The sequence below is a fragment of the Lissotriton helveticus genome, chromosome 8 (assembly GCF_964261635.1).
Source record: "Lissotriton helveticus chromosome 8, aLisHel1.1, whole genome shotgun sequence".
NCBI lineage: Eukaryota > Metazoa > Chordata > Amphibia > Caudata > Salamandridae > Lissotriton > Lissotriton helveticus.
In genome coordinates, this window is record NC_136069.1 from 473196901 (window position 1) to 473268989 (window position 72089).

The window sequence follows — 72089 nt, forward strand, 5'->3', positions numbered from 1 at the left end:
GTATATAATTGCTATATCAGAGTGCTAATAATTGAAATGGTTCTTGTTGAAATTTGTTGGAAAACTGCCAATATTATTACATTTTTAAGAAAGTGTCAGCATGGAAGGGTTTCTAGCAAAGATCACTGACTAGTCACAATAGGATACTATTTACCTCCTCTGAAATAAAAGATATCATAACTGTATTGTAGAAAAATGTCAATTTCTGTGTGGCCACCCCCATATGTTGTGAGATTTGATTGCTGTTCTTTGACTCTCCATACTGGGATACTGCTATCCAGTGCCCAGTGCATGTTCTCTGACCCCTAAATATGATACACTTGGCTGTTCTCCAATTGCCATATTTACCTTAACTTTAAGTCCCTAGTATATGGCACAACTTGCACCCAAGGCCTGTAAGTTAAAGGTTACTAGTGGACTGCAACAGACATTATATCACCACTAGAGTCACAGTGCAAAGCTTGACTGCAGGCCTACTACTATTGCATGTCTGTGCAGTTTTAAAACTAGAAACCCTCCTTTTGAATAGTAATGACTTTAAGTAGATGTTAATTCTCAATAAGGCAGTGTGCATGGTATTTTAAAGTAGGAGATGTAAAATATTAATGTAAAATATCCCTACAGTGACAATTCCCCAATAGCTATTTCACTGTAACAGGGTTAGTTGTTCTGTAGCAGAGCATTGGGATATAATATTAAAATTAAATAATGGTATCTCCGCTTAGGAAATACCTGCACAATTAAATCTTAGACTTTTTAAAATATTTGGTACAATCCCAATTCATTGGTAAAGTCAGATTGTACTAAATATTTTACAAAAGGACATTTTATAAATTCATTCTTTATCTGCCTAAATCCTCTAGAAGCCCATTTGGAAGGTTACCAACTGTCACCAATGAGGTGTGAAGTTGCTCCCAGAGCTGAGACAAAAGCCCTGGGTATTGGCATATGTTCAGTTCCTCTGGTAGGATGACCATCTGGGTACGCCACTTACTCAATCCTACTCCACTCTACACTATTGAACTATATGTAACTCCACTCCACTCTATGTTATTCCAATCTACACCATTCAACTCCACTCTACCCACTCTACTATATGCTATGCTACTCTATTCCACTCCACTCTAAGCCATTTTATTCACACTATTTTACTCTTAGCAACTCCAATCTATGCCACTCCGCTGTACCCCACTCCACTGTATGTTATTCCACTCTACGCCAATACACTCTACGCCACTCCACTCTACACTATTCCACTTTATACCACTACACCCAACCTCACTCCATATACACCGCTCCACTGTATGCCACTCTACTCTATGCTACTCCACTATACGATATTGCACTCTACCACAGTTGCCTCTATGCCATTCCACTCTTCACCACTCCACTGTACACTAATCTATTGTACAAAATTTGTACCACTCAACACTATGCTATTTGACTCTATGTCACTCCACTCTATCCCACTATACCGTACACCACTCCACTGCATGCTATTCCACTATACGCTACTCCACTGTTCCCCACTCCTCTCATGACATTCCACTGGAGGCCATTCCACTGTAAGCCACTTCGCCTTTCGCTACTCCACTGTATGCTATTTCAGTGTATGCTCCTCTACTGTACACTATTTCACTGTATGCCACACCACTCTACGCCACTTCCCTGTACACCACTACAGTGTACGCTATTCCACTGTATGCCACTCCAGTATACCCCACTCCACTCTATGCCACTCCACTGAATGCTACTCCCCTCCACACTACTCTACTGTATGCCATTCTACTCTATGCGACTCCACTGTACATAACTCCACTCTACCCTACTCCACTCTATCCTATTCCACTCTATGCCACTCCACTGTTGCCACTGTATTGTACAGTATTGAACTGTACACCACCACACCATGCACTACTCCACTGTACGCTACTGCACTCTATGCCACTCCACTGTGCCCAACTCCACTCCATGCCGTAATTTACTCAAAAGCAGTATACCCTGCTCAACAACAGTCTATGCCCCTCCACTCACCTACATTTTGCTCCACTCTATGGTACTACACAATGCAACAATTTACTTCTGTCAATGCCATTGTACAGAACTTGACTTTACTCTACAAACCTTTATAGCTCCCTGCTCCACACTACCACAGTCTACACAAATTCCTGTATGCTGCTCCACCCCAGTTTACTATACTTTACAGTATTATACACTAATCAACTGTGCTCTACCCTGCTCTTCTACTGCACTCTATGCCACTCCACTGTACGCTACTCTAGGGCACTCAACTCTAGCACAGCCTATCCCACTCCACTCTTCCATACTGTGCCATACTATGCTCTACTCCACACAACTCCACTATACAACTCTGTAGTCCACTCTATGGCACTCGACTGCACGCCATTTTTCAACACTTTACTCCACTGTATTCTGCTCTACTCCTCTTGACTCCAATCATACCATTCTTTTCCACAACAATCAATTCCACTCTGTGCTCTACCACTCCAATCTTTTCTACTCCTCTGCATGACATCCCCACTCTGTGGCACTGTACACCACTTAACTTTACACCACTCTAATCTACCACACTCTAACACACTCTATGCAACTCTACAAGATTTTATTATACTCTGTGACACTATACAACAATGTACTCCACTCTATGCCCATACACTGCACTCTACAACCTTCTAATCCACTGTATGTCCCCGCACTTCACTGCACCACTCTACTCCACTCTAGAACACTTTCCAATACTCTATGACATACCACTCCACTGTATTGTAGAAAATGCCACTCCAATTATAACACTTTACTCGCCTCAACAGTACACCTATTCACTCTACTGCACTCCACGCCACTGTAAAATACAATATGCCAGTGGACTGTATACCACTTTACTCCACTGTACATTATGTCACTCCACTTTAGTGCACTCCATTCTACTACACTATACAACTTTCAACTCTAATCCACTCCACTCTATACCAGTCCAGTCTACCATACTCTACTGTACCCCACTCTACTTTACAACACTCCACTCTATACAACTCAATTCTACACCTATACACTGGTAGCTTTACCACTGTATGACACTCCACATCATGACACTCCACATTACTCCCCTCTATGAAACTACAATTATACGGCAGTAAGCTATACAACACTCTCTTCCACTCTACTATATGACACTCCACTTAACAACACTGCACTTGACGACATTGGAAGCTACTATTTGAAACACAATTGTATTAAAATAAAAATAAAAATCAATAAAAAAAGTAAAGGTTTTGTTATCGTTAGGGAAACCTTTTTTATTCTTTCCATATAAACCAAACTTAAAATACACAACCATTAGAAATGGTAGTGTTATAGTTATACATTTCATTTGTAATTGCCCCATCACCTTTAAATTACTTTAACTTTATTTATTATTTCTCTAAAAACAGAACTTAAATTGCAGAAAATGGACAAATTCTAAACTTAAACTTATACCTTATATTTATAATGTATACAACAATTGAAATAACTATACGTCACACTCCTCTATACACACTGTTTCCACCTCACTCTTCACACTACTTTAACAGTAACTCGCCACTCTACTATGCACGCAAATAATGTAATTTGTAATGCCATAACTGTTGTGATCAATGCTATATTTTCACATGGTATAAATGATGTAAAATGCAAGGGTATAACTAGTGCATGGAGAATGCGTGATTTAACCTTTGGTTATAATATATATATACATATATATGAACTTGTGTGAATATCTATATATATATATATATATTCTGTTGCGCGCAATGACACATTGCGCAATGAACCGACTGAAGAGAGGTGCTGTGAAGAAAACAACACACGTCTTATTCTCACTTACAACAGAGAATTTAACAACGTACGCAGAATTGTAGCCAAGAATTGGAACATCCTGAAGAGTGATACTACTATTGGCCACCCTATTGCCGAGAGGCCTAGTATCACTTATAGGAAAGGCAGAAACATCAGGGATTTGTGTGTCCACAGTGATATCACATTGTATTCCGACAGTCATGACATTGGCCTCAAGGGATTTTTTCCTTGTGGTCACTGCAAGGCATGTCGTTATAGCACCTCAATCATGAAGGTTACACACAATGGTGTCACCAAAGAAATCAAGCAATTTCTTACTTGTAGTACCATGTTTGTTATCTACGTCATTGTGTGTCCTTGCAGCCTTTGGTATATCGGGAGTACCACCGCCCCTGCCAAAAAACGCATTCTTGAACACTACCGTGCCATCATACACAAGGATATTAAATATCCTGTGGCCAGACATTTCACTGAACATCATTTTTCCAATCCCTCACTGATGAAATTCTTCATATTAGAACAAGTTATCAGGAATCCCAGGGGTGGGAACCGAGTACTTAAATTGAGACAGACCGAGTCAAAATACATCATTTCCTTCTGTACCAAGGCACCGGGGGGACTGAATCATGATGAGGAACTTGCAGTACATCTGAAAGACGATTATCTGTAATTCTGTAGTTTTGCCCGTTGAGTCCTGTACTGTACCTTTCTTACTTGTTGTTGGAACCTGTTTAATAATACGTGTACATGATGTGTCACGTCTGATTTTAATCTTGTTTTCTCTTTTTTTACAGAATACTTTTGGAAATTAGCCCTGCACACAGCACTTTCCCTGGGCACTTCAGTCACTTTTCCTGCCTATACCTTTAAGAGCACGCCCACTTGGGCATAACGGGACACATCACGGACTGCCTTGTGAGCACTGGGCATGATCAATTACCAGATATCCACCACCTTTTCCACCTGGGACTGCTACTATGCCCTGCAAGTATTTTGTTTGCACAGCAGCCAATTTTGCTCGGCCTATATGTGCTTAGGTTCCGAGTCTTATGTTGCACACGGGCACTTGCCCATGATTTGCATGCTTTCACTGTGTCCTTTACAGATGAGGTACACAGTTGCATTTGCATAAATGGTGCTGCCTCTTTAATTGGCAGAGACAGCACAAGTCTAGTTTGCATTCGGACACTCGTCCGTGATTTAGTTTCAAAGGGCTTTTCCGCTTGCTAAAGCGCGTTTATATTTGATATTTCTCTAGTTACATTTTGAGACGTTTGCGCTGTACGTTGCAAGCTTTATTTGAGTTTGACGCCACCTATGATTATTAATGTATTTTCATGCAAATCTTTTTTACTTACATTGTGTTTGTGCCACTGGTGGACTTTGCTTTGTTTGTATTAATTACAGAGTGTTCCCAGGTCTTTAATTTGGATCATTATGGTTTAGCCCTTACAAGATGTCTGCCACCACAATTTTTTTGCAGTCCTATTTCGAGCACTACGTTTGTTTACTTAAACTTCGTGCACCATGTAATGTTTGCGTGATCAAGGCTTGTGAGAAGCCGAAACATGTAGCAGACGATTAAACACCCTTGGACCTTTGCTGTTGGTGTTACTTTGGCTGCCACTGAGAGCGTGTGTTATTTGTCTACGGACCCTTATTCACACTTTCCGGCGTGCTCGACCGGAGTACACGCCACCTCCCGAGGGGCCCCAGGCAATCTACAGAGCAACTCGTGACTTTGAATTATATATATATATATATATATATATTCACAGAAAAAACATAGGTGTTTGGGGTGTTATAGTTAGCTGGATATTTCACTCGTGCAAAGCCATTGAAATTCCTTTGTTATAGTTAGTTGTACTAATTATAACTTGCGTGCCCGCAATCCACTGCTGATGATGTCACATGTTACATCATTCATGACATGGTCAGTGACATCACTGATGACATCACTGATGACATCATCCAGTGAATGTGGTTTGGTTCATTATTTAAATATGTATTATATATATACAATCTGCATTGAAGAATGAGTGCATATATACATATCTGGATGGAGGATTTAGTAGCAGTGTGATTGGCTGTTTACATGGCTAATTTATAGTGTCTCTCTAAATATATTGGATAGTGACTAAACTGTGTGAATATCTGTATCATTTTTTCAGTTGTTGTGTAAACTGCTGCACCAGTTGGTTACTAGCTACATGAAAGTCTGTATTAGTTATTGATTAGTTAACTGATTATTTGTATGGAAGAGTGAATGTGTGTGTGGTTCGGTGGGGGGTGTGTGACTGCCCAAAGATGTGTGAATAGTTGATTCAGTAGGTATATGAGGTTAACACTGCATGTTATAAAAGTTGTTTGGGTGAGTGAATATCTTTATGGGTGTGGTGAGGAGCAAACATATCTCTCAATGGTACATGTGCAACAAACTAGAAAAATGTGTATGTGACCATTGTTGTATGTAAATAAGTGTACATATGACTCAGTGATAGTATGAGTGACTGTATGGATAACTGTATACTTGTAATAGTGAGTTAATAACACACTAACGGGCCCATTAGGATGACGGGCGGACTTTTTCTGCCTGCCATCCCATCGTATATAGGGACCGCCTGCCATAAGGGCGGGGGTCCTGTGCCTGCAATTAGGATGCGCCCACCACAGTGGCGGGCTCACCAGTATTCCTGACATTGTTGCGGGTGGTGCACTCAGCACCGCCCGCCACAATGCCAGGAAGGCATGCTGTGCACCTCCATGCAGAACATGGCAGGCCCGCCCGGTGCCTGTCATGTTGTGCATGGAACTGCTGGGGGGGTACCATAGGTACCCCCCCTGTGCACCCCCCAGCCCCCCGGAGTCCCTACCTTTCCGTGGCAGCAATGCCGCCATGGAAAGGCATGGGAAAATGCCCATTCTAATATGGCTTGTGGTGTCTGATAGACACCGCCACCATATAGAAACCTTTTCCGCCCGGTTGCAAGGCGACCGGGGCGGAAAAGCGGCGGACGGTCTTTCCATCTGCCGCGGACCCCCCAGCCATAATAATATGGTGGGGGCGATCTGCCTGCCATCCTAATGGGGCCCTAAGTATGAGTTATTATCTACATGAATGAATGAAGTGGTGTTTGTATAAGTGTGTAGCTGAGTAAATGTAAGTATGATCAATTGTTTGCATAAGTGAGTAGGATGACAGCATAAGTGAATAGGATGTGTGCTAGTGTGTAAAGTTGATATAGGTGAATAAGTATATTTAATAGTGTTCTATTGATCTTTCTCAGTATGTATGAGTAAATCTATAGGTAAGTCTTCAGATGTGTGTGTAGATCTACAAATCACTGAGTGGTTTTTAGAAACTTGTATTGGTGTGTCAACGGTTTAACATGGTCCTCTATATTTTATAGTGAGTGATGAAAAGTTATACTAGTGTATGATGAGGTGTATAAGATTGTCACGTGGATGATGTCATCAGTGATGTCATCAGTGATGCCATTTGAGGTGTCATCAGTGATGTCATCTGTGATGTCACTGACCATGTCATGAATGATGTATTATGTGACATCATCACCAGTGGATTGCGGGCGCGCAAGTTATAGTTAGTACAACTAACTATAACGGAGAAATTTCAATGGTTTTGTATGAGTGAAATGTCCAGCTAACTATAAAACCCCTAAGGTTTTTTAAATGCTAATTCCTAACTATAACATATATGAAACCATATGTTTTTTTCTGTGAATTTCAAAGGTTTGTTAAATGACAATTTTTAAATGTATTAATTGTTATATTTATTTTTTATACGTATTTACTACATTTTTTATTTTCAGATATTCTAAATTACATTACATATTTTTAATACAAATTAAAAAAAATGTTTTTTAAAATATTGAAATTCTGATATTGTTTATTTTTTTATGTTATATTTTTTTAAATATATTTATATTATTATCTTTATTGTTTTTTTCTTCAGATTTTTCTGGGGAGTCGCGCACCTAAAGAGTACCTTTCTCGATCACTACGCGGAACCTAGCCGCCATTTTAGGATTGTTGTGTAGGATCCACGTAGGGTGTGCGATGGGTACGTATTTTCGTGCACAATCGCTATGTGAACGGTATGCGACCCCAGGCGCATACGCGACATATGCGTATTACTTTACGTAACGCTTGCGCGCTTCGACGTGACGTCATATACGTGTTCGACGCGGTGGGTGCGCGACTCCCGCGAAATGTTTTAATGTCTAAAAATATATATATTTGTATTTAATAGAAATATTAAGACAAGACTAATCATTAAAATAAATTCTTTTACTTTTAAGAAACCTATATTACTTTTAAATGCAATTTCGCGAAGTCGCGTTGGGTGCGTGCTGCCTGTGTGAATGCTGCGTGAACCCCATGTAATCTCAAACAAAGAGATTTGATTGGTTCATAACACTTCCTATTCTAACTATTGAAGGACCCGACCCATTTTAATCATTCTTCTTAGACCTTCTGGGGCGAATATCTCTCTACTGAGAAGAACCTTTTTTTGTAAATTGGACACCTCTTATTACTTGCAATGGCTTCAGAACAGCAGGCAGCATCTGATTCTGACCACTCTTCAGATGTGGAATTTATTCATGAACCTCCACGTCTTGAGAGGTACACCTCAGTGGTGTGGAAGTTTTTTTCAATACCGGAGGGACAGAAGAAAGTGAACGCTGTCAAGGTCATGTGCAAGATCTGCAAAAGGGTCCTGTCAAGAGGTGACCCCATTAAAAAATATTCTTGCTGGACCGCAAGTATGTTGAAACACCTAAAGACACAGCATCCTGTGAACTTGGCAAGGGAGGAATGCAGAAGACTGGCTCAAAATCCTCCAGATGCAGTGCCAAGCAAATCTGCTAGTGGTTCGCCCTCTCGACATCTGGACATACGTCCCCAATTTGGATACCTCAAAATACACAGTATTAAGTGTAACAGATTGCTCTGTTACGGGGAGCAGTCTGTGGACTAAATTTGCAGAGCACAGGAGAACCATCGGTGCTAGAGTTTCTTTTTTTTCCCCTACAGTTCATTGTTTTGTTCCTCCAGTTGTCTTTTTTTTTCTTTAAAAAAAACCAAAAATATCAAAAAATTGTTCAGAAAACCACAAAAAAATATAAAACCAACAAAAACAAACTACTCTGGTTAAAAAAGAGCTATATATGTACGATAGTGTGTGAAACTTTGGACAAATGTATGTGTAAGTGCATAATTGACTGGAAGAATGCATTTGTGGTGTCTGGTGAATGTATAAGTGCAGAACTAGAAGGAAGTGGTGCAACATGACACTGTAAGCTCTTTAGCAGCAGTGTGCTGTGGCACTTCCCAAGCACAGGGATGCAAGGTATGTACATAAATATGTTGCACGTCTATGCTTCCCTCTGCACTGCTGCTTAAACTGCAGCTATGTAGTGACACAGGCACACTTGCACCTTGGTGGAAGGATATCTGTGTCGTCTGGAGTTTGTTTTTGTGCAGAAAGACACACCTTCCTGCACAAAAACAATCAGTGAAGGTATTTTCCTCCTTCAATGTATGCTGTGCATTGTAGCATATATTGAAAGAGAAAAAATGAGGAGAAATAAAAAATAATTCTTATTGTGCCTTGCTACAGCAATTGGAGAAGGGTGCAGCATTTACACACGTCCAGATTTATGATTTCTGATAAATCTGGAGATGTGTCTTGTTCTATGAGTGTTTTGTGCAAACACGCACATCAACACCTATAGAACGCCCTTCCAATGCAAAGTGGTGTGTATGATGAGGTAGTATTTACATGGAGAAGAAAAGGTACACAGACTACCTTTTCCTGTCTTTGTAAATATGAAAGAGTATCTTACGCTATAACTATGTTACAAAAAGTGACATATTGTTGGCACAACATGCTATATGGAGGAGTCACCGGCGCCATCACTATGTTACAAAAAGTGACGTACTGGTGGCGCAGGGGGCTTCTAAATTTGCCCCAAAACCTTTTTTCCCGATTCTCCATAATTTGCTGTTGCAAACTTTCTAGAAAAAAACCAACATTGACCACTACATTAGAATAGCAGTTGATACCTGAACTATTTTCAAACTGATAACCAACAATCTCTTCCACAGTGTCCTTTTTCTTTTTGCTTGCAATCACAACATTATCTTGTTTTTTTTCCTTCTCTATACCTTTACTACAGATATTCTCATACCTTCTTTTTTGACCTACCACACGCTTTTCAAATACAGGATATTGACCTAGTACACTCTTCTAAACCTATTATTCTCTTTTACACAGTTTGCATCTGCAATAACCTTTGTCTCATCAAAATCAATCAAAAACAAACGAGATAAAGTTCTGACTCGTGTTAAAGCAACATATCCTCTTCAAACACAGTACTTCCAATGTTCAGCAAAGCACTGTCTACACTTAAACCTTGAGATTTATGAATAGTCACTGTATATATCAGAGAAATGGAAACTGTTTTCTACGGAAATATAAATCTTTAACAAGCAAAAAATTAACTGAACAACAGCCAATTTGTTTTACTTCTTCAATCTGATCAAATTTAATTTTTTAAAAGCTCCATTCCATCTTTATTCAGATAATTAACAAAATCCACAACTTTGCCCATTGCTCCAGTAACTAAACCTTTTTCTACATCCAAATTACGCCTTAAAATTATCCCACAGTTTATACATGCATATAGGATCTTTTCTAATCCAGCAGTTTTAGATATCGATTTTTCTAAAGAATCCAATTTTGTTTTAAATTTTCTGTCAAAATAATAGTGATTCCTTCAAGCTCTATTTTATCAATAGCTTCCATTTTTATTATTTCTTCATTTTCCAGCTTCAAAAGTTGTTCATTGAATATAGAACACTCGTGCAGTGTTGGCATTAAGCAGATTATAGATTTATTTTCTGCAATTTTTATATAATTTTTCTCAGGGACTATATTTTCCTTTGAAACAAATTGGAAAGTAATCGACACTGTAAAGCTTATTTGCCATGTTCTGTTAGTACTCCAATTCTTATATCTTGAAGAATAGTTCCATAGTCATCATCATTTGCCTGTCGCATATTTGTAATGAGTTCTTTGTGTTCTAAATATGACCAAATATTAACGTTTCCAACGCTACCCAAAGACTTTCTGGTTTCTTCATGCATAAGTTTTTTAAATACTGGTTGTCCTTTTACCAGAGTAAGTTACAGTAGATCTCCAAAAACTATGAAATGTTTTCCTCCAAATAAGACATCGTTCTCTGTTTTAAGAATTTTCTGCATTCTTAAATGCACAAAAACAAGCATTTAGGGGCTCATTAAGATGGCGGACGGAAGAGCGACCGCAGCCCTGGAGTAAGCGGAAAAAGCCTTTTCCGTGTCCGCCAGCCGCGGACACTCCGTCCGCCATATCAGGATAGGAAATAGTGTAAAAATTCCGTCCGCGACGGAAAATCACGCACCGCCGCCCAACTACACCCGACCACGCGGCGGAGGGAACGAATCCTGAGACTCCGCCGTACTTACTGACGTCTAAGACCGTCCCCCAAATCAAGATGGCGGAAAATACACATAAAACCACAGCGAAAAAACAACCTGTCTGAACACGGCGGATTCCCCACAGCGAAGATAAGATACATAGCAGAGATACCCACCACAAGCTGCTCGCCACCATGGACCCAGCGCTACACGCTTTCCCGATGCTCTTCGCGATCCACCACGTCCTAGTCTTGGCCCACCATCGACGACGACGCAGGTAAGGCACAAACCATTGGCTGTCTGGAGGGGAATACCTGCAAGGGTCGTGACGTAGGAAGGGGGAGTGTCATGTTACCGAAACCACTGATCAGAAGCAAATAGAAATACACATTTGTAGTACGCAAGCAGGAATGACAACGACAAATCACGAGACATGATTGACTACCTTTATTACACATAATAGGGGTATAATCACATGAGCATGGGCAAAGTGTGCACCAGAGCATGGACATCAGGGGCAGCACGTGAGAGGGCGGAATGCAGTATCACAGCATCAACAGGGCATTGTGCCCAACAGAGCAGGTACATCAGAGGCAGCACGTGAGAGGGCAGAATGCAGTATCACAGCATCAACAGGGCATTGTGCCCAACAGAGCAGGTACATAAGAGGCAGCACGTGAGAGGGCAAAATGCAGTATCAGAGCATCAACAGGGCAATGTGGACAACAGAGCAGGTACATCAAAGGCAGCACGTGAGAGGGCGGAATGCAGTATCAGAGCATCAACAGGGCATTGTGCCCAACAGAGCATGTACATCAGAGGCAGCACGTGAGAGGGCAGAATGCAGTATCACAGCATCAACAGGGCATTGTGGCCAACAGAGCAGGTACATCAGAGGCAGCACATCAGAGGGCAGAATGCAGTATCACAGCATCAACAGGGCAATGTGGACAACAGAGCAGGTACATCAGAGGCAGCACGTGAGAGGGGCTAAGTGCATCAACAGTCCATAGCACTGAACATGTCCATCAGAGGCAGCACGTGAGAGTGGCTAAGTGCATCAACAGTCCATAGCACTGAACATGTCCATCAGAGGCAGCACGTGAGAGGGGCTAAGTGCATCAACAGTCCATAGCACTGAACATGTCCATCAGAGGCAGCACGTGAGAGGGGCTAAGTGCATCAACAGTCCATAGCACTGAACATGGCCATCAGAGGCAGCACGTGAGAGGGGCTAAGTGCATCAACAGTCCATAGCACTGAACATGTCCATCAGAGGCAGCACGTGAGAGGGCAGAATGCAGTATCACAGCATCAATAGGGCATTGTGCCCAACAGAGCAGGTACATCAGAAGCAGCACGTGAGAGGGCAGAATGCAGCATCACAGCATCAACAGGGCATTGTGCCCAACAGAGCAGGTACATCAGAGGCAGCACAAGTACGTGTTCCAACCAACCCGTCCCAGGGACCACAACAGTGCAAGGCTGTTCTCAATGGACAATGCACACACCATGTGAAATAACATGTGAGTCAAGTGAACACCACCTCACATCACTGAATCAGGTGGACTGCGTGAACTACCTGCCTCGGACACACTGCCAGCACCAGAAACAGGAGTGTGAGACACAGCCACAGCCCGAGTGACACACACATGGGCCACAGACCCAGACACACTGCCAGCACCAGAAACAGGAATGTGAGACACAGCCACAGCCCGAGTGACACACACATGGGCCACAGACCCAGACACACTGCCAGTACCAGAAACAGGAATGTGAGACACAGCCACAGCCCGAGTGACACACACATGGGCCACAGACCCAGACACACTGCCAGCACCAGAAACAGGAGTGTGAGACACAGCCACAGCCCGAGTGACACACACATGGGCCACAGACCCAGACACACTGCCAGCACCAGAAACAGGAGTGTGAGACACAGCCACAGATCTACTCACTGACACATGAGCCATAGACCCAGATACACTGCCAGCACCAGAAACAGGAGTGTGAGACACAGTCACAGATCTACTCACTGACACATGAGCCATAGACCCAGATACACTGCCAGCACCTGAAACAGGAGAGGGCACAACTGAGACTGTGCCACTACATGATGCATGACAGCAAACAACAGACACAGTGCCACTATCTGATACATGAGAGTCAACTGCACCTGCGCCACTGGGACCACTTAAATGATGAGCCACAGGGCTGTATGGGCCAGGAGGCAGGGTGGCACTGGGAGCTGGGGATAGCTGTACTTGAGCGACATCAGGGTGGGCAGGTGTCAATGGTGTGTGTCTGTGTTTCTTAGGGATATGTGAGTGCACCCTGGACAGGACAGGACTGGCAAGTGGTGGTGACTCAAAACAAATATCACCCACCATAGGTGGAGCATCTGCTGCCGGGGATCGGCTTTCTGGGGACGTGCTGGAGCCTGCTTGTCGTTTGCTGTGTGCCTGCCGCCTGGACTCAGAATCATGTGTAATGGGGGATGCAACAACAGGGGACTCCCTCCTGTGCCTCTGACAGGCCTGGATGGGAGTGAAGGTATGGGGGGACTCCGCCGCGGAGACATCTGTTTGCCGTTCATTCGAAAACATCAGCCGCAGTGCAGCCAGTGGTGACGTATGCCTGTCCTTGACTGCGCCATTGTCCATGGGAGAATCATTGTCCCTAGGATGTGCCTTATCCGTAGGTGGAGTGTTGTCTCTGGACTTTGCCTGTGTCCTGGACGGTGCCCTGTTCCTGCCAGCAGACTTGTCGTCTGTGGTGTACCTGTCTCCAGAAGACACCTGTTCACTGTGTGTGTCCCTGCCCTTGGGAGATGGCCCTTGCTCTGTTGTGTGCCTGCCCTTGGGACACTTCCTGCTCTTAGGAGGTGCCTTTGTCTTATGACTGTCCTTGTCCTTGGGAGTGGCCCTTTCCTCTGTTGTGGGCCTGCCCTTGGGACTCTCACTGCTCTTAGGAGCTGCCTTTGTCTTTTGACTGTCCATGTCCTTGGGAGTGGCCCTTTCCTCTGTTGTGGGCCTGCCCTTGGGACTCTCCCTGCTCTTTTGAGGTGCCTTTGTCTTTTGACTGTCCCTGTCCCTGTCCTTGGGAGTGGCCCCTTCCTCTGTTGTGGGCCTGCCCTTGGGACTCTCCCTGCTCTTAGGAGCTGCCTTTGTCTTTTGACTGTCCATGTCCTTGGGAGTGGCCCTTTCCTCTGTTGTGGGCCTGCCCTTGGGACTCTCCCTGCTCTTTTGAGGTGCCTTTGTCTTTTGACTGTCCCTGTCCCTGTCCTTGGGAGTGGCCCCTTCCTCTGTTGTGGGCCTGCCCTTGGGACTCTCCCTGCTCTTAGGAGCTGCCTTTGTCTTTTGACTGTCCATGTCCTTGGGAGTGGCCCTTTCCTCTGTTGTGGGCCTGCCCTTGGGACTCTCCCTGCTCTTAGGAGGTGCCTTTGTCTTTTGACTGTCCCTGTCCCTGTCCTTGGGAGTGGCCCTTTCCTCTGTTGTGGGCCTGCCCTTGGGACTCTCCCTGCTCTTAGGAGGTGCCTTTGTCTTTTGACTGTCCCTGTCCCTGTCCTTGGGAGTGGGCCCTTCCTCTGTTGTGGGCCTGCCCTTGGGACTCTCCCTGCTCTTTTGAGGTGCCTTTGTCTTTTGACTGTCCTTGTCCAAGGGACTGTCCATGGACTTGGGAGTATCCCTTGCCTTGGGAGTACCTTTTCTGTTGAATGCCTGTGTAGCATGTGAAGGCATGTCCCCCAACACCACTTGTGGATCCTGTGTGTGTACTCCAGTGTATCTGACGTTGTCTTTGTGAACAGATTTTGATGACCTAGGGGATGGTGTCTGTACCCTCCGTGCCCTGACGTGCTGTCTGACGCTGCTTCTAGTGCAATAACCTGTATTAGAGTCCTGGTCAGAATATTCACTACCCCCTGAGACATCCAGTGGTGTAGATGGGGAAACAGAAGTAGCACCCTGTCCATGCGACTGTACTATGGCAGACGACACACTGCTTGCCAATGACTGAACTGTCCTGTGTAGACCAGCAAGATCGCCATGCATCCCTTCCATGAATGCCACCACCTGCCCCAACTTCCTATCATGGTCTTGGAAAGCATTTGTCATATTGGTCTGCCCCACACACAGCTGTCGCAGAAGATCAACAGCCTCAGCACACAGTGCATTTTGGCTCACCGTGGCAGGGGCAGCGGTGCCTGCACCGAACGCCACTCTGCTCCCCCTACTCCTGCGTGCACGAACAGTACATGGTGCAGTTGGCGGAAGTGTGGGCCCTGTGGGCTGTGTCCCGACAGAAGGTGTTGATTGCCCACTCCCAATCTGTGACAACAGTGCTGGCTCACCAAGATTTTCAGAAGATGAGGACGATGGTGTCTCCACAACGAGTCCTCAGGGACGGTCCTGTCCCCCTCTCCGGCGCTGCCCTCCTCTGTGTCAGTCTGCGTGTGCGCAAAGTCTGATCCGGATGCATTGCCTCCACTCATCTCCGCCGTCTGTGGCTGAGTGCCCTCTGTCAAAGCTGAAATGCACAGAAAAGAGGTGTAAGTCATGGGCACACTCACGTACAGAAGGCCAAGGAATCCCTAATTCCATAGCTGACAAAGTTCTTCTAGCCCCCATCCTGCACACGGCCCACCTCTAACAGTCATCCTCACATTACATAAGCGTTGGTGGCCGTGACATATGTACAGCATGCGGACAGGGCAGGAGCACGTACATCTGCACACATGTGTTGCCATGGGTCCACGGACCACTACGGCATGTGCTTAAACACTCAACTACTAAGCAAGTGGCGTGTCAACAAGCCGGACCTGGATGTCAAATTACACACACACAATGGCACCAACATGGCATCGCAGAGATACATACGCACCACGGAACTCAATACTGTGTCTGGGCACCAATACATGCATTGCACTTCCAAGTATCCTACACAGACAGTATGCTCACCGCTAGTTTGCTGTTGATCCACACTCAGCCGTTCGGACAGGTCAGGATGCGTCACAGCAATAATACGGTGCATGAGAGGGGTCATGGAGCGTCGGGCCAGACGTGGCGTCCTTGGAATCATCCCCAGTGTCACTTCCGCTACATTCTTGCTCAGCCTGGAAATGTCGTCCCAGCGTTTGTGGCAGTGTGTATGTCGTCTGTTGCACACCCCCAATGCCCGTACATCACGTGCAATGCTCCTCCACACGTCCTTGCGAAGGTGCAGCTTGACCTACCATGAAGGGAGACAAAAGGGTGCAAGTCAGTGGACAGTTGGCCTGTCACACAGATAGGGGCAACACGTATGTGTCATCCGCCATGCACAATCCGAAAAATATGTCGAGGCCACAGCACACAGCTAAGATTGCAGAAGCCAGGAGTCATTGGCTACCTCATGCACACCAACATGTCCCACACTGCACTTACCACCTGTCTGGGTGCGCCGTAGAGCCGTCCAAAGTTGCGGAGCACACCGTCCACGAGGACATCAAGTTCCGCGGCGGTGAAGGGACGAGACCGGATCTCTTTTTCTCTCGACATGGCAAAATCACGGAGTATGGCACTGGAGCAGCAGTCGGTGGTCAGCTCAGCAGCAGCAGGTCGAGGTGATGGTCACAGGCAGCAGTCGGTGGTCAGCTCAGCAGCAGCAGGTCGAGGTGATGGTCACAGGCAGCAGTCGGTGGTCAGCTCAGCAGCAGCAGGTCGAGGTGATGGTCACAGGCAGCAGTCGGTGGTCAGCTCAGCAGCAGCAGGTCGAGGTGATGGTCACAGGCAGCAGTCGGTGGTCAGCTCAGCAGCAGCAGGTCGAAGTGACGGTCATAGGCAGCAGTCGGTGGTCAGCTCAGCAGCAGCAGGTCGAGGTGATGGTCACAGGCAGCAGTCGGTGGTCAGCTCAGCAGCAGCAGCTCGAGGTGAACAGGCAGCACTGGTTCCCATGGTAGGATGTGTGCTTTTGGACATCACACATATATAGGGCCCTCAGCACGTGTCAGTGGCATACGTCGCCAGCAATTGGTCAGCCCTGGAAGCGTGTTCGTAAAAGGGCCAATGACTGGCCCTGGTGTTGCGGTGCACTGCTTCCGCTACTTTCGATTGGCCATACGCGGCCAGCATTCCCTCTTCCCATTGGCTGCATGTGCACGGACCGTCACGGTCACACATCGGCAACCGCACGTGCAAGCTTCTGGCACGGATGCTTCAGTTGCAACAATGTTCTATCACTGGCGCCACCATGGCGGTGCACGTACTCTGCGGGGGAGGTGCAGGCCTACACACCCTTTAGATGTAGTCAATGGACATGGCAGTTCATGTCCCCTCTTACAGTCACATTGCATCATCCACCGTCCACCGGCCGGACCAGCCCGGCCTAGGACCGGCGTGCCGGCCATGTCCACAACCGGCGTGCCGGCCATGTCAGCCACCGCCGTGCCAGGCCTGGCCTAGGACCGGCGTGCCGGCCATGTCCACAACCGGCGCGCCGGCCATGTCAGCCACCGCCGTGCCAGGCCTGGCCTAGGACCGTCGTGCCGGCCATGTCCACAACCGGCGTGCCGGCCATGTCAGCCACCGCCGTGCCAGGCCTGGCCTAGGACAGGCGTGCCGGCCATGTCCACAACCGGCGTGCCGGCCATGTCAGCCACCGCCGTGCCAGGCTGGCACGCCGGTCCTAGGCCGGGTGTATTGTCAGACGCTGCACCGTGATGTGTTGTCTGTAGTTGCGTCATGAGGGTTGTGAGCGTGATAGGGAAACTTCATATGTCATGCACTATTCCATGTGTGTCCATACTATGCCCATCAGTGGGCACACAATGTGCAACAGATGTGCATGTCGACGTGTTGACGTCGGGTGTGACCCTACAGACGTTATTACATCTTCACATCTACACATGACATCACGGCTGTATGGCCACATTCTGAATGTAGGCAATGGACATGGCAGTTCATGTCCCCTCTTACAGTCACATTGCATCATCCACCGTCCACCCGCCGGACCGACCCGGCCTAGGACCGGCGTGCCGGCCATGTCCACAACTGGCGTGGCGGCCATGTCAGCCACCGCCGTGCCAGCCTGGCACGGCGGTGGCTGACATGGCCGGCACGCCGGTTGTGGACATGGCCGGCACGCCTGTCCTAGGCCAGGCCTGGCACGGCGGTGGCTGACATGGCCGGCACGCCGGTTGTGGACATGGCCGGCACGACGGTCCTAGGCCAGGCCTGGCACGGCGGTGGCTGACATGGCCGGCACGCCGGTTGTGGACATGGCCGGCACGCCGTTCCTAGGCCAGGCCTGGCACGGCGGTGGCTGACATGGCCGGCACGCCGGTTGTGGACATGGCCGGCACGCCGGTCCTAGGCCGGGCTGGTCCGGCCGGTGGACGGTGGATGATGCAATGTGACTGTAAGAGGGGATATGAACTGCCATGTCCATTGACTACATCTAAAGGGTGTGTAGGCCTGCACCTCCCCCGCAGAGTACGTGCACCGCCATGGTGGCGCCAGTGATAGAACATTGTTGCAACTGAAGCATCCGTGCCGGAAGCTTGCATGTGCGGTTGCCGATGTGTGACCGTGACGGTCCGTGCACATGCAGCCAATGGGAAGAGGGAACGCTGGCCGCGTATGGCCATTGGAGGATAGCGGAAGCAGTGCACCGCCATGGCGGCGCCAAGGATTTTATATTGTCAGACGCTGCACCGTGATGTGTTGTCTGTAGTTGCGTCATGAGGGTTGTGAGCGTGATAGGGAAACTTCATATGTCATGCACTATTCCATGTGTGTCCATACTATGCCCATCGGTGGGCACACAATGTGCAACAGATGTGCATGTCGACGTGTTGACGTCGGGTGTGACCCTACAGACGTTATTACATCTTCACATCTACACATGACATCACGGCTGTATGGCCACATTCTGAATCTGTTGTCAGTGTGTGGTTCAGGCGAGGTGACTACAATGGTGGGGGTACACATGCATTCAGTGTATGTGTGTTGGCTGTTGTGTCACCATGCATGTAATGACTGTATGCTCACCATTGTTGGTGTTGGCATTGGTGCATGATGACATGGTATGTGTGTATCATTATCGTTTGTGTGCATGCACTTGCATGTGTGTCTGTGATGTGGCTTCTACACATTAGGGCCATGACACACGTATTGTCAGTAATGTTGACATGTGACTAAGTAGCGTTGTACGTGTTGACACACTTCCAGTTGCAAGTGGCTGCACATTGTTAAGGGCCACTCCGTATTGTAGTAACTATCAGAGATGTCACACATATGACCATTCTCCGAAACATTTTTCTTCTTGCTAATGTTGGCTTACATGTGATGTAGTTGCACACTTATGCGTCGTTTGCAAGTTGACTCAAGTTACATCTCTCTCCCACACAGGAGGGCTCCAAATGTGCATCGGCCATACACTGTGCTAGAGGATATGGTTGACGAGGAGGTGATTAGGAAATTCCGGCTTGATTTACGTCGGTTGATGGAGCTTGTTGCCCAATTGTCTCCTCAGCTGCAGCCACAAAGGACTTATCCTGGTTCCATTACACCCACAGCAAAGGTGATGGCGGCCCTACACTTTTTTGCTACTGGAACCTTTCAGTACACAGTTGGACATGCCGGGGGGATGTCACAGTCCATGTTCAGCATGGTACTTCGGGATGTTTTAAGAGCTATGATGCTGTACAAGGATGACTATATCCATTTCCCACGGCCGGAAGAGTTGCCAGCAGTCAAAGCAGACTTCTATGCACTGGGCCAGATACCACACGTAGTGGGTTCCATTGATGGCACACATATCGCTATCATTCCACCACGGGCACGTGAGCAGGTTTTTAGGAATCGGAAGCACTTCCATTCGCTGAACGTGCAGGTGGTGTGCCTGGCCAACAACATCATCTCCCATGTGTGCGCAAGATTTCCAGGCTCCGCACATGACGCCCACATCATGCGGAGCAGCATTGTCCCCCAACTGATGGCAAATCTGCGTCCCGGTCAAGCGTGGCTTGTTGGTGAGTCTGGCGTGGGGACTTTTGTGATCTCTGTGTGGCATGGGGTACCCAGCAAATCTGGTTGTGATATTTGTGTCTGTCATCCCCCTACATAGGCGACTCGGTGTACCCAAACCGGTCCTGGCTCTTGAGTCCCATACGTAATCCTACAACTGCGGGTGAAATGCGCTACAATGATGCACATGGAAGGACACGTAGAGTGGTTGAACGTACCTTTGGACTGCTAAAGTCTAGGTTTTGGTGCCTGGATAAGACCGGAGGGGCCCTGCCTTACTCACCAGGCAAAGTATGCAGGATCGTGATTGCCTGCTGCATGCTCCACAACCTGGCCGTGCGCAATGACATTGAACTGCTCTTGGACCCTGAAGACGAAGAAGTTCCTCGGCCTCCCATCCCACCCATGTCGACTGATGAGGATAGTGGTGAGGAGGAAGGTGTGGACCAGAGGCGCCAGCTCATTGATCGCTACTTCCCTTTAATGCGAGTAACTACCTCTTGTGCCGGTTGACAATGCCTTATGTATGTTTGCTGGTGTTGTGTGGATGTGGGGTGCATCAGCTGTGTGTTCTGGTATGTGATGGTTGCATATGTGTGTGTTCATTTATTTGGACAGGCAAGTCTCCATGATGTGTGTCCTCTCATCCAATGCTTTTGTGATGAGTGTAGTTTGTGTAATGTTGCTGTGCAGTGTGTTGTGATGTGTGTGAATCTGTTTCCTGACGTGTGTTTTCTGTCTCTGAATTTCCCTAGGTCACTCCCGCAGCGGCATGATTATGTACGACTTGGATCCCTGCACCTGGTTACGTCTGTTTCTGAGGCAATCATGTGATTAAACATGGAGGCAACACAAAATTGAGTGTGTAAGTGGCATTTATTTACAGGTTGTGCATTTGTGCAGGTGAATATTTACAAATAAGTGTGGGGTGGGGGAGTGGGAGTTGAAGGTAATGGCCGATGAAATGTCCGTGCTGACACCACATTGGGTGGTGTCAGGCTAGTCCAGCAGACCTGTGACAATGATTGGCTATGTGGGACAGGATACTTGGCAGGATGAATGGCTGGCTCAGGCAGTGTCAAAGTCATTGGCGGCCCCTCTTGGACCGTGTGGATGGAACACCCACACTGCTCTCACCCACTTCCAGCCTCGGACAGCCCCTCCGTCTTTGAGGTGGAACAGAGTCAGCTGGGGGGGCAGGTTGTTAAGGGGCCACATCCGTCGCCAGGGGCACAGGTGGTGGTGGTGGTGGCAGTGGCGGTGGTGTTGCTGGCCGTGGCGCAAGGACAATTGGTTGAGGGGGGTGGGGTTGTTCCGGCCTATCCATTCCCTCCACATTGTTGTCTGCTGGCCCATGATGTCCACTATCTGGCCAAGGTAGCCCGAAATTTCACGCAACATGTTCGTGTTGTCCACCGAGTCCTGGTGGGCACGATCTGCCTGTTCCTGGCCACGGTCGTATGAAGCCTGGCACCTGGCTAGGGCTTCAAGGGACTCTGCCACAGGATGGGGTGGGTGTCCTTCCTCTGTGTGGTGGAGTGTGGGTCTCCTGATTGCCTCCTGTGGCCTCACCTCTCTCCTTTGTGGCCCACTCACCCTGCTTGGGTGGGAGGCCGATGGACCTGCGTCGTGCGGTGGGTTAGGCAGGGTGGCACAGGCAGGAGTGGTGGTACTGGTGGTGGTGGTGGTGACTCTGCAGATCACTGAGGTCGGTGTCGCTGGAGTTACACTTGCGACGGTTGTCGGGGCCGGGATTCCCTATGAACCAGATGGCCCTGGCTGTCTGCTTGGGCCCGCACCATCCTCCGCACCGGAGCTGCCTGTGTCATCGTCCCCAGAGAGTCCGGTATGGATGTGAGGCGAGTCTGGCGGCCGGGTGCTGGTTTCCCCAGTCAGATTACGATCACCTGAGGGACAAGATTGTGCAGGTCAGTAATGTGGACATTACATGTTCATATCAATTTGTATACATTTCAGTGTCCTGTCGCAAACACCCCACCCACCCCACCCTCCACCACCCTCCACCACCCTCCACCACCCTCCCTGTGGACATGGGGGCCTGTTGGGAGTTGTAGTTGTGACCTCTCACACACCCCACCCACCACCACCGCCCTCCCTGTGGACATGGGGGCCTGTTGGGAGTTGTAGTTGTGTCCTCTCACACACCCCACACACCCTACCCTCCACCACCCTCCACCACCCTCCATCACCCTCCCTGTGGACATGGGGGCCTGTTGGGAGTTGGAGTTGTGACCTCTCACACACCCCACCCACCACCACCGCCCTCCCTGTGGACATGGGGTCCTGTTGGGAGTTGTACTTGTGACCTCTCACACACCCCACACACCCTACCCTCCACCACCCTCCCTGTGGACATGGGGGCCTGTTGGGAGTTGTAGTTGTGACCTCTCACACACCCCACCCACCACCACCGCCCTCCCTGTGGACATGGGGGCCTGTTGGGAGCTGTAGTTGTGACCTCTCACACACCCCACCCACCACCACCACCCTCCCTGTGGACATGGGGGCATGTTGGTAGCCATTTACATTTTGGTGAGTATGTGTCCGACGTGAATGGGTTGGGGCCTGGGAGATGTGTCTTCTCAGTTGTGAGAGGCTGACCATGTCGTACTGATCGTGGTGCTTGGTTTGTACTTACCAGCCTCTTCTCCTTCCTCAAGTCCGTCTAGGCTCTCTGGTTGAAGTATAACCAGCACCTTCTCCTCCCAATCGGTGTAGGGTATGGGCTCCGGGGGTGTTCCGCCGCCAGTGTGATTGGCTCTCGCATGGTTTTTGGCGCGGATGCCTTTCACCCTGGTTTTCAGGTCATGCCAACGCCTCTGTATTTCGTGCTTTGTCCTTGGCACGGTCCCTGACGCATTCACCCGACTGACGATTCTGTCCCACATGTGATTCTTTTGCGCCACGGTGGTCTGCTGGACTTGTGCCCCGAATATGTGGGGCTCAATACGGAGAATTTCATCGACCATCACCTTCAACTCGGTCTCCGTGAATTTAGGGCTTGTTTTGGGTGCCATGGTGTGTGGTGCTCAGTGTGTGGGTTGAGTGAGTTGGGGGTGCAGGGGTGTAGTGTGTGGTGTGTAAGAATGGTGTGGTGGGTGTTTGTGTGGTGGGTGTGGTAGGGTGGTGGTTGTGTGCCTTAAATTTGAGTATGCTGTAGATGCTGTAGATCGTATAGGGCCTCTTGCTAGCAGCAATGCTGTGATGCAAAGGATTGTGGTAGTGGGTGGGTGTCATTTTATAGTCGTGTCTCAATGGTTGTTGGCTGTCAGGTGGTAGGTGGGTGTGTTGACTAGTGTGCATTATTGGGTACTTGGGGGGGTGTCATAGTGGCTTGTGATTGGTGTTGGTGTTTCAGGTGGGGGGGTTGTCCTTTTTCGTGTGTTTGCTATTTACTGGCGGCACACTTTTAGACATTGGTTTGACGATAGGGATGTTGTTCGTGTTGGCCTTCCGCAGTGATGCACTGTTTCTCGTTGCATTCTATCCGCCGCGGACGTGGATGGCTGTGCGTACCGTGGTACAGGCGGCGTTATCCTAATTGTGGACACGGAGTTTTCACAGGTATGGCGGTAAATGTGGCTGTGTCCGCGGTCATGTCCGTCCGCGGCGGTGGGTGTTCATTTGGGTCTGTCCACCGCGTACGGTGTTAGATGTGTTCCTTCCACCGCGGATGGGGTTTGATGTGATCCGTCTGCAGCAGTCGGAGTTTCTTGACATGAATATCCTAATCGCAACCGTGGATTCTCCGCGGCGCTGCCGGGAGTAGAAATTCCCCGAACATGGCGGACAGTACCCGTTTCCGTCCGCCATCCTAATCGACCCCTAAGTTTGAGACCATGCTTACCTCATCAATAATCAGAAGTTTAATTTTCTTTAGCACTCTTGAAACTTCACAACAAGCTTCTCCAGATATCTTGTGATAGTCCTATTTGTTTTCATGCTCCACAGGTAGCATAAGTAAACAATGTAATGTAATTCCTTTAATGTTGTGTGCTGCCGACCCAGTTAGAGCAGTTACAAGACAAGACAAATGTGACTCAGTTGTTTTCTGTAGATAACTGGTGATTACTTTAATTAGGAAACTTTTTCCTGTTCCAGCTTGTCCACCCACATACATTCGGATAGGTTAAAATGATGTGCATGTGCATTCTTTCTTTTCATGAAGTAATCCATGGTCTATCTGTTGTCTCCCTTGCTGATATATTTCTTTCTGTTCAACATTTATATGTTCTTCCAAGTTTGCTAAGTCCATTATATCTTCTTGAGCTTGATGCATTGCTGTTTCCACCTTCATGGCGATTGCTGCTTCATTTTCAACAATTGGTTGTCCTAGTGGATCTTGACTTAGTGGAGCGGAACTTTGACTGTCTTGAGAACTGTCTCTAGCAATCTCAGCTGCAATAGTAGCTTCTTGATCAATTTTATCGTTCAACATTTTCACATAATTTGCAAAAACAGTACATTCCATGGTATATTTACAAGCATTTAAGGAATCTTCATAGCTCTGAAAATCTCCAAGGAATTCCAATTCTGAACGCCACGGTTTGAACAGTTGAAAAGGGGCTTAATAGTAAAATTCCCTTTCATCAGGAGTGTCGCAACTCAGTTTCCTGTGATTCATCAAATTTCCTTTAGTTTGTTTCACCAAACATCCTTCAGAACCATCACTGCATATTTTCCATCATTGATGTTTTCAGTAGTATTCCGTTTAAAAGTGTAGTTTTGCAGCACTTCATAGAGACATATGTTCTCAAGATGAAGACTTCTATTTGGATAATATGTGTCCAACATATTTGTTTTCACAATATCTGTACTTTACGGATCTTTTTCTGCTAAATATTTGATTTCTTGTACAGATTTAAGTACTCGATTTCGTGTTGCAGCAGGACCTACACTCAACCAAATGATTCTTCTAGATTTGAAGTATAGACTTGCAGATGATAACCGATCTGAGCATTCATACGCTCCGATTTATCGATGGGATAACATCTTCAAACTGAAACTGTGTAATTTCTTACTTAGACTCTTCTCGTGAGAAATCTCTTCCCACATTTCTTTCAATTCCGTCTTTTCTTATTTTGTAATGTAGGATGTTACATATCGAGCAACAGCAATGGAATTGTCTGCAACATACTGAATATCCATGTTAGCATTCCACATTGACAGTAATCATTTATGTATTTTGATTCTTCGCTTCTTCTCAAATTGTAGGTATTTTTTGGAGACTTTCTTGTAATGGTATGTCGCATAGCTGACATAAAACTGTTCACTCTTCCTTTACATATTACAGGACGTGGAAATGCAAAAACTACATTTGGTATAGAACTTATCCTTAGACTTGTAATTTCGTCGACAGTACTTTCCACATCGATGGCTTTGGAATTGTAAGACTTGTTGTCTTAAGTTGTTTTCTTCTGTGCTTTCGGGTATAGCACATGTGGCATATTCTTCAATAAAGACAAAACAGTATCATCCGAATCTGTTCCGAATTTAGGGGCATCCTTGATCCATTACAGCATAAGTATATGAGGAGCACCTCTTGGTTGATACTCCTTTCTCAAAAAGAAATCCACAACTTCTCCAAAAGGAGGATTTATTATTGCAGATAAAAGACATCATAGCTTCAAATCTATGATTGAAATACCTTCATACATTAACAGGATCCAAAGAGCACAATTCTCCAGGTGTCTTGTATTCAATATTTTTTATATTCGAATTTGCCTCTTGAGGAAATTCAAGTAAATCATCCCAAGAGTATCCAGCACAGCTTTGGGTAAGGAACCATGCAGGAGTTCCTAAGTTCCTTAGCATACATTTAAGTTCTCCATGACGACGTTACCAATATTCATTAGTGCCACGCTGACATGCCATCAGATTAATCAGCTGAGATTCTAAATGATCATCTCTCTGGTGCACTTTATCCATAAATTGCTTTGCATAAACATTTTGCAGATGTACTCCTGTTTTCAATATGTGATTGACAGCATATGAAAGTCCAGACAAGTCACTCTCAAATAAAATATGAAATATATATAGGATACATTGTTGTGGATCTTCTGCATACAATCTTGTTGTCCAATATTCAGATGCAGAAATCTGCACAGGTCGTTCATCATATTGTCCTCCTTTTCCTGTTGGGAACAACTGCAGAAAACAACGAGCTTCCAAGCTTTCTTCCCATACACTCATGGGACTTCCCTTCGCTTTTTTCATTTGGAATAACTCAATAGTATTCCCCATCAGTTCTTTTGAATAAAGTTGATGTACACTGTAATGTTCATTGATTTCTTCACTTCTGGACATGTCCACTTTTTCAATTTGTCCACTTGACATTTTAGTATCTTCTGTTAAAAGTATTTCTTCTTCTCCCATATACAAATTTTTATAGTACTCATTGTTTTTATCAGATACAAAGTTGCCTTTTGCACTTTCCTAACATCTACTAATTCCTGCCAGATTTTCTTACTCTTAGTAGGCACGCCATTAACTGGAATACCTAGTGGTTCATTTTCTACACACTCTACACCAATAGTTTCAACATTTTTCTTTAAATCTAGAGGTAAATATACAACTCTTCTAATACTCTCTGTAAATCTGAAGGAGGCAATTTACCTGTTTTAGGCTCTATATGAACAATAGCCTGAAATGGGTGCACACATTGAATGAGAATAGACTCGTAGGTATTTAAATCTATCAGTCTCGGAGGAATAGTTACCAACTCTAGATTATTATGGACAGCTCTAGCGGGCATTTTATTCTCATCTAATTTATTATAACAATATTTACAAATATGCTGATCAGAACCCAAATCAAAACAATTCTCTACCAACAAATAAGTTGCAAATTCCTTCCACTTATTATTATTTTCTCTTTCATTTTTTAAATACAAATCAACAGTCCTGGCCTGATTTTTATAGTGAGTTCGCCGACAACAAATACAAGAATAATTTGGCCTTTCACCTGAAATCACCTTAAACTTTGTAATTTGTTCCTCAAAATTTTTTGTAGTAGTATGTTGCACATTCTATTCAACATTTTCTTCTATTAATGTCTCAGTATCTGCACTCTCTTGACCAGGACCAAAGTAACAAAACTCAATTTCATCACAAACCTTCTTCACATCAGATACTCACATTCGCAAAAGAGCACTGTGTAACTCATTTAATTTTAATGCTGGACTTTTTGCATAATACAATCTCCTGATTAACTTCCGCATTTGAGAATGAATCACTGTTAACATCCTGAAATTATGAAAAACAATTTGACATACTTTTCTAGAAAGACATGCCAGAGAATGACCTTGCAAACCAGTATTTTCTCACATTCTGCAAGGGTCTAGTCCTTGTTTCATCTTAATCTTTTGTTTAACACTTTTTTTTACTGTATTGTCGTAAGAAATTGTGTAAAATATCAATAGATTCTTGTTGTACACTACAAATTCTACTGCAATCCCAAGTGTACACTGGGGCTTTAGGACGTCTGCCTAGAACTTCATCAGCTAACACTTCTTCTGCATTTCTGGGAACCATTTTCTCTTTCTCAATTTCTAACCTTGACCACTGGTATCAACTGCATGCAATAAATCATTGGTCTGAAAATAACTCTCTTCATTAAAGAAAGGCTCTGAACATGAACTGTGTTTCCACTCACCCCAAAAAAATCACAAAAATTTGTTCTGTTAATTACTCTTTTCCTCTTACTTTTAGCCTTCATTAAATGGATTGGTTTATCTAGTGATCAAATTCTGTTTAAAACTAAAATGAATAGTTTCCTTTTTACTTCAAAATGCCTTTTGAACAATGGATTCAATGTGCTTCTTCTTTTTATAAAGTAGTGCTCTTTGTCTATATTTTTTCACATCTTTCACCAAGTTAACAACCACTCTATTATAATTTTTTTTTTTTTACGGATTTCTTTATACTGATTTTGCCTTCTTTTACCATACATCGTCTCTTTTGACTGCAAATGTACTTTTTTTCCTTTCCTGTTATTCATATTCTTTTTTCTGTGCGAACCATTCTCAGTAGTTGGCACATTCGGAACACTATTTCTAGGCTCTGAAAGTTTTTTAATGAATTCCTTTGTTTTTCTTACCGGAAGATTTTTTTCATTTTACCCAAATGATGTTGGTCATCCAATACTTGTTGTTGCGTTTCCTTCAAATAATTGTCCTTTAGCTGCTTTTTTCTCTTTCTTGATTTATCAGGCATGATAACTTTATTTTAATGATGATGAACAATATCTGTAAAAAAGAAACATAAATAAATGTATTTAATATATAAATAAATTATACTTTTCTATTACTATACAAACACATTCTTTATAAAAAAACATTTAACCACTTTCTTTAGTCATCACTGATTGAAATTGTAATTCAAGGTGTATTCATAACTCTATAGGAATGCAAGGGGAGTAACAGGGTGTTTGCAGCAGTGTATGGATAATGACTTGGGAATTGTAGGCCTGAAACACAAGTGTGAAGGTGGTTAGAGCACTACATGCATAGTGCATAGAAGTTTGAATCAGTCCATATCCTAAAGCCTGACTCGCTGCAAGAGTACATGGATACTGACTGAATAATTAGAGTAGTATACTGAGAGACACTGGGTGAATTTATAATTGGTTGAGTTTTACTTCAGTGAATGGATTAGTACATGATGCTGAAAGGGTCACTATAGGATTGCAAGAACAGTGACAGGGTGTTTGCTGGAGTGAATGGATGCTGATTGGGGAATTGTAGGCCTGAAACACAAGAGTAAAGTTGGTTAGAGCACTACATGCATAGTGCATAGGAGTTTGAAGCAGTCCATGTCCTAAAGCCTGACTCGCTGCATGAGTACATGGACACTGACTGAATTATTACAGTAGTATAAGGAGAGACACTGGGTGAATTTATAATTGGTTGAGTTTTACTTCAGTGAATGGATTAGTACATGATGCTGAAAGGGTTACTATAGGATTGCAAGAGCAGTGACAGTGTGTTTGCTGGAGTGTATGGATCCTGACTGGGGAATTGTGGACCTGAAACACAGGTAGGTGTGAGGGTGGTTAGAGCACTACATGCATAGTGCATAGGAGTTTGAAGAAGTCCATGTCCTAAAGCCTGACTCACTGCAGGAGTACGTGGATACTGAATGAATGTTTAGAGTAGTATAAGGAGACACATTGGGTGAATTTATAATTGGTTGAGTTTTACTTGAGTGAATGGATTACTGCATGATGCTGAAAGGGTCACTATAGGATTGCACGAGCAGTGACAGGGTGTTTGCTGGATTGTATGGATACTAACTGGGGAATTGTAGGCCTGAAACACAAGTGTGAAGGTGGTTAGAGCACTATATGCATAGTGCATAGGAGTTTGAAGCAGTCCATGTCCTACAGTCTGGCTCGCTGCATGAGTACATGGATACTGACTGAATGATTAGAGTAGTATAAGGAGAGACACTGTGAATTTATAATTGGTTGAGTTTTACTTCAGTGAATGGATTAGTACATGATACGGAAATGGTCACTATAGGATTGCAAGAGCAGTGACAGGGTGTTTACTGGAGTGTATGGATACTGACTGGGGAATTGTAGGCCTGAAACACAAGTGTGAAGGTAGTTAGAGCACTACATGCATAGTGCATAGGAGTTTGAAGCAGTCCATGTCCTAAAGCCTGACTCGCTGCATGAGTACATGGATACTGACTGAATGATCAGAGTAGTATAAGGAGAGACACTGGGTGAATGTATAATTGGTTGAGTTTTACTTTAGTGAATGGATTAGTACATGATGCTGAAAGGGTCTTTATAGGATTGCAAGAGCAGTGACAGGGTGTTTGCTGGATTGTATGGATACTGACTGGGGAATTGTAGACCTGAAACACAAGTGTGCAGGTGGTTAGAGCACTACATGCATAGTGAATAGGAGTTTGAAGCAGTCCATGTTTTAAAGCCTGACTCACTGCATGAGTACATGGATACTGACTGAATGATTAGAGTAGTATACTGAGAGACACTGGGTGAATTTATAATTGGTTGAGTTTTACTTTAGTGAATGGATTAGTACATGATGCTGAAAGGGTCTTTATAGGATTGCAAGAGCAGTGACAGGGTGTTTACTGGAGTGTATGGATACTGACTGGGGAATTGTAGGCCTGAAACACAAGTGTAAAGTTGGATAGAGTACTACATGCATAGCGCATAGGAGTTTCAAGCAGTCCATGTCCTAAAGCGTAGCTCTCTGCATGAGTACTTGGATACTGACAGAATAATTAAAGGGGTATAAGGAGAGACACTGGGTGAAGTTTTTATTGGTTGAGTTTTACTTCAGTGAATGGATTAGTACATGGTGCTGAAAGGGGCACTATAGGATTGCAACAGCAGTGACAGGATTTCTCTCACAATGGTTACCAAATGCACAGAGATGCACAGTGTGATTCTAGACAAGCAACACTATTCACTAGTCTAAAAGAGGTAAGTTGACTGTGCACTTTCCACATATTTTGGTACTGCACTTTACTATGGAAGCCTCACTCATTATGCAAATATATAAGTAATGAGTGGTTTCTAATTCTACCAAAACTTGATAACAGGATAGGTTTTTAAGCAGTTATGTGTCTGCAAACACATGAAGTACCCAAATGCTTCTCTCACAATGGTTTCCAAATGCACACAGACTCACAGTGTGATTCTAGACAAGCAAAACTATTGCCCTGCCATAGCAAACAGCAGTGTCCCGGGGGTGGGCACCCCGAGACACTGCAGGAGCTGGCGCTGGGGGGTGGCGGTCCCCAGGGCCCTCGACAGCTCTAGGAGGGGGGCCACGTGGCCCCCCTCCACAACATACAAAGCCCCAGGGGGTGGTGCTCCCCAGGGCTTGGGGGAGCCTTTGAGCCCCCCAACCATTTTTTAGAAAGCCCCAGGGGGTAGAGGTCCCCGGGGCTGGGGGTGGCCTTGATTCCCACCACCCATTTATTTTGTAGCCCCGGGGTGTGGCGGTCCCCGGGGCTCGGGGGCCCCTCGTTCAGGAGCTCCACCAATGCCAACAACTTTGTTGGTTTTGGGTGCATGAACTGCACAACGTGGTGCCCCCCCCCGGCCTGGACTGTTGGTATAGGCACCGGGGAGAGGGAGCAGATAGTCTGCTGAGACGGTTGCCCGGCAATGCTGAAATCCGCCATGGTGACACGCGAATGTATGGGAGCGGCAGATCGGAGAGCATTATTATATGCCAATGTGAGTCCCTGTACCTTGTTTTGAACTCTGAACCGGCGTCCTCCATAGAGCGGGATCTAGGAACAGCACCCAAGGATCTCAAAGGAGGAAAGCAGCGAACCACTTGCTGGATGAAACTGCCCCTGTCCGCTTTCTATGGCTATAACATCCAACCAATGGGATTCCTTAGTAGGACTCTATAAGAAATGCCCCGCGGAAAACTGTGAACTTTGAACACACAGCAGATACCCAGCATTGAGGAAGGCAATCGCCAAAACGCGTCTGCCAGGGGCTGTGAATGTGTGGACTTCGCGTTAATGTTTTGCTGTATCCTGGTGGCATTAAACTGGCGTTGGGCTTATCCAGTATTGGGGTATCTTTCATAGATTCACATGCCTGAATCATTCCCCGTCGCCGAGGCGGGAGTCCCACGGTAAATAAAAAAGCAGTACCAAAGGTAAATAACAGTAGTAGGCCGAAAAGAAAAGCCCTGAGGCCTAGATCTTAGTAGCCTATCTACATCATTATGCTAAAAGAACCAAGAATTTGGTCACAACCAATCAGCTATCAGCACCCTCTAGAACCCTCTCTGCAGAGCCAGTTCTCCTCAGATTTTCACCGCACGTCGTGTGGGAAGGGAGTCTCCCTGAGCTCTGCTCAGTTTTCTTCAGCTTTTGCTTCTTTTTGGACATCCAAGATCATACTTCATTTCTCTGACCCTATTAAGGCAGTAATATGGCAGATTGGCACAAAACAAGGTAATAGACTACGAAATATGTCTAACCTTTTCCTCAATAACTCTCACGTTCTGAGAGATGAGGCTATTATTGGGACTACAGACACTTTAATCTGCCATTTCTGATGAGGACAGCGAGGATTCCTTCACCTCATAGGAGAGGTCAAAGGGAGAAGTCGCACCAGGAGCCTCCAGAGGGCGCGCATAAAAGCCATAAAGACTCACCTTCAGTCTTTATAAGGCACTTCTCACTGAGAGACAATTGGGAAAAACTTCCTCAGAGGCTGATCCTTCAACTCCCTTTTCATCCCTGACACTACTTCAGGGAAATCCTCTTAACCTGACATTAGGAGTCTATAACAAATCTCCATATCTACTATTAATGCCTCATCAATATGGACCTCATCTACGATGGTCTCCTCTACGACGGCCTCGTCTACGACGGCCTCGTCTACGACGGTCGTCGACGACGGCCTCGTCTACGACGGTCGTCGACGACGGCCTCATCTACGACGGTCGTCGGCGACGGCCTCATCTACGACGGTCGTCGGCGATGGCCTCATCTACGACGGTCGTCGACGAAGGCCTCATCTACAACGGTCGTCGACAACGGCCACATCTACGACGGTCGTCGACTGCCTCATCTACGATGGTCGTCGACGACGGGCTCATCTACAACAGTCGTCGACGACGGTCTCATCTAGGACTGTTGTCGACGGCGGCCTCATCTACGACGGTCATCTCCGACGATCATCGACGACTGCCTCATCTATGACGGTCATCGACGACGGCCTCATCTACGACGGTCGTCGACGACGGCCTCATCTACGACGGTCGTCGACGACGGCCTCATCTACGACGGTCGTCGACAACGGCTCATATACGATGGTCGTCGACGACGGCCTCATCTACGACGGTCGTCGACGACGGCCTCATCTACAACGGTCGTCGACGACGGCCTCATCTACGACGGTCGTCGACGACGGCCTCATCTACGACGGTCGTCGATGACGGTCGTCGACGACGGCCTCATCTACGACGGTCGCCGACGACGGGCTCATCTACGACGGTCGTCGACGACGGTCTCATCTACGATTGTTGTCGACGGCGGCCTCATCTACGACGGTCATCTACGACGATCATCGACGACTGCCTCATCTATGACGGTCGTCGACGACGGCCTCATCTACGACGGTCATCGACGACGGCCTCATCTACGACGGTCGTCGACGACGGTCGTCGACGACGGCCTCATCTACGACGGTCGTCGACGACGGCCTCATCTACGCCGGTCGTCGACGACGGCCTCATCTACGACTGTTGTCGGCGGCGGCCTCATCTACGACGGTCATCTATGACGATCGTCAACGACTGCCTCATCTATGACGGTCGTCGACGACGGCCTCATCTATGACGATTGTCTATGACAGCCTTGTCTGTGATGGTCTCATCTACAATGGCATTGCCTAGGACAGCCTCCGCTCAAAGACAACCTCATCTACGAAGGTAGTCTATGACAGCCTTATCAATGAAGCCTCATCTATGTATGGCCTCATCAATGAATGGCCTCATGCACGGATGGCCATCATACGATTGCCTCATCTATGATTGCCTCATCTATGGATTACATCACCTATTTTAACCTCATCTAAGATGGTATTGTCTATGACTGTCGTCTATGACAGAATCATCCTCTATGTATGGCCTCATCTATCAATGGCTTCCTCTATCAATGGCTTCATCTATCAATGACTTCATCTATCAATGGCCTCATCTACCAATAGCCTCATCTACCAATGGCCTCATCCACCAATGGCCCCATCTACGAATGGCCCCATCTACCAATGGCCTCATCTACGAATGCCCTCACCTATGATTGCCTCATCTAAGAAGGCATTGTCTATGACTGTCATCTATGATAGCCTCATCTATGATGGTTGGTCATGACGGTTATCTATGAAGACGTTCTCGTCTGCAATACCCTCGCCTATATAACCATGTCTACGTCAGTAAAGTCTATGATGAAATTGGCTACGATGACCTCACATATGACAGCATCCTGTACATTTTAATGCAGTGGGCAGCAGCTAGATTTCAACTGCCAGTTACAGTCAAACAGACAGAATATTTCCTTCATGATTTCAAGGAAGAATCCAGGAAGATCACGAGAGTGGTACCTATAATAGACTAAGTCTATTCCACCAGTGCTTCCGCGCATAGAAAAGAAATAATGTGCACCTGCTAACAGCCCATCCTGTCTGATAGGCCACCGTTCGGCCAGATTCAGTAATTTCACAGGCCGCCAAACAACAATCAAAAATCCCGCAACGCCTATCACCAAACCGCCTGACAAGGAAGGACGTCGTCTGGACCTTATAGGCAAAAAATTCTCTACTTTGGCAGCGGCCTCTATTAGAGCTAGCAATCCTCTAGCCATAATCGGCTGTTATGACCGTCAAATGTGGTCAGACATGGCGAGTCTCATTGATCTCATTCCTGAGGACCGAAGGCAGGAAGCAAGAAAGATTCTGTTGGAAGGAAAACTTGCCGCATCAGAAACTTTAGATTGCGCCTTGGAGTGAACACCAACCTCCGTCAGCTAGCGGGGGATGCAGTGCTTAGACGCCAGGAATGGCTTAAAGCCACTACTTTCAGACCTGAGGGGCAAAAAAAGATTCTAGGCATGGCCTATGATGGAGAGTTTTTTGGGTTTGGTGAACATTTTGATGAAGCCCTCTTAGCTATAAAAACTGACACGGATACTGCACGATCATTAAGCACCCTTCAATACGGGCGTGGATCTTTCAGAGGAGCGAGATGACGTGGTTTTTCATCAAGTGGAGAATACCAAAACCAGCCGAATAAGCAGTATCAATCCCAGTACAGCCTTACAGCCAGACATCATACCGTCGATAGGCTACGACTAATTTCTCCCATCAGGGTGTTCGAAAGAGATCACAGTATCAAGGCCGAGACACTAACAGGGTGCCAACCATTTTACCCTCCTTACCCGTGGGCCCGAAGATTTCAACTTTTGTTCACAAGTGACAGGGAATTACGTCAGACCAATGGGTTCTAGACCTGGTAACCGGTGGCCACTCCCTGGAATTCATCAAACAGCCACCTACTACTCCGCCCAGGGTTCCCCTCCCCCTCGTCTTCACAAGATTTGAGTTGTTTAAACAAAGGATATTTTATGGCTTCTCTGGATAGAGAAGATGCGTATTTCCACATACCTATCCAACCCAAACAGCACAAATATCTTCGCTTTCAAGTGGCTGGCGCCCATTATAAGTTCAAAGTGCTCCCGTTTGGGCTGAAATCGGCACCAAGAACCTTCATGAAGCACTTGGTACCAGTGGCAGCAGCATTGAGATCTTGAGGAATACAAGTATTCCCTTGTCTAGACGATTGGCTGCTCAAAGGTCCTTCAGAGCACGAAACCAAGATTGCCACAGTAGAATGTACCCATCTCTTCTCTTATCTGGGGCTGATTCTCAACGACAGCAAATCACAGTTACGTCCTCTACAAGTAATGTCTTTTCTCTGAGCAAGGTTAGACATGGTCCGGAGCAACGCATGCTTGTCACACGACCGCGAGCTGCATCTTCAAAAATTGGCAAGGCTAATTTCTAAAAGGTCAGTTTCAGTTCGAATGTTTGCTCCGCTCCGGAGGATGTGCTCTTCAGCGATACAGCTCATACCCTTGGTATGGCTCAAAATGACACCTCTTCAGGAGGAACTGCAACTTCAATGGCAACAAACAATGGGTTCGTACGACGATACCATCAAGGTTACGCCGTGCATGATAAATTCTATACATTGGTGGTCGCAGACAGAGAATCTAACCCAGGGTCTCACGTTCCTACAGACTATTCCAGATTTAGTTTTAAAGACCGATGTCTCCATGGAAGGATGGGGAGGTCATCTGCAGGAATTGCACAATTCAAGGAAGATGGTCTCAAAGACAACAGCAAATCAACAGGCTTGAGCTCCACAACGCTTTTCTGTCTCTCCAAGCATTCCTCCCGAGGATTGCGGGTTCCTCTGTGCAAGTCCAGATCGACAATACCATCAGCATGTATTATATCAATATACAAGGAGGAACTAAATCAGCTACACTCTCTCAAGAGGCTCAGGAATTGTGGGAAAGCGTCACATTCCACTAGATGCCCTGAGAGCCGAACACGTGAGGGCTCTCCACAATACCCTGAGCACGTCTCAGTTGGACTGTCTCGAGTGTAAGCTGGAAAAGGATCAGGTGAGCCCAGTGTTCCAAGTTTGGGTCAAACTGGCACTGGATCTATTTGCAATGAGAGAGAACAAGGAATGCCAATATTATGCCCTGTCCATGCAATGGTCGGGGATTTGTGCGTACGCTTTTTCCCCAATACCATTGGTTCCGAAGGTTCTCTGCAGGATGAAGCTGGTAGGTTGCCATCTAATTCTGATTGCACCCCGTTGGCCAAGACAATATTGGTTCCCGGAACTTCTACTATTGTCTCCAGACAAGCCCATTCGCCTACTGCCGACGCATACGATGTTGTCAAGGGACGGAGGCCAAGTAGTTCGTCCTGACCCACAGTCACTGCACTTGCACGCACAGCTTCTCATTTCTTGGAGTTCAAGGACCTCAACATTTCAAAGTACTGTTGTGAAATATTGGCCAAATCTCGTGCCCAAAGCACAGTCAAGAATTGTCGCCTCAAATGGAAGCGATTTTGCTATTGGTGTGAGGTGAATAATATTCACTCAATTACAGCTCCTGCAGAACAAGTGCTCCATTATATGCTTTCTGTAGGAAGGTAGATCCCTGACTATGGTTGCCCCCAACTTTTTGCCTGGTGTTTTGCTGGTTTTCTGACTTAGTTGACCTGGGGCCCTGCTATTCAGGACCCCAGGCCTACTGCTCTCTCTGTAAAATGGATTCCATGTACCTTAGGTACATATCTAAATTGGATACTGAGTCACCTTATCAGTCCCTGTACAGTGTACCTTAGGTACCCAGGGCATAGGTGTACCCAGGGCCTACCAGGGGCTGCAGCATGTATTATGCCACCCCTGGATGGCCATCCAAATCTGACACAACTGGCTGCTTGACAGCTGGGGCAAGGTGGTGTAATCACCCTTTGCTTTAGATATAGTATACCTATATCTAACCCTAAAAATGGACACACAGATCTCCTATCAGTCACTCCTATGGCAGGCCTTAACAATCCTGAAGGCAGAGTGCTTGGAATCGTGTGAGATGGTGCTCTGGCATGAGCTGAGCCTGTCTGCGGCTTTCGGGATCCATCCCTTAGCCGTTTCCATGATATCGCATACCATATACTCTTAAGTGCATTATAATCCTCGCGGTTATATGCCAACTCTGGTATCGCTTTATCAAAACATGTCGAGTAAGGTGTCATACGAATTGGAATACTAACCCCTCGCCAATTCTGGCGACGGGGTTAGCATTCCACCCTTCTAGAGGGACACGACATGTATGTAACCTATAACCCGGTTAAAAGTCAGACAGAGCCTTAGCATCCACAAAATGGATGCTGCCACCGAGACACAAGTCTGCCCTCCTGCTGCTGGGAGTCCTCCCAGAGCAGGAGATAAGGACAAAGGGTTTCCTGCCAGGGGCGGTGCCAGCACCGTCCCAGACAGGGTGTTGTGTATTGTAGGTAGGCAGGGCTTTAGAGGAAGGTGACTGCACGTGGCACCCCGGTGCTCACTGTGCATAGGCTGGCTGGAACCAGTTCCAGGGTCACTCCAGACCCTGTGCTGGGGAAAAGCCCGCCAAGGAAGTGGGTGTAACCACCCCCCTCCTAGTCCCACCCATAGGGCAGGACTTAGTCGCGTGCCAGCCCCTTTTTACAGGATAAAGGTAGGAACTGGCCCCCTTCCAGATCAGATCATCTTTGAATCCTGAAACTACTTTCCACGAAAGGAACTCAAGACTTCTTCCTAAGATTTCTCCCTTGTGACTAAGGAGTAGTCACCCTGCATCCGCAGGCACCATCTAAAGAACACTGCGGTCTGCTGCAAGTCCTTCCTCCGGAATCCGACTGCCCAGCTCGACGAGAACCGGCTTCCCTGGCACCTCTGACCTCTACCTACATCATCAGTCACGCTGAGATTCGTGGGTGTGACGAGACCTCGAGGGACCGGCCATCTTCAAGACTGCACGACTTCTTTCCAGCAAGCCCGCCGAGTGAATTCCTGGTGAGTGCTTTGGGGTCCGAGAAGCCCCCACCCTGAGCAGCTCCAGCACCGAAGTGCAGCCCCCCAGCATCTCCACGATCTGCGTGGGGCCCTTCTGCTTTTTGCTGCTCACCGCGTTGTTTGGCTACTAGCCCGCTGGCTTGTGGCCTTCCTGACGACGCCCGACGACATTTCTGCTGCTGGTCTGGTTGCTCCAGACTGGCCCTTGCTTCCCTCCATCGGAGAAGTACCCTGGACCCTCCTGGTCCGCCCAAGACGCCATTTTAGGTCCACCGCGTGGGCCTTGCATTTGCCAAGACTTGTTGCCCAATCCTGGGTCCAGCGACGTCGACAGCAAGAACCTTCGTGGGACAGCTCGCACCTCCATCCTGGTCGCCGACAACGCCTCCTGGTCCGAGAGACTGCAGAGCCCAGCAGCGCCCACTCACCTGACTGCGGTGACTTCGCCCGGTGCCATCCTGGTGCCCACTTAATCACTGGCTAGTGATTCAAGAACTTGGTCCCCTCTGCTTTCAGGTTTCCTTCTTCCTTGATCCAGGCTTGGATCCATCGAACTTTTCTTCACTGGTCGCCTGCCAGCAACTTCTTCCTTCCAGGCTCCTGGTCCGGCTACGAGATCCCCGACGTCTTTTCAGACCTATGCAGCTGCAGCCCCTGGGCTAGGTAACTTCGGCACTTCGGTGTCCCAGCATAGCCTCACTATCCTAGGGTCAGGATCCACTGTCGTTTTCTTCCTACCAGGTCGGGTTCGCCCGTGAACACTAACTTTGCCTTTACTAGCCTCCATAGACTTTGTCCCGCATCCCGCGTGAGAGTGCACACTCTGCACCCGAGTCCCCTAGGTCTCCTAGAAGTAATCTAACGGTTCCCTAGTTAAGTCCTAGCGATTCCAAAGCCTATTAGTACTGTACTTACCTGCTAGTAATTTCGCATTCCACTTTTTAAGTATATGGTTTTTCGTGCCCCTCGGGCATTTGTGTATAACGTGCTAACTTAAGTATTTTCGTAAGAGTTTTGTTGTGTGCTTAGCTCCCTGTCTCATAAAGAGCCAGGGTAGTCTTGTTATAAATAAATACACTGTTTATTTTCATAACAACTTGTGTGGTGTCCTTTCACTGGGTGTTCAAGGGGTAATGTGATGGTAAAACAGCTGGCTTAACACGCCCTCTAGAGTCTTAGCCTTAGACTGCTCGTATCCATGCTACTAGGATAGCTGGTCTATAAGGTTGACTTACAACCAATCATCAATAAGGGTTGTTTGGACTGATATATAGTGATCACTAGAATAGTGAACACTGCACATCAGGCCAACTTCTCACATTGGTGAGCAGCGGTTGGGATTTGAGCTTGCTGTTGTTTTACCACACATGCCCTAAGAATATCTTGTGAAAGATCACATAAGTACTAAAGGTACATATAACTTAGCTTAGAATACTCTGAGTTCTACTGAACCAGCTGTTGTAGCTCCTAGGGCCTAGCACACCCTAAACTACAACTCTAGCAAGGGATCAGTAGGCAAACATATAGTGTAGGTAAGTGCACCACTTACACCTCACTAGAAAAGCATGTCTACCCAGGGAGAATCTACTGAGACTCCCCTGGTCAGTGTTGACCCTCCACAGGTCACTTCAAGATATGCAGCTCTCAGTTTCCAGGAGATGAGACAAATCTGTGTCTCCAGAAAACTGAAGCAGGGGTCTAACCCCACCATTCCCTTTCTGATAGGTCTCTTAGAGACATATGATGCCAGAAAGCTTTCTCAGTTACATGAGAACATGCCAGCCTTAGAGGGAACCTCTGGGGATCCAGATCTCCCCAACATTGCTACTGCAGTTGAGGAGGAGGATCAAGAGGAACTCTCTGGGGATGAGGTAGACAAAGGTCTTGAGGTAGTCAGAAGGCTAACCAGGGCCAACTTAGACTTACTTGGGCTAGGATCTGGGGGACCCCCAGTACTAACCCGAAGTGGGCCTAACCTTGGAGTTAGGAGAGATAGATCTCTTTCTAGGGACTCCAATAGATCTCTGCACTCTAATTCCTCTTCTCAGGGGAGAAGGAATCCTCCACAGAGGAGATTTACTTCCCCTCAGAGAAGAGAGCATGAAGCTAGGATGAGACAAGCTGAACTGAGGATTGAAAGGGAAGAAATTGCCCTGGCCAAAGAGAAGCTTGCCCTGGCAAGAGAGCAGCAGATGAGTGGGTTAGCTCCCACTGGTGGCAGCAATCTCCCAAGAGATAGAGAGAAGGGTTTAGATACTAAACACCTGACTAAGATAGTGCCCCCCTTTAAACAAGGGGATGACATCCAGAAATGGATGGCTGCTTTGGAGAGGGCCTGCACTGTACAGTGCATTCCCCAGAGTCAGTGGGCAGCTATACTGTGGCTCTCCTTTGATGGCAAAGGTAGAGATAAGCTCCTCACTACTAGAGTTGAGGATGCTAACAATTACCAGGTTCTGAAAAATGCACTGGTTGATGGGTTTGGCTTAACCACTGAGCAGTACAGGTTGCTGTTCAGAGACACCCAGAAAACTCAGTCTCAGGACTGGTCTGACTTTGTTGATTGTGCCACTAAGGCTTTGGAAGGCTGGCTACTGGGTAGCAAGGTTACTGACTTCAAAGGATTATATAATCTTATTATGAGAGAGCAAGTCTTAAATAATTGTCAGAACCAGTTATTACACCAGCACCTGGTAGACTCTGATCTGACCTCTCCACAAGAATTGGGTAAGAGGGCAGACAAATGGGTCAGAACCAGGATTAGGCCCAAGAACCAAGGTGGTGACCAGAAAAAGGAATCAACCAAGCCTCAAGAGAAGGGTGGGAATAAATCTCCAGATCAAACCACATCAGGGCCCCAAAAATCCTCTGAGGGGGGTGGGTCCCAGAATCCTTCCAACAACCAGAAGAAACCTTATTGTTATCCCTGTAAACAGGTGGGTCATTTAAAAACTGACAGCAGTTGCCCAAAGAATAACAATAAGGAAAACATACCCCCAAGTAACATTCCCAAACCTCCTGTTACTACTAGTAGTAATCCCCCAGGTGGTGGGAGTGCCCCCAAGAATTTGGGTGCATTTACTTTGGGAGTTCCTGGGGACTCTGGCCTAACCAGGTCCCCAAACTTAGATACTCTTGTCTGTGAGACTGGCATGGGGTTTGCCAACTTCACAACTTGTCCCAACACTTTGGGCAAGTACAGACAGGAGCCCCTCATCAATGGTATAAAAGTTGAGGCCTATAGAGATACAGGGGCTAGCATCACTATGGTGACTGAGAGTCTAGTCCCCTCAAGGCAACTTTTACCTGGTGCCACATACCAGGTGACCAATATTGATGGAGTACAGAGAGATCATCCCATGGCAGTGGTCAATCTCAGCTGGGGAGGTGTCACTGGCCACAAGAGAGTGGCAGTGTCACCAAACTTGCCTGTAGATTGCCTACTGGGGAATGATTTAGAGCTCTCAGCCTGGGCTGAAGTAGAGCAAGAAACCCATTCTAAAATGGTAAATACCCATGGTAAGGTTAGTGGGGCAGTGTTAGTCACAGCCCCAGTCCAAGATGTCCTCCCTGAACAGGTCAGGAGGGTTGTGCCAGTCACAACCCAATCTCAGACAACTCCCTTCCCAGAACAGGTTGTCAAGGCTGTCATGGTAACAGCCCACACCCAAACTGAGCCCCCTCCTGAAAAGGTTGGGAGAGTTGTGATGGCCACAGCTCAAACTCAGACAGATGATAGTGTTGTGAAGCCTGAAACTATGGATCACTCCACTCAGACAGAGAGCATTGAGGAGGAAGAGAAATCTCCCTCCCACCAGACTTTAGGAAAAGATCAGCCTCCTCAGGGAACTGATCTGACCCCTTGTGAAGAAACTGCCACAGAGGTAGTCAGGCCTAGCCTGGCAGAACCCCTGATGTCAGTGGACCCTTCCAAGGTGGGACCCAGTCTGGAGCAGGTAACCTGCCCCTCTCTACCCTGCCTCAGTCAGCCCCGGGCTGTAGAGGTCAGGGAGGCCAGTGGTGGACCCCAAGGGGCCCCCTGTCCAAAAGAATTTCCCAATCAGCAGATTAAGGGCACTGAAGCTAGTAGTCCTAGCCCAGTGAAAATAAAACATACTCCTGAGGGATCCCCCTTAAAATTAGTTAGGGACCTCCCACAGATGGACACTGTTGGGCACAGCCAAACTTGGGACCTGAGGGCCCCAGACCTGACCTGTCCCTCCAGTAAGCCAAACAGAGGGACCCAACCTCCAGCTGTAGGTAGCCAGAGGTTGACCCTGAGAGCCCAAAACAACTCAGTCTTGGAAAGAAAGGCCTCTATGGTGGAAAATGATTGGAGGAAGCTGAGCCCAAAATTAGTGGAGCCTCACTTCAGTACTCCATTTCAGCACCAGCCTTTTCCTTTGCCAAAACACACCACAGGTAGAGATTCCCTATGGTGGAGACCCTCAGATACCCTTAGGGTGAGGGATTGCTTAGTGGACCATGAGATAGGGGGTAACCATGCCAGTGCTGTTACTTCCTTATATGGCCACTCAGGCAATATAGGCTTACCTGGCAAGGCTAGCCTTATCTCCTTTCGTTTGGGGGGGGGTTATGTAGGAAGGTAGATCCCTGACTATGGTTGCCCCCAACTTTTTGCCTGGTGTTTTGCTGGTTTTCTGACTTAGTTGACCTGGGGCCCTGCTATTCAGGACCCCAGGCCTACTGCTCTCTCTGTAAAATGGATTCCATGTACCTTAGGTACATATCTAAATTGGATACTGAGTCACCTTATCAGTCCCTGTACAGTGTACCTTAGGTACCCAGGGCATAGGTGTACCCAGGGCCTACCAGGGGCTGCAGCATGTATTATGCCACCCCTGGATGGCCATCCAAATCTGACACAACTGGCTGCTTGACAGCTGGGGCAAGGTGGTGTAATCACCCTTTGCTTTAGATATAGTATACCTATATCTAACCCTAAAAATGGACACACAGATCTCCTATCAGTCACTCCTATGGCAGGCCTTAACAATCCTGAAGGCAGAGTGCTTGGAATCGTGTGAGATGGTGCTCTGGCATGAGCTGAGCCTGTCTGCGGCTTTCGGGATCCATCCCTTAGCCGTTTCCATGATATCGCATACCATATACTCTTAAGTGCATTATAATCCTCGCGGTTATATGCCAACTCTGGTATCGCTTTATCAAAACATGTCGAGTAAGGTGTCATACGAATTGGAATACTAACCCCTCGCCAATTCTGGCGACGGGGTTAGCATTCCACCCTTCTAGAGGGACACGACATGTATGTAACCTATAACCCGGTTAAAAGTCAGACAGAGCCTTAGCATCCACAAAATGGATGCTGCCACCGAGACACAAGTCTGCCCTCCTGCTGCTGGGAGTCCTCCCAGAGCAGGAGATAAGGACAAAGGGTTTCCTGCCAGGGGCGGTGCCAGCACCGTCCCAGACAGGGTGTTGTGTATTGTAGGTAGGCAGGGCTTTAGAGGAAGGTGACTGCACGTGGCACCCCGGTGCTCACTGTGCATAGGCTGGCTGGAACCAGTTCCAGGGTCACTCCAGACCCTGTGCTGGGGAAAAGCCCGCCAAGGAAGTGGGTGTAACCACCCCCCTCCTAGTCCCACCCATAGGGCAGGACTTAGTCGCGTGCCAGCCCCTTTTTACAGGATAAAGGTAGGAACTGGCCCCCTTCCAGATCAGATCATCTTTGAATCCTGAAACTACTTTCCACGAAAGGAACTCAAGACTTCTTCCTAAGATTTCTCCCTTGTGACTAAGGAGTAGTCACCCTGCATCCGCAGGCACCATCTAAAGAACACTGCGGTCTGCTGCAAGTCCTTCCTCCGGAATCCGACTGCCCAGCTCGACGAGAACCGGCTTCCCTGGCACCTCTGACCTCTACCTACATCATCAGTCACGCTGAGATTCGTGGGTGTGACGAGACCTCGAGGGACCGGCCATCTTCAAGACTGCATGACTTCTTTCCAGCAAGCCCGCCGAGTCAATTCCTGGTGAGTGCTTTGGGGTCCGAGAAGCCCCCACCCTGAGCAGCTCCAGCACCGAAGTGCAGCCCCCCAGCATCTCCACGATCTGCGTGGGGCCCTTCTGCTTTTTGCTGCTCACCGCGTTGTTTGGCTACTAGCCCGCTGGCTTGTGGCCTTCCTGACGACGCCCGACGACATTTCTGCTGCTGGTCTGGTTGCTCCAGACTGGCCCTTGCTTCCCTCCATCGGAGAAGTACCCTGGACCCTCCTGGTCCGCCCAAGATGCCATTTTAGGTCCACCGCGTGGGCCTTGCATTTGCCAAGACTTGTTGCCCAATCCTGGGTCCAGCGACGTCGACAGCAAGAACCTTCGTGGGACAGCTCGCACCTCCATCCTGGTCGCCGACAACGCCTCCTGGTCCGAGAGACTGCAGAGCCCAGCAGCGCCCACTCACCTGACTGCGGTGACTTCGCCCGGTGCCATCCTGGTGCCCACTTAATCACTGGCTAGTGATTCAAGAACTTGGTCCCCTCTGCTTTCAGGTTTCCTTCTTCCTTGATCCAGGCTTGGATCCATCGAACTTTTCTTCACTGGTCGCCTGCCAGCAACTTCTTCCTTCCAGGCTCCTGATCCGGCAACGAGATCCCCGACGTCTTTTCAGACCTATGCAGCTGCAGCCCCTGGGCTAGGTAACTTCGGCACTTCGGTGTCCCAGCATAGCCTCACTATCCTAGGGTCAGGATCCACTGTCGTTTTCTTCCTACCAGGTCGGGTTCGCCCGTGAACACTAACTTTGCCTTTACTAGCCTCCATAGACTTTGTCCCGCATCCCGCGTGAGAGTGCACACTCTGCACCCGAGTCCCCTAGGTCTCCTAGAAGTAATCTAACGGTTCCCTAGTTAAGTCCTAGCGATTCCAAAGCCTATTAGTACTGTACTTACCTGCTAGTAATTTCGCATTCCACTTTTTAAGTATATGGTTTTTCGTGCCCCTCGGGCATTTGTGTATAACGTGCTAACTTAAGTATTTTCGTAAGAGTTTTGTTGTGTGCTTAGCTCCCTGTCTCATAAAGAGCCAGGGTAGTCTTGTTATAAATAAATACACTGTTTATTTTCATAACAACTTGTGTGGTGTCCTTTCACTGGGTGTTCAAGGGGTAATGTGATGGTAAAACAGCTGGCTTAACACGCCCTCTAGAGTCTTAGCCTTAGACTGCTCGTATCCATGCTACTAGGATAGCTGGTCTATAAGGTTGACTTACAACCAATCATCAATAAGGGTTGTTTGGACTGATATATAGTGATCACTAGAATAGTGAACACTGCACATCAGGCCAACTTCTCACATTGGTGAGCAGCGGTTGGGATTTGAGCTTGCTGTTGTTTTACCACACATGCCCTAAGAATATCTTGTGAAAGATCACATAAGTACTAAAGGTACATATAACTTAGCTTAGAATACTCTGAGTTCTACTGAACCAGCTGTTGTAGCTCCTAGGGCCTAGCACACCCTAAACTACAACTCTAGCAAGGGATCAGTAGGCAAACATATAGTGTAGGTAAGTGCACCACTTACACCTCACTAGAAAAGCATGTCTACCCAGGGAGAATCTACTGAGACTCCCCTGGTCAGTGTTGACCCTCCACAGGTCACTTCAAGATATGCAGCTCTCAGTTTCCAGGAGATGAGACAAATCTGTGTCTCCAGAAAACTGAAGCAGGGGTCTAACCCCACCATTCCCTTTCTGATAGGTCTCTTAGAGACATATGATGCCAGAAAGCTTTCTCAGTTACATGAGAACATGCCAGCCTTAGAGGGAACCTCTGGGGATCCAGATCTCCCCAACATTGCTACTGCAGTTGAGGAGGAGGATCAAGAGGAACTCTCTGGGGATGAGGTAGACAAAGGTCTTGAGGTAGTCAGAAGGCTAACCAGGGCCAACTTAGACTTACTTGGGCTAGGATCTGGGGGACCCCCAGTACTAACCCGAAGTGGGCCTAACCTTGGAGTTAGGAGAGATAGATCTCTTTCTAGGGACTCCAATAGATCTCTGCACTCTAATGCCTCTTCTCAGGGGAGAAGGAATCCTCCACAGAGGAGATTTACTTCCCCTCAGAGAAGAGAGCATGAAGCTAGGATGAGACAAGCTGAACTGAGGATTGAAAGGGAAGAAATTGCCCTGGCCAAAGAGAAGCTTGCCCTGGCAAGAGAGCAGCAGATGAGTGGGTTAGCTCCCACTGGTGGCAGCAATCTCCCAAGAGATAGAGAGAAGGGTTTAGATACTAAACACCTGACTAAGATAGTGCCCCCCTTTAAACAAGGGGATGACATCCAGAAATGGATGGCTGCTTTGGAGAGGGCCTGCACTGTGCAGTGCATTCCCCAGAGTCAGTGGGCAGCTATACTGTGGCTCTCCTTTGATGGCAAAGGTAGAGATAAGCTCCTCACTACTAGAGTTGAGGATGCTAACAATTACCAGGTCCTGAAAAATGCACTGGTTGATGGGTTTGGCTTAACCACTGAGCAGTACAGGTTGCTGTTCAGAGACACCCAGAAAACTCAGTCTCAGGACTGGTCTGACTTTGTTGATTGTGCCACTAAGGCTTTGGAAGGCTGGCTACTGGGTAGCAAGGTTACTGACTTCAAAGGATTATATAATCTTATTATGAGAGAGCAAGTCTTAAATAATTGTCAGAACCAGTTATTACACCAGCACCTGGTAGACTCTGATCTGACCTCTCCACAAGAATTGGGTAAGAGGGCAGACAAATGGGTCAGAACCAGGATTAGGCCCAAGAACCAAGGTGGTGACCAGAAAAAGGAATCAACCAAGCCTCAAGAGAAGGGTGGGAATAAATCTCCAGATCAAACCACATCAGGGCCCCAAAAATCCTCTTAGGGGGGTGGGTCCCAGAATCCTTCCAACAACCAGAAGAAACCTTATTGTTATCCCTCTAAACAGGTGGGTCATTTAAAAACTGACAGCAGTTGCCCAAAGAATAACAATAAGGAAAACATACCCCCAAGTAACATTCCCAAACCTCCTGTTACTACTAGTAGTAATCCCCCAGGTGGTGGGAGTGCCCCCAAGAATTTGGGTGCATTTACTTTGGGAGTTCCTGGGGACTCTGGCCTAACCAGGTCCCCAAACTTAGATACTCTTGTCTGTGAGACTGGCATGGGGTTTGCCAACTTCACAACGTGTCCCAACACTTTGGGCAAGTACAGACAGGAGCCCCTCATCAATGGTATAAAAGTTGAGGCCTATAGAGATACAGGGGCTAGCATCACTATGGTGACTGAGAGTCTAGTCCCCTCAAGGCAACTTTTACCTGGTGCCACATACCAGGTGACCAATATTGATGGAGTACAGAGAGATCATCCCATGGCAGTGGTCAATCTCAGCTGGGGAGGTGTCACTGGCCACAAGAGAGTGGCAGTGTCACCAAACTTGCCTGTAGATTGCCTACTGGGGAATGATTTAGAGCTCTCAGCCTGGGCTGAAGTAGAGCAAGAAACCCATTCTAAAATGGTAAATACCCATGGTAAGGTTAGTGGGGCAGTGTTAGTCACAGCCCCAGTCCAAGATGTCCTCCCTGAACAGGTCAGGAGGGTTGTGCCAGTCACAACCCAATCTCAGACAACTCCCTTCCCAGAACAGGTTGTCAAGGCTGTCATGGTAACAGCCCACACCCAAACTGAGCCCCCTCCTGAAAAGGTTGGGAGAGTTGTGATGGCCACAGCTCAAACTCAGACAGATGATAGTGTTGTGAAGCCTGAAACTATGGATCACTCCACTCAGACAGAGAGCATTGAGGAGGAAGAGAAATCTCCCTCCCACCAGACTTTAGGAAAAGATCAGCCTCCTCAGGGAACTGATCTGACCCCTTGTGAAGAAACTGCCACAGAGGTAGTCAGGCCTAGCCTGGCAGAACCCCTGATGTCAGTGGACCCTTCCAAGGTGGGACCCAGTCTGGAGCAGGTAACCTGCCCCTCTCTACCCTGCCTCAGTCAGCCCCGGGCTGTAGAGGTCAGGGAGGCCAGTGGTGGACCCCAAGGGGCCCCCTGTCCAAAAGAATTTCCCAATCAGCAGATTAAGGGCACTGAAGCTAGTAGTCCTAGCCCAGTGAAAATAAAACATACTCCTGAGGGATCCCCCTTAAAATTAGTTAGGGACCTCCCACAGATGGACACTGTTGGGCACAGCCAAACTTGGGACCTGAGGGCCCCAGACCTGACCTGTCCCTCCAGTAAGCCAAACAGAGGGACCCAACCTCCAGCTGTAGGTAGCCAGAGGTTGACCCTGAGAGCCCAAAACAACTCAGTCTTGGAAAGAAAGGCCTCTATGGTGGAAAATGATTGGAGGAAGCTGAGCCCAAAATTAGTGGAGCCTCACTTCAGTACTCCATTTCAGCACCAGCCTTTTCCTTTGCCAAAACACACCACAGGTAGAGATTCCCTATGGTGGAGACCCTCAGATACCCTTAGGGTGAGGGATTGCTTAGTGGACCATGAGATAGGGGGTAACCATGCCAGTGCTGTTACTTCCTTATATGGCCACTCAGGCAATATAGGCTTACCTGGCAAGGCTAGCCTTATCTCCTTTCGTTTGGGGGGGGGGTTATGTAGGAAGGTAGATCCCTGACTATGGTTGCCCCCAACTTTTTGCCTGGTGTTTTGCTGGTTTTCTGACTTAGTTGACCTGGGGCCCTGCTATTCAGGACCCCAGGCCTACTGCTCTCTCTGTAAAATGGATTCCATGTACCTTAGGTACATATCTAAATTGGATACTGAGTCACCTTATCAGTCCCTGTACAGTGTACCTTAGGTACCCAGGGCATAGGTGTACCCAGGGCCTACCAGGGGCTGCAGCATGTATTATGCCACCCCTGGATGGCCATCCAAATCTGACACAACCGGCTGCTTGACAGCTGGGGCAAGGTGGTGTAATCACCCTTTGCTTTAGATATAGTATACCTATATCTAACCCTAAAAATGGACACACAGATCTCCTATCAGTCACTCCTATGGCAGGCCTTAACAATCCTGAAGGCAGAGTGCTTGGAATCGTGTGAGATGGTGCTCTGGCATGAGCTGAGCCTGTCTGCGGCTTTCGGGATCCATCCCTTAGCCGTTTCCATGATATCGCATACCATATACTCTTAAGTGCATTATAATCCTCGCGGTTATATGCCAACTCTGGTATCGCTTTATCAAAACATGTCGAGTAAGGTGTCATACGAATTGGAATACTAACCCCTCGCCAATTCTGGCGACGGGGTTAGCATTCCACCCTTCTAGAGGGACACGACATGTATGTAACCTATAACCCGGTTAAAAGTCAGACAGAGCCTTAGCATCCACAAAATGGATGCTGCCACCGAGACACAAGTCTGCCCTCCTGCTGCTGGGAGTCCTCCCAGAGCAGGAGATAAGGACAAAAGGTTTCCTGCCAGGGGCGGTGCCAGCACCGTCCCAGACAGGGTGTTGTGTATTGTAGGTAGGCAGGGCTTTAGAGGAAGGTGACTGCACGTGGCACCCCGGTGCTCACTGTGCATAGGCTGGCTGGAACCAGTTCCAGGGTCACTCCAGACCCTGTGCTGGGGAAAAGCCCGCCAAGGAAGTGGGTGTAACCACCCCCCTCCTAGTCCCACCCATAGGGCAGGACTTAGTTGCGTGCCAGCCCCTTTTTACAGGATAAAGGTAGGAACTGGCCCCCTTCCAGATCAGATCATCTTTGAATCCTGAAACTACTTTCCACGAAAGGAACTCAAGACTTCTTCCTAAGATTTCTCCCTTGTGACTAAGGAGTAGTCACCCTGCATCCGCAGGCACCATCTAAAGAACACTGCGGTCTGCTGCAAGTCCTTCCTCCGGAATCCGACTGCCCAGCTCGACGAGAACCGGCTTCCCTGGCACCTCTGACCTCTACCTACATCATCAGTCACGCTGAGATTCGTGGGTGTGACGAGACCTCGAGGGACCGGCCATCTTCAAGACTGCACGACTTCTTTCCAGCAAGCCCGCCGAGTGAATTCCTGGTGAGTGCTTTGGGGTCCGAGAAGCCCCCACCCTGAGCAGCTCCAGCACCGAAGTGCAGCCCCCCAGCATCTCCACGATCTGCGTGGGGCCCTTCTGCTTTTTGCTGCTCACCGCGTTGTTTGGCTACTAGCCCGCTGGCTTGTGGCCTTCCTGACGACGCCCGACGACATTTCTGCTGCTGGTCTGGTTGCTCCAGACTGGCCCTTGCTTCCCTCCATCGGAGAAGTACCCTGGACCCTCCTGGTCCGCCCAAGACGCCATTTTAGGTCCACCGCGTGGGCCTTGCATTTGCCAAGACTTGTTGCCCAATCCTGGGTCCAGCGACATCGACAGCAAGAACCTTCGTGGGACAGCTCGCACCTCCATCCTGGTCGCCGACAACGCCTCCTGGTCCGAGAGACTGCAGAGCCCAGCAGCGCCCACTCACCTGACTGCGGTGACTTCGCCCGGTGCCATCCTGGTGCCCACTTAATCACTGGCTAGTGATTCAAGAACTTGGTCCCCTCTGCTTTCAGGTTTCCTTCTTCCTTGATCCAGGCTTGGATCCATCGAACTTTTCTTCACTGGTCGCCTGCCAGCAACTTCTTCCTTCCAGGCTCCTGGTCCGGCAACGAGATCCCCGACGTCTTTTCAGACCTATGCAGCTGCAGCCCCTGGGCTAGGTAACTTCGGCACTTCGGTGTCCCAGCATAGGCTCACTATCCTAGGGTCAGGATCCACTGTCGTTTTCTTCCTACCAGGTCGGGTTCGCCCGTGAACACTAACTTTGCCTTTACTAGCCTCCATAGACTTTGTCCCGCATCCCGCGTGAGAGTGCACACTCTGCACCCGAGTCCCCTAGGTCTCCTAGAAGTAATCTAACGGTTCCCTAGTTAAGTCCTAGCGATTCCAAAGCCTATTAGTACTGTACTTACCTGCTAGTAATTTCGCATTCCACTTTTTAAGTATATGGTTTTTCGTGCCCCTCGGGCATTTGTGTATAACGTGCTAACTTAAGTATTTTCGTAAGAGTTTTGTTGTGTGCTTAGCTCCCTGTCTCATAAAGAGCCAGGGTAGTCTTGTTATAAATAAATACACTGTTTATTTTCATAACAACTTGTGTGGTGTCCTTTCACTGGGTGTTCAAGGGGTAATGTGATGGTAAAACAGCTGGCTTAACACGCCCTCTAGAGTCTTAGCCTTAGACTGCTCGTATCCATGCTACTAGGATAGCTGGTCTATAAGGTTGACTTACAACCAATCATCAATAAGGGTTGTTTGGACTGATATATAGTGATCACTAGAATAGTGAACACTGCACATCAGGCCAACTTCTCACACTTTCTCCAGCCAAGTCTGGGCTTACTTTTTCATTGGTCAAAGTACATCTTGCTGCTCTTTCCAGATTCAGGAAATGTTCAAAATTTCCTTTTTTCTGCTCTTCTTCACTTGCCAAACAATTTATGAAAGGACTTTTCCGAGCCTTCCCTCCAGTGCGAGCACCCCTCCAGAGTGGGAACTCAACACGGCTAGTGCAGTTAATGAAGCGTCCATTTGAGCCGATCCATAAACCTGATCTCAAATTCCTCACTTGGAAGGTTGCCCATTTACTGGCTTACCTCTGCAAAAAAGGGTTCGTGAAATCCAAGCTTTCACTATAAAGGAACCCCTTTTTACATTTTTCTCGGGACTATGTAACCCTTTGAACAAATCCCAGGTTAATTCCTAGGGTACCAACACAATTTCACTTGAACGAACCGGTAAGATTAAAAACATTCTTTCCGGATCCATCCACTCCAGCTGAAAGAGCAATGCACTCGCTGGATGTTGAACGGTGTTTAAAATTCTACCTACAGAAAACTAAGGATATCAGACGATCCAACCAGCTGTTCGTGGCTTATGGTCAAGCAACTCTTGGAAATGCTGTAACAAAGACAAGAATAGCCAGATGACTGGCATCTGCTATTCATTTCTGCCATGACAAGGCTAACAAACCTTTGCAGAGGAAAGTCAAAGCTCATTCGACAAGAACAGTATCAACGTCGACAGCTTTGTTTGCTGGAGTAACTCCGGAAAATATGTTGTGCTGCGACATGGAAACATGTCCACACTTTCACCAGATATTACTGTGTTCAGTCTACATGTCAAGAGGATTCGGCAGTTGGACAGGCTGTCCTACGCCACCTTTTTCTTTGACACCAGTTTCAGGTACCCTTTGGCTTTTTAAATATTATCTGATTGTCATTATTCATGATATACATAAGGTTATGCGATTATAACACGTTCTTTATATTTATATGTACTTTTGTATATATACTGTGTCTATAAGGCTTACATATCCATGTATGGACATTACTATGCATGCCTCTTTAGTTCTTATAACTCATGTTTTAACTTTGAAGGTTTGCATTTTCAAGCCTCTGTTAACAAATAATGGATGCAATTGGGAGTTTATTAGCACAAGTCTCCCACCATCCGCAACCGACTGTATACTTGGTATACTGCTTGCTACTCTGATTCAGGCATGTGAATCTATGAAAGATACCCCAATACTGGATAAGAAAACAAGTTACTTACCTGTAACTACGGTTATCCAGTATTGGTATCTTTCATAGATTCACATGCACCCACCCTCCTCCCCGGAGAGTCAGTTCTCGGTTTTGGAAAACTTATTTCCCACTTGTGCTAACGAAAATCTGAGGAGAACTGGCTCTGCAGAGAGGGTTCTAGAGGGTGCTGATAGCTGATTGGTTGTGACCAAATTCTTGGTTCTTTTAGCATAATGATGTAGATAGGCTACTAAGATCTAGGCCTCAGGCCTTTTCTTTTGGGCCTACTACTGTTATTTACCTTTGGTACTGCTTTTTGTTTTACCATGGGACTCCCGCCTCGGCGACGGGGAATGATTCAGGCATGTGAATCTATGAAAGATACCAATACTGGATAACCGTAGTTACAGGTAACCCTAGCATGTGTCGGACCTGTTCTTAATTGGGCGGGATTGGAGGAGTATTGTTTGCGGAGGTCGGCTCTGCTTTCCGGCACGCCCCTCTTTCAGGAGCTCCTCGTATGCCGGCAACTTTGTTGGTTTTGGGTGCATGAACTGCACGACGTGGAGCCCCCCGGCCTGAACTGTTGGTATAGGCATCGGGGAGAGGGAGCAGGTAGACTGCTGAGAGGGTTGCCCGGCAATGCTGAAATTCGCCATGGTGACCCGCAAATGTATGGGAGCGGCAGATCGGAGAGCATTATTATATGCCAATGCGGGTCACTGTACCTTGTTTTGAACTCTGAACTGGCGTACTCCATAGAGCAGCGAAGCACTTGCTGGAGGAAACCACCCCTGTCCGCTTTCTATGGCTATAACATCCAACCAATGGGATTCCTTGGTAGGACTCTATAAGAAAAGCCCCGCGAAAAACTGCGAACACACAGCAGATACCCAGCATTGAGGAAGGCAATCGCCGAAACACATCTGCCAGGGGCTGTGAATGCGTTAATGTTTTGCTGTATCCTGGTGGCATTAACTGGCGTTGGGCAACCCTAGCATGTGTCGGACCCGTTCTTAATTGTGCAGGATTGGAGGAATATATATATATATATATATATATATATATAGTTATATATATATATATATATATATATTCACTGAAAAAACCATCGGTTATAGACCATATATAGTTAGGAATTAGCATTTAGAAAACCTTATTTTACTCACACAAAACCATTGAAATTCCATATATAGTTAGTTGCACTAACTATATATCGCGCACCCGCAATCCACTGCTGATGATGTCACATATTACATCATTCATGACATGGTCAGTGACATCACTGATGACATCACTGATGACATCTCAAATGACATCACTGATGACAACATCCAGTGATTATGTGTTTCTGTAAAGTTTAAATATGTTTTACATATTGAAGAATGAGTGGATGTATAAGTGTCTGAATGAAGGTTTTAGTAGGTGCGTGATTGACTGTATGAGTGAGTGATTAAATGCGTCTTACTAAATGCACGGGTTAGTGACTAAACTGTCTGAAAGTGTGCATCAGTATGTCTGTTGTTGTGCAAGCTGCTGCATGTGTTGATCAGTAGCTATATAAGTAGCTATATGGGTTATTGATTGGTTGCACAAGTATTTGTATGGGAGACTGAGTGTGTGTATGGCTGGCTGGGAGGTGTGTGACTCTGTGCAGATCAATGTGTACTTGTATCAGTGATTCTATAAGAGAGTAAGTATGTGTTAGTATATGTTTGAAAATGTAAGGTACTCTATGTTTAACTGTGTAGATTAGAAAATGGAAGTGTGATTGATTCTTTACAGGACTGACTAGGTGTGTGAGTAACTCCATGGATGAGTGGCAGAGTGTGAGTGTCTGTATAGGTGTATGAGTGCATATGATAGTGTTGTAAAGATGAGTGATTGTATGTATGAATGATTGTATGGGTGAATGAGTGAATGTGTGTGTAGACGTAGGAATCAGTGAGTGCGTATGTAGTAACTAGTATTGGTGTGTCAATGGTTTCAAAAATTATACTCTGTATTTAACACTGGGTGTAACAGAGGTTATATTAAAGTGTGAGGAGATGCATTGTATTGTCACATTAATGATATCATCATTGATGTGACCATTGATGTCAAATGAGATATCATCAGTGATGTCATTTGAGATGTCATCAGTGATGTCATCAGTGATGTCACTGACCATGTCATGAATGATGTAATATGTGACATCATCAGCAGTGGATTGCGGGTGCGCGATATATAGTTAGTGCAACTAACTATATATGGAATTTCAATGGTTTTGTGTGAGTAAAATAAGGTTTTCTAAATGCTAATTCCTAACTATATATGGTCTATAACCTATGGTTTTTTCAGTGAATTTCATTGGTTTTTTAACAGCTAATATCTGTAGCTGTAAAATGTATTCTTCTTTAAATCCAAAAATATATTTTATATGTTTAATAATAATTTTTTTTTTTAATATTTTTTTTCTTCGTTCCCACTTCGCGAATCGGGAAACTTCCCGTTAGCTGACCTTGATGCCGCGAAATAGACCGCGAGCCGGTAAATGTTTCTTTACCGCAACTGCCGCGTTAGAAAACAACATCGTGACGCCTCCCGTCCACATGACGTTTCGCGTTGTCGCGTGATACGTCATATGACGTGCTACGTTAGCGAACTGGTACGCGAAGCGAGGCGCAAAGCGCAGGTTTCTGGAAGCAAACCGGGAGGCCCTGCAAAGCGCGTAACGTAAACACAGCAGGTCATGTGACTTGGTAATAACACTTTTCATTGGTTCATTTCACTTTTGGTTTCCTAATGATGTAAGACTAGGTCATATAATCTAAAATGAACACTTTTCATTGGTTGAGAACTATTGTTTTTCCCAAATGATGAAAATCCCTCCTTCTTTCCTCACTCTGACTTTCATCATTGTGAGAGAAAGACCCTTTGTTACCAGTGAGCAATGGCTTCTTTAGTAGCTTCAGCTGGTGCTTCCCCACCACCTCCACCACATCCAAGGAAGAGTGGACCACCTGCTGAAGTTATAATTCAGCAAGAAGAGGAAGAAGAGGAACAGGACGAAGAGCACGAAGAGAGGCACTTTTTGCCTGAGGAGCCCAGGACGTCTCACCGGAAAGAAAACTTCATTTGGCAATTTTTTAAAATTCCCAAAGGTCAGAAAAAAGTAAATGCAAGATACGTAACTTGCCTTATATGTCAAGATAGACTGTCCAGAGGGACCGACAAAAAATACAGTTTCGGAAACTACACAATGCATCGCCATATGACTAGGTGGCATCCTAACAACTACAGTGCTGCACAGTTTCGTAACGACCCAGATAATCTCCCTATTATGGCCAGAAGATCTGTTGTACCGGAAGTAACGGGACCAGAGGGCAGGGAGATGGTGCCAAATATACAAACGAGATTTCGTGAAGTAAAACAAGTCCGCGTACATTGCAGTGGATTCATTTGCTACGGAGAAAGTAGCATCACTCTGATCAACAGAGCTATTGACAATCATGCTCATGTTTGTCCGAAACGCCCCAAACAATAAATTCTTTTTTTTTTTTTGTTGCTCCTGTTCAGCCCTTTACAATGAATCGTTTTCGTTGCCCCCTCCAAAAAAAAAACAAAAAAAATATAAAACTGTTCAGAAAAATTCAAAAAAAGTAAAAAAATGTTCAGAAAAATAATAAAAAAAATATAAAACAACAAAAACAATAAAAAAAAAGTTCTTTTCAGAACTACCTCCCCGGTATTAAAAAATTGGGACAATATTTGGAACTGTGCCAACCTCTATTTCTCTTAGTTCGCTTCCCAGTTCGCTCGCCGGTACGCGAACCGGAAGCGAACCAAAAAAACAGTAAGTATAAGGGAAGGAAACAGACAGTTATGTTAAAAGAAAGACAGCTATAGGGGAGTAAACTAGAGATACTATTACCCGTAATCCACTGCTGATGATGTCACATATTACATCATTCATGACATGCTCAGTATGTATGGAAAGGGGCAGATTTATATTAACTAGCACTTCCCCAGAGATGCACCAGTTAACGTGCACCGCTGCTCTACCACCCACAGTCTGCCGCATTTACAATCAGATAGGACAAAGCTGCATCAAAACCCTGCGCCTGCTTGAAGCAGGCATAGATCTTGACGCAGGTAGGCTGAAAGCTAAAGCAACAACTAAGTGTCGTGTGCAGAAGTTGCAAAAAAGGAAAAATGGCGTTTAAACCAATAATGAGCCCATACTAACTTAACACAGTGTAAAGATATCCAGGATCTACATCAGTTTGGGGTTCACGAACCTGGCAGGTAAAAGGCACTGAGGCTTTGCACCGTGCATATCTCATCCCAAATCATATGTTGTTTGTGAATGAAACAATTTCCCAGACCAAATGCTTTGGATTGGCTACTTCTAAAAAATTAAACACCCCTACTATCCCGGAGTTAGAGGAATATGATGGTTGGAGTAATTTTACTCGGTTGTCCATTAAAGATTTACAGGCCCTACTCCATAATTCTTCCTTTAACATTTCCAGTATAAATCCAAAAGGTTGGCTGCTTTGGCAACGTGCCTTATCCACGGTTTAATAACGCTGCCTTTTGCTTTATATAAGTTTTCAAATTGTATGAAATATATACCAATAGGTCGTTATGCACCTTTAGGTAGTGGTTTTCTTCATGAGGTCTGGTCGCTTCCATACACATACAGATGTTTCAAAGATGATCAAGAAGTTTATCTGAATGGAGAGGAATGCACTGAGACGCCAGATCATTCACTAATGTGTAGGCACATACAGTTACACGGTTCATGCAACAAACACCGACCAAATATGGCTTGCGTGTTGCAAGGCACGCCAGTTCCTGCTATCATCCCCACGTTCAAGTTGTTGGAAAATGGTAGTTATTTGATGCTCAATAATGAAGATTGTTCTGGGTTAATTAAAAGTATTCCTTTTATCGTAACAGTAAGTGAACGGGTTATTTGCTGCAGAAATGTTCTATTTCCTCCCACACATGAACATAGGGAGTTTTCAATCTGGCCACAAATACCAACCTTGGGAACAGATTTCAACGGCATGGCAAGAATAAGAGCTCTTTTGTCTCAGAGAGAGGTGGCCTTGAGTTCGGCCCGTGAAACTTTCGTGCTTCACATAGCGAACACCCGTACAGAGGTGCAGACCCTTTTAAATACAGATTTGCCTTTCCATTTCAGCAAGATGGTTCGGACTATCTTTAACGCGTCCTCCACAAAGGGCCTGGCGCACTTTTTTAAAGTTGTTACCAGTGGTCTTGTGACTTCATTTGAGAAAATCTTTGGAGTCATCCCTGCTTTCTTTCATTCTATTTTTTCCACTGTGCTTGGTGGATTCCCATTTTTACTTGCATTACCAGCGGACGCTCTTGTGCTTTTTTACATTTTTAAATATGGATGTCCCTCCTGTGCAAGCTCCCGCCCTGCAGCTGCTGACGCTGTTCCGCAATCGCATGCTTGAATATTATGGCACAATGCCGTTGGCGATATTAAGCACGGCATATGGATTATCTTTTCGATTCTCCTACTTCACCTGTGTCCAGCCTGTATTTCACTGCCTGACCTGTGATTTCGATTGGGCCATTGATTTGTGTCTCTGCGGACCGGTTTCTCCTGACGTCGACTTTAATCAGCTGATGACTCCTATCATTACTCACGAGTTGGTTTGTCCTGGCGAAAGGATTATGGCTGTGGCATTGATGCATGGACTAATTGGTCCCTGGAATTTACTGGCGGCAACACAGTCTTTCTTGGAACAGAGCTTTCTTGAAAACCCACCGAGCTGTCCTCTGATGGTGATAGAGGATCCGGTGCTGGGAGAGCACGTATGTTCTTTTCCGCTTTTAAATTGGATGGCTGAACTCTTTTCGGATGAAGACGGTGACTTCCTATTGGATGCTGTTGCAGCTTATTTTGCATACACAGTTATGTCATAGACCTTTTTCATGTTTGATATGCTGAGTACTAGCATTTCATTGACAATTCATTGACTTATTTGTCAAGTTTTTATTATTTAGCTTGCCTATTGGCTTAAGCCTCGATAAAGTAGTTGGCTGTTTTATTTTTCTTTAGCATTAAATTTTCCTAGTTTTTAATGTTTTACCTTGCGGACCGTCCACATATAAAGTTGCAATCTGCTCTCATGAGATGCCACTTCTATTATCTTATTCAGTTCGTTTCCGGATCATGGGGAGGTGTCATCTAGATCCTGGATATCTTTACACCGTGTTAAGTTAGCATGGGCTCATTACCGGTTTAAATGCCATTTTTCCTTTTTTGCAACTTCTGCACACGACACTTAGTTGTTGATTTAGCTTTCAACCTAGTAGTTCATCGTGGTTTACATGAGAATAATATGTTATTGCTCTACTATCTGCTTTGCTTGTTAAACTATATCTGTACAGCGACTGCTGAAGTTTCAAGAACAACACGATACAGAATTGTTATGAGGTCTGATCTCCACGACTTCATACTCATAACATAAGTGCAGCTTCTGCCAATTCTGGGCATGAGGCGGGTTTTATATTGCTTTGCCGAACACACATACACAACACTTGATGCGGTTCACATGAAGAGAGAGCTGGTGTATGCTGATGTGATTCCTTCAAATCTAAGACACTAAAGTATGGGCACGCCCTAAACCAACACAAAGAGACCTTCTTAGCAAATAATATAATATGTGTATTAGGGAGGGTCACATATAAGCAGCCGCGGGCCGTGGAGGGAGTTACGGTGAGGCAGGGAGGCGGGGAGGGGGAGGGGCAGGGTGGAGCCCTCTCCACCCTGCCCCTCCCCCTCCCCGCCTCCCTGCCCCACCGTAACTCCCTCCACGGCCCGCGGCTGCTTATAAGTGTTGCTAACTCTTATTCATTTACAGCATGTTAACATACTGTCACCATTCGCTTTTTATGTACTAGTAACTATGCTGGTAATTTTGCTACTGATAATATGTGTACTTCTATTATCTAAGATACTACGCCTGAGAAGACGGCATTAGTAAATAAACATTTCAAATACACATGTGTTCTTCTTAACTCCATGTTCTGGTTTCTAAGAAATATATAACGACCGACTGTTCATGAGTTCCACGTATCCTGAGGTACTATAAGTTCATATTCTGGATTGTCTAAACATTGAGAGTTTGTTATATCCAATGTGACACTGTACCTAGCTTGCTTAGGGGTTTTTGATTACTAAGGTGAGTTTTGGGGCACCCTAATTCGCCGAGGTTCCAATCCTCTGTCCACAGTTCTGTGTGAGAACAGAAACCCTGCGACAGGGGCACCCCTGAGCCTTGCTGGAGCTTCATCACACTTGCGATACAACTCCAGCAATGCGCCACCTTTACGGCACAGATACGTCACGCATCTGTGCTGTTTTTGCCCCATGATGCGCTGCATTGTAAATGCAGCACACCATAGGTGACGGAACAGCGGCACAGAATGACTAACACATCCCTGGTGATGCCCCAGTCATCATAAATCTATCCCTATGCTTCTTATCTTGTTAGAGATGAACCGCCATATGTATCATCAGAGTTTTTTGCATTTCCTAAATAGCGAACTTTAAGGAATAAATAGCGATTCTTTACCATTCCTAGTTTGGGATGAGCTATTTGCTAATTACAAATTACCCATTCATTTCCATGCAGCAGGAGGCCCATAGGAATGAAGGTGCAATTTGCGATTAGCAATTACCTCATCGCAAATTACGAATTTTTCCGAGGGTGCAGGGGTGTCTCAAGAACACCCTGCTGCACCCCTGAAAAAGAAATTTGGGGGCATATGGCGCACATAAATTTTGAAAACATTCCTTTACCTCAAAAACGATTTTCAACTCATAATTTGAAAACACTGCACATGGGGAAATGACTTAAAATGTCCTTAAGACACATAAAAGCGTTTTTTGATTGCCTTTGCAGCATGTTTCAGTCACCTTTAACATGCCTATATAACGCAAACATTCAAAATCTAAATTTGCCATGCACAGGTGGGAGCATATTTACAAGCAATTTCCTCCACAGACAAACTTCTTACATTGAAATGGGAAAAATAACATCAGAGACTCTCAATTACCTTATAAAGAAGCAGACACCATTATGTCCTTGTCATCAATATTAAAACCATTGCTTTTTCTCAAAAACGATTTACAAGTCATAATTTGAAAACACTCCACAGCTCCTATGCACATAAAAACCCTGTCAGTACTAATACTTCACATTTTCTCCAATTACAATTTCTCAAAGAAACAAAATCTATTTGTAAAACACTTGAGACAAAGCAACATTTGAAAAACACAACTTTCTTCATAATTTTCTCCTTAAAGCACACTATTTTCTATCTAAATTAAAGAAATCTTTTCTCACCTTAGCAAATACTTTGAGTTTCAAAACAGTCTCAGAAACACACCAATTTGTCTTCAGCAGAGCAAAAGGTATGCACTCCAGAGTCTGCAGCTATCAAAAGCACAGAAATGCTGTAATTCTTCACACATATCTCTCATGTCACCCAATCAAAACTCTTCCCTCACTTTTTTTCAAATGAAAACCCTTCCCCCCTCTGCCATTTCATGCCTTTTCTGCATGGCAACCACATCTTGGAAGACCTCTGGTGTTTGCAAGTTCACACAACAATGTTGCAATTGAACTCTGAACTCTCAGTGCACCTCATATCCAGTGCATTCTTTCATTTAATGATTTTTTCTTGACCACTCAAAATACATCTTTCAAACAACTCATCCATGCACCCTAACTTTCTGTTTTCAGCAATCAAAATCCACCAATCACTGTTACTGCTTCATTAACACAGAAACTCCACAGTTTTTTTCATTTTAAACTCTTATTTTTTCAACTGCCATTTCATTGCCACACTTCATCTGACTGCAGGAGAACCTTCTCTCACCATGTTTTCTGTCTGGATTGTTGGACATAGTTACATCTATTGGGCTCAGAGGTATGCTGAGAACAGGAATTTACCTAACCTCAATTTACAAGATGTGGAAATTAAGTGGTTTGGCCACAGAGGATTAAAATGTCACCAATTGATACCATTGGTGAAAACCTTTATGCATTTGCCAAAACCTGACCTATTAATTGTGCACTGTGGAGGTAATGATTTGGGCACTTTGACTGGGGTAGGTCTGGAAATGCTTTTAAAGGACACCTTTGAGCAATTGATGGCACTTTTTCCTCAGACTGCCTTGGTATATTCAAATATATGCCAAAGACAGAAATGGAGGTGGTCAAACCAATTTTGTCCACAAATTGAGAAGTCGAGGAAGCATGTAAACAAATCTGTTTCAGCTTACATGAGAGACCATGGAATGGGCTCCCTGTACAACAATAACTAGCGTTACTACATGCAAGATATCTACAGAGGAGATGGAGTTCACTTCTCAGATGAGGGCAACAGAGTTTTCATTTTGAATTTAAGACTGTGCATTGGTACCTACTTATAAGTACCTAAATGTACCATAAACCCAAAAGCTCTTCTCAGAGCTACCCTACATCTGATCACTCACAATTATTATTTTACTCTAACTTTTTTCACTAATTTTCAAGAAAGTACGCTCCCCAGAACGCTTCCCGGTTCGCGAACCGGGCGCACTCCACGCAAAAAAACTAAAAAAACGATATATTTTTTTTTTGCCCTGCGAGACCCTTTTAAAGCCTCCACATCAAACCTAGGGGGTCAGGGACGATCTACTATGCCCCCTTATGGTCATTTGCCCCTTCGCTTTGGCCTCCTCTTGTCTCTCGATCCTACCGAGAGACAAGATGGCGGCCGCTACGGACTGTTTGGAATGTTTACAGACGCCGAAGAACCAATCAGCTTCGCAAAGCTCCGAAGCGGAGCGCTGTTACAGATATATATCTTTTTTTGAACGTTAATTTCTCAAAATCCACTGGAGCACATATATTGAGACCTAGCAAAGGCACATCGGGCTACCAGTCCCTACAATTTTGCCAAGTTTCGTGCAAATCCATTCAACCGTTCGATTATTATTATTTTATTTTTTTTTGCCCCGCGGGGCCCTTTTAAAACCTCCACATCAAAGCTAGGGGGTCAGCGAGAATCTACTATGCCCCCTTATGGTCATTTGCCCCTTCGCTTTGGCCTCCTCTTGTCTCTCGATCCTACCGAGAGACAAGATGGCGGCCGCTACGGACTGTTTGGAATGTTTACAGACGCCGGAGAACCAATCAGCTTCGCTTCACAAAGCTCCGTTGCGCGAAAAGTACGCGAACTGGAGCGCTGCCCGGTCCGCTGTTACAGATATATATCTTTTTTTGAACGTTAATTTCTCAAAATCCACTGAAGCACATATATTGAGACCTACAAAAGGCACATCGGGCTACCAGTCCCTACAATTTTGCCAAGTTTCGTGCAAATCCATTCAGCCGTTCGAGCTAAAAGTGAGGCCAACCGCCCTATGGAAAACTCAATGTTAAAAACACGTTTTGGGACCCCCCTTTTTTCTCGGCCCCCCCTTGATGAACCCCCCCAAATTTTCAAGGGCTGCTCAGAAACAAAATGTGCCATTTTCCTGAAAATTTCAGCCAATTCCGTCCACAAACGCCAAAGTTATTAGACATAGAATTTTCAAATCCTAACTATATATAGGTAATATATAACTATATATATATATATATATATATATATATATATATATATATATATATATATTACCTACTGGCGGTCGCCAGTAGGTATATATAGTTAGGATTTTTTCCCTATGTTAAAATTCAATTCAATTCAATTTTAACATTGAGTTTTCCATAGGGCGGTTGGCCTCACTTTTAGCCCGAACGGCTGAATGGATTTGCATGAAACTTGGCAAAATTGTAGTGACTGGTAGCCCGATGTGCCTTTTCTAGGTCTCAATATATGTGCTCCAGTGGATTTTGAGAAATTAACGTTTAAAAAAAGATATATATCTGTAAGCCCGCTCCGGGCAGCGCTCCGGTCCGCGGACCTTAAGCGTACCGGAACTTCGCGTAGCTAAGCTGATTGGCTCTCCGGTGTCTGTCAACATTCTAAACAGTCCGGAGCGGCCGCCATCTTGTCTCTCGGTAGGATTGAGAGACAAGAGGAGGCCAAAACAAAGGCGAAAATGACCATAAGGGGGCATACTAGATCCTCCCTGACCCCCTAGGTTTAATGTGGAGGTTTTAAAAGGGCCCCGCGGGGCAAAAAAAACAAAAAAATTTTTTGTTTTTTTTGCGTGGGGAGCGCCCGGTCCGCGAACCGGGAAGCGTTCTGGGCAGCGTACTGCAATGAAAAATGAATGATAGACTTTTCAAATGCTGTATGTTAATTGATTGTTGTTTTTGTTGATTATTTTTTATTTTCTTTATTTTTTAAGCATTTTTTTTATTGTGATTGTGTTTCATAATTTATTAAACTTTCTAACATTTCATTGTCAGAAATTTCATAATTATCATGGAATATACATTGTAGTCTCTGAGGGTGTAAAATGTCCTCATTTGCAAGGAGGTTATCTACTGCTTGTACACATTGCAGTAGTTCATTGTCCCAAGTTTCATCGAAAAATTCAATGTCAATTTGATCAATTGTATCAATCAATTCTTGGCTGCTCTCTTGCAGGTCCATTTCAAAAGAAACTTGGTTTTCGCCTTCCATTTTGCCTGAAATTTGGATTAAAAAAATATATATTAGTAGAGATAGGGCAATGTTGGGAATAATTTTAGATAGGCATTTTTTATCAGTGAATTTATCTTTGGGCAGTGTATAGTATCAGAGTGGAAGTAGGAATATAAAAAAGTGTATGTGATTTAACGTAAGTAAATTCATAATTATACAAGAGAAGCCTAACTCCATCCATAACTATAACAGAGAAGTCTCTCTAAATCTATAACTACTACAGAGGGATAGTATATATCTATCAGAAAAAGTTTACCATATTAACTTATAGTGCACAATATACTTCAGTTTTAAAAATAAAAACTTACCTTTAGAAAGAAGTTGAAGGAATTAGTGAAAATACTATTGAAATGTACAGCAAGAAGTAGTAGTCAAAATGGCTGTGTTTTCTTCTCTTCCTTTATATATATTCAGGTATATAACCAATGAAATGTCAGGTAAAAAAAGTAGAAAATGAAAGTAACATTTTCATTGGTTGTCAATTCCAACACTTCAGATGTGTTTTGTGAAGTAATTTACCTCAGGGTATTTAGAGAGGTCTACAGGCTAAATGACTAAATGGAATTCCAATCAAATTTGTGAAAATGGTAGGGATTGGTATGTAGTATGAGCTAATCTATATTTGGTGAAATTGTCTCCAGTGGCTTTTCTGTGAACTACTTTCCCACCTTTTTTGATGGTGCGCTTCCCAGAGAGCGACCCGGTACGCGAACCGTTGAGCGCCCCGGTTCGCGAACCTTAAGCGTTCCGGGAGTCCACCATTTTGTGTTTCGGTCGAATTAAGATACAAGATGGAGGGCAAATAATGTTCAGAATGGGTAGAAGGGGGCACGGTAGAGTTATCTTGACCCCCTAGGTTTTCTGAGGGTGGCTGAGGAGGCTTATATGTGCGAAAAAAAAACATTTTTAAAAAAAAATTCGCGAGGTTAGCTCCCGGTTCGCGTACCGGGTAGCGCCCCAGGGAGCGTACTTTGTTGGAAATTAGTGAAAAATGTTAGAGTAAAATAATAATTGTGAGTGATCAGATGTAGGGTAGCTCTGAGAAGAGCTTTTGGGTTTATGGTACATTTAGGTACTTATAAGTAGGTACCAATGCACATTGTTAAATTCAGAGTGAAAACTCTGTTGCCCTCATCTGAGAAGTGAACTCCATCTCCTCTGTAGATATCTTGCATGTAGTAACGCAAGTTATTGTTGTACAGGGAGCCCATTCCATGGTCTCTCATGTAAGCTGAAACAGATTTGTTTACATGCTTCCTCGACTTCTCAATTTGTGGACAAAATTGGTTTGACCACCTCCATTTCTGTCTTTGGCATATATTTGAATATACCAAGGCAGTCTGAGGAAAAAGTGCCATTAATTGCTCAAAGGTGTCCTTTAAAAGCATTTCCAGACCTACACCAGTCAAAGTGCCCAAGTCATTACCTCCACAGTGCACAATTAACAGGTCAGGTTTGGGCAAATGCATAAAGGTTTTCACCAATGGTATCAATTGGTGACATTTTAATCCTCTGTGGCCAAACCACTTAATTTCCACATCTTGTAAATTGAGGTTAGGTAATTTCCTGTTTTCAACGTACCTTTGAGCCCAGTGAATATAACTATGTCCAACAATCCAGACAGAAAACATGGTGAGAGAAGGTTCTCCTGCAGTCAGATGAAGTGTGGCAATGAAATGGCAGTTGAAAAAATGAGAGTTTAAAATGAAAAAAACTGTGGAGTTTCTGTGTTCATGAAGCAGTAACAGTGATTGGTGGATTTTGATTGCTGAAAACAGAAAGTTAGGGTGCACGGATGTGTTCTTTGAAAGATGTATTTTGAATGGTCAATAAAAAATCATTAAATGAAAGAATGCACTGGATATGCAGGTGCACTGAGAGTTCAGAGTTCAATTGCAACAAAGTTGTGTGAACTTGCAAACACCAGAAGTCTTCCAAGAGGTGGTTGCCATGCAGAAAAGGCAGAAAGGGCAGAGGGGGAAGGGTTTTCATTTGAAAAAAAGTGAGGGAAGAGTTTTGATTGGGTGACATGAGAGATATGTGTGAAGAATTACAGCATTTCTGTGCTTTTGATAGCTGCAGACTCTGGAGTGCATACCTTTTGCTCTGCTGAAGACAAATTGGTGTGTTTCTGAGACTGTTTTCAAACTCAAAGTATTTGCTAAGGTGAGAAAATATTTCTTTAATTTAGATAGAGAATAGTGTGCTTTTAGGAGAAAATTATGAATTATGTGGCGCAAATTGCTTGTAAATATGCTCCCACATGTGCATGGAAAATTTAGATTTTGAATGTTTGTGTTACATAGCCATGTTAAAAGTGATACAAACATGCTGCAAAGGCAATCAAAAAACGCTTTTATGTGTCTTAAGGACATTTTAAGTAATTTTCCCATGTGCAGTGTTTTGAAATTATGATTTGAAAATCGTTTTTGGGGAAAAGGAATTGTTTTTAAATTTATGACAAGGACATAATGGTGTATGCTTCTTTATACGGCAATTGACTGTCCCTGATGTTATTTTTCCCATTTTAATGTAAGACCTTTCTCTGTGGCGCAAGTTGCTTGTAAATATGCTCCGACCTGTGCATGGGAAATTTAGATTTTAAATGTTTGTGTTACATAGCCATGTTAAAAGTGACCCAACCATGCTGGAAAGGCAATAAAAAAACACTTTCATGTGTCTTAAGGACATTTTAAGTAATTTCCCTGTGGGCAGTGTTTTCAAATTATGAATTGAAAATCGTTTTTGAGGTAAAGGAATGTTGTTAAAATTTATGTGCGCCATATGTCCACAAATTTCGTTTTCAGGGGTGCAGCAGGGTGTTCTTGAGACACCCCTGCACCTTTGGAAAAATTCCTAATTTGCGATGAGCTAATTGCTAATCGCAAATTGCACCTTCATTCCTATGGGCCTCCTGCTCCATGGAAATGAATGGGTAATTTGCAATTAGCAATTTGCTCATCGCAAATTAGGAATGGTAAAGAATTGCTATTTATTCCTTAAAATTCGCTATTTTGGAAATGCAAAATAGTTATATGATACATATGGCGGTTGATGTCTAACAAGATAAGAAGCTTAGGGATACATTTATGATGACTGGCGCAATGAAGTGGACATCACTTACTTCATTGGTAGAGCTTTACATGTATTATGTCCTCTGTATTCTTCATCAAGCGTAACTTTAATCTGCAATCCTGAGTAGGCCTCACCTTAAACAAACCTCTGGATAGGCCACACCTTATCGTCATCCTGAATTAATCATTTAAAATGCTAGGGACAGATTTATGATAGGTGTATGCCTCTTTTGCGCCACTTACAAAACACTGTCCACGGGGAAATGACTTAAAATGTCCTTAAGACACATGAATGTGTTTTTTTAAAGCGTTTGCAATTTTTTGGGGTGACTTTTAACATGGGTATGTGACTCAAACAGTCAAAATCTAAATTCACCATGCACAGGTGGGAGCATATTTACAAGGAATGTGCTCCATGGGGAAAGGTCTTATAATGTAATATGGGAAAAATGACATCAGAGACACTGAAATGCCTTATAGAGAAGCATACACCATTATGTCCTTGTCATAAATTTGCAAACCATTACTTTTCCCCAAAAACGATTTTCAAATCATAATTTGAAAACACTGCACATGTGGAAATTACTTAAAATGTCCTTAATTCAAAATTTGCTATTCCTTATTTTGCGATTGCACTGAAGGATTTGCAAATTTTGCGATTCCTTAAATGCAATGTATCAAACAAAAAATATGTAAAAAATGATATTAAGGATTTGGAAACTACCACCAACTTCTAGTTTGTGGTAATTTGCGAATTCTTTTCAAAAAGCATTTTTTTTCCAAAAAACAAAAGGTGCCATATGACGCCTATACATGTCCTTAGGGCATGTATGTGTGCCATATGCCCCAAATTTCTTTTTCAGGGGTGTAGCAGGGTGTTCTTGAGATACCCCTGCACGCTTGAAAAAATTCCTATTTTGTGATGAGCTAATTGCTAATCGCAAATTGCAACCTTCATTCCTATGAGCCTCCTAGCCCATGGAAGTGAATGGGTAACTTGCAATTAGCAATTTGCTCATTGCAAATTAGGAATGGTAAATAATTGCTATTTATTCCTTAAAATTTGCTATTTAGGAAATGCAAAATAGTTTGATGGTACATATGGTGGTTCATCTGTAACAAGATAAGAAGCTTAGGGATACATTTATGATGACTGGCGCAATAAAGTGGACATTACTTACTTCATTGGTAGGCCTTTACATGTATTATCTCCTCTGTATTCTTCATCAAGCGTAACTTTAATCTGCAATCCTGAGTAGGCCTCACCTTAAACAAACCTCTGGATAGGCCACACCTTATCGTCATCCTGGATTAATCATTTAAAATGCTAGGGACAGATTTATGATAGGTGTATGCCTCTTTTGTGCCACTGTGCGTCACTTTTATGATGCAGCGGCGGTGCAAAAGATTTGCTATGAGGCGACAACATTACAAATTGATGCATTTAGGCAGATATGTCATGGTGTAAAAAAAACGTACCACATGAAACCGATGCAGCAGTGATGCAAAAGATGCACCATGTCGCAAGACAGGCCTCACTTGGGGCCATATGTATCAAGCTAATTAGCATTCGCAAAGATCAAAATTCTACGAATTTCGGCCTTTGCGAATGTTAATTAGACAAATGGTATGTATCAAACAAGTTTGATGCAAAATAAGGAGTAGCAAAATTTGCTATTCCTTATTTTGCAATTGCACTGAAGGATTTGCAAATTTTGTGACTACTTAAATGCAATGTATCAAACAAAAAATATGTAAAAAATGACATTAAGGATTTGGAAACTATTGTGGTAAATTGGTGGTAATTTGTGAATTCTATTCAAAAAGCTTTTTTTCAAAAAAACAAAAGGTCCCATATGACGCCAACACATGCCCTTAGGGCATGTATGTGTGCCATATGCCCCCAAATTTCTTTTTCAGGGGTGCAGCAGGGTGTTCTTGAGACACCCCTGCACCCTTGGAAAAATTCCTAATTTGTGATGAGCAAATTGCTAATCGCAAATTAAACCTTCATTCCTATGAGCCTCCTAGCCCATGGAAATGAATGGGTAACTTGCAATTAGCAATTTGCTCATTGCAAATTAGGAATGGTAAAGAATTGCTATTTATTCCTTAAAATTCGCTATTTAGGAAATGCAAAATAGTTTCATGCTACATATGGCGGTTCATCTGTAACAAGATAAGAAGCTTAGGGATAGATTTATGATGACTGGTGCATCACCAGGGATGTGTCAGTCATCCTGCGCCGCTGTTCCGCCACCCATGGTGTGCTGCATTTAGAATACGGGGCATCATGGGGCAAAAATGGCACAGATGCGTGACGTATCTGTGCTGTAAAGGTAGTGATTGCTGGAGTTGTATCGCAAGTGCGATGCAGCTCAAGCAAGGCTCAGGGGTGCCCCATCTCCACAATGTTGCGTCAAGACCTATGCCTGCTTAAAGCAGGCGCAGGGTTTTGACGAAGCTTTCTCCTATCTGATTGTAAATACGGCACACCATGGGTGGCAGAGTAGTGGTGCACGTTAACTGGTGCATGCCTGGGGATGTGCCATTTAACATAAATCTGCCCCTTTACATTTAAGTATGTGCAGGACACACAGAGTCGGTGAGGCTTATCCAAGGTTAAGAAGAGATGAGTCCTGTTCACTGAAAATTTAGACATAGTCTTCACCTGCTCAGCATTGCTGGACATGGCTAAATAATAGCTGCAAAATATTACTCTTGTTAAACAATTTTACTATTATAATCTCTGAGATTTGTCTCTTACTCTGCAACATCTCATTGTTGTTATCTTTCTTTAAAGATAAAGACAACCTCAACATGAGCGACAATCTGCAATCAGTTGATTTTGACCTCATCATTGAACTTGTAATTGAAACATCAGTGGATGTTGATCCCTTGGATGATTTAAATCCTGAGGATGAAGAAGAGCGTGATGAGGATGCAGATTTGTCCGAATTATATGACATAGGATGGGAAGCTGACCTGCTTGAGCCTATGGAAATATAAACATTTATTTTCAAAATTTATAATTAATAAAAAGTAAAAAGGTAAACCGTTTAATTTAAAAATAAAGACACCTTCAAAAGCAGGTTATGTGTAGTGTCTTCAATAAAATATTAAAATATGCTCATAAAATTAGATCAGATTCACATATAAAATAGCACAGGTAACATAAATATAAATGTCATTTCTTTTCTGCTATTTCTGTATTGTAAATTTGCAAGGACTAAAAAATCTTCTATTTAAAATGTCAAGTAGTGTGTTAAGTTTTTGATCACTGTTATTGTTTTACTGTTTGGTAATAATGGTTAATAACATTTTTTATTATATTTTACCACAGATTCAACTGCAGATCATTTCAAGATTTCACCATGCCAACAATAGAAAGACAGAGAAAGGCTGCAAAACGTCAAAGACAGCAGGTGAAAGAAAATAAGCAGCAGTCCTCTAACAAAAAGATTTGTCAAGTCACGAAGAAAGCACCGGGTAAGAGCACAAAATATTTCATAAGAAATATGTGTAGTAAAAAAAATATTACTACAGAAAATGTTTCAGTCCATAAAACGAGAAGGAATTCAAATGGAAAGGAAAGGCCAATCAAAAATGTTACTGCTAGAGCAAGAGATAACTCTGTGCATGATAGTAGAAGGAAACAACAGTTTAGGGAGATTCGTAAACGAATGTTCCGCAACAGGATAATTGGCAATTTGTTAAAAAATATTAAGAAAGGTCAACAGAAACTGGTTTTTTATAAGAGAAAAAAAAAAGTTGAGAAAGTTATTGATCAGGCATTTGAAATTAAACGTAAGTTATTTATTTTGATAATCAATAGAATTAGGAAGCTAAACAAGGCAATTTATGATTTCAAAAGAAATAGTAGATGGAAGAGAATAGTTAATCGTAGTAATTTTTGTGAAGTTTTTTCTGGAGAATGGATGCATAGTTCAAGCTGTGAGGCATTTTTTAATGAGGAGAGTTATTTCCAGGATAATGATTTGGTGCATGCAGTTGACACCAGTGGTCGTGCTTATGAAGTGAAAGATGGTTGTCCAGTTGAAAAAGAAAAACTTGTGACAACAGAGGCAGAAGAGGTGTTAGGTAATGAGGTTTTAGGAAGACGTGCTAAGGGTCCTGTGTACACCTGGAAGTGTAGTAGTATTTGCAGTGTGCGACAGGATTCCATCAATTTGCTTTGTGATTTTGTACGGTCATTTAATAAGAAAAGTTTGAAGCAGAAAATAAGGTTGTTGCAAGAATTAGATCC